Source organism: Ammospiza caudacuta, chromosome 1 (assembly GCF_027887145.1).
Source record: "Ammospiza caudacuta isolate bAmmCau1 chromosome 1, bAmmCau1.pri, whole genome shotgun sequence".
NCBI lineage: Eukaryota > Metazoa > Chordata > Aves > Passeriformes > Passerellidae > Ammospiza > Ammospiza caudacuta.
In genome coordinates this window covers 95,799,043-95,871,131 of record NC_080593.1, presented here as the reverse complement: position 1 = coordinate 95,871,131, position 72,089 = coordinate 95,799,043, and positions in this window count along the sequence as shown.

Below are 72,089 nucleotides of genomic sequence, written 5' to 3'. Positions count from 1 at the left end.
GTTCCTTATATGACAAAGTTGAGACATAATTTTATATTGTTTCATATTTCAGGAGAAATTAAGCTCCATAAAATATAAAATCCATCTTTTACCTGTCTATTACATAGTGTCATGAAAGGAAGGAAATAAATGTTTTATCACTGTCAACTTGAATATGCAGCTTAGACCTTTCTTGCTCTATTTTAAGAATACTTAGGAAGGAAAAACAATATCAAAAGTTGATTAACATGTTCCAGACTGAAAAGGTTAAAGGTGTATTTCGGTATCTTCTGCATGAACACACCTTGGAGTTTTACTAGCTAATTCTAAAGTATATTTTGTTTTTCATACTTAAACTTGTAAGCAAATCAAATTCTGCTTATTTCAAAATGCCAACACATTCCTCTTTTAAATATTTTCTCAATAGATGCAAAATGTGAAGACTTTTAGTTCTAATTAAAGTACTTCTCATTTTTGCTCAGTTTCACAATTCTACTGCATAAAAAGTAACCTGTGTTTCTCCAATTTTGGTAAGTCTAACATAGAGTCTGTAAATTATATATTTTTTTTTTAACTGGGACATTAAATCGCCTTAATGAGATACATTGCATCTACCCAAGGTCTAGCGTGTCACCCAAGATCACACCAAGACTCAAAACTATTTTTCTCCACCTTGCCCATAACTACATGCTGTTGTTATCAGTGACAACCAGAATTATTTTCTATCATGGGAACACAGACATAGCAGAGAGCACACCACAAGAATGTGGAACAAGGCTGTCCCACCCTGCAGTGATCTCTTAGGAGAGTCACGTGAGACTTCTACTATGTTTTTTTCAGCTGAACAATAGAAATAATGCATGTATATTACTACAGCATTACCTCACCAAATTCTGTGCACCCCCCTTAATATATTATGTTAATTCATGCAACTATTATTTCAAACTTATTAATACTTACACAAATAATTCACTTTTTAAAAATACAACTATTTTCCTGGACATGAATATGGAGACCAAGCAGTCAAAAGAAAATGAAGAGCATTGCCAGTACAACTGGCTGGAAAAACTTTTGATGGAATAATTTTTCCAAGGAAAATTCAAAATGTCTTAAGTAAGATGCTTTGAAAACTTACATGGGGTTTTGCCAAAATTTCGTTTCAGAGAAAAATGAAGACAAAGGTTCCATGAATGAAGAAAAATGTACTGTTTGGATCTCTTCCAATGAATCAGTTCAGGGTTTTTTTTTAAATGCATTACAAACATGTGGTTTTCAATGCAAAAGCAGCAAGAGGCAAAAGGATGGGATTTTTCCAGAGTGACATACCTTTACTGTTTTGATATGAGTAGAAGATGGGAACTGAACTTGTTCACTCCATAGATATTTAAACCTTGCCTCTCTTACATTTTCTTTCCTTCACCTGCTTTGCTTGAGGTAGGCAGCAGAACATTAAAATTCAGCCTAAGTATGTGCCACAGGAAGCCTTTTTCATAAGGTGTTTTTTCTTTGTCTGCAAGCTCCAGCACCAAAACCTTTTCTAAAACAAGCTGAAGCAGCCTCTATAATGTTCAATAAATGGCCAAACAGGCACAAGTGTAGTTTAGCCTACAAAATTCCAGAAGATGCTCTTTCCCAGGGATCCAATTGCAGACCATGACACTTTCTGGAGAAGGCCCTGCATAGGTAAAATATCTCCCCAAGGTACATAACACCTTTCACCCAGTAGCATGGCCAATGGCACAGAGATTTTCTCAAATGATTTTGGTATAGTTGCAAATTGGAAAAACATTTATATACTTCAGCAAAGGAGCATTCTGGGTACAAATTCAAAAGCTTTATTTCCTCTAGTGTATAAGAAGAAACTTGCAAGTCTACACACAAATCACTAGGAAAAAGAAATAACATTAGGAATAACTTCTGCCCAGATTTTTGGCTGGCATCAGTAATTTTGTTTAAGGATATTTTCTGTCTAATGCTGGCTGCTTGCTGCTTCATAACACTTGACAAATCCTTGGTTCCTAAAATCAACCATAAATGTTTTGAGAATTGCTTCATTTAGCACAGAGTTTTCAGAACTTCACTGTAGCATTCAGTGTAGTTCTGTCTTCCCTCTTTAGCTTATCTCTCTTTCTATACATTTTCAAGTCTGAAAACCTCCTTTGTCTCCCCCCCTCTCCTGGACCACAGGCAAGATTTACAATCTGTAAACCAAAAGTTCCCCAGGCATGAGAATTTCTTCTGGAGGGGGCTCTATTTTGGGGAGTCTAGGGCAAACAGAGGCAAGACTTCTAAATCTAGTGTTTAGGGGGAAAAAAAAGAAGATGGTAAAGCAACTAGGGATTTTTTGCAAGGGTACAACAGTTGTGAATTCCTAACAAAGTAGTATAAACGGATTACCAAAATAGCTATTATATCAACTCTCTCCAGAATCACAATAACATATGTTTTGAATAACAACCATTCGAGAGAAAAGAAAATTATATGCATTATTAAAAAAAAAAAAAAGGAGAAGGATATTGAAAAAAGTTATTTAGGTAGGTAACCGAGCAAAAATCACATACTGAGAATCCACTTGAAGCAGAAAGGTAAGTTGACAGACCTCTTCCAAAAACTAGCCTTCAGAAGGCAAGATATCAGCACCTTTTTTGGAATATTTTGTGGGATAAATTCTATTCAAAATGAGATACCATACTGTAAATATAAGATCATCTGTTCAATGGTTGTGTCAGCCCTCAGGGCTTCTGTTCATTCCCCAAAGTACAGTATACCAAGATATTATACCAAGGCTCTATAGTACAGGTTTCCATCACTCAGAAATGCTACATTTTAAACCAGAGCTTCTACATGAAATATTTTATTCTGCAAAACCGGCCTTAGGACTCATATGACATAACCTTGATTCACTGCTGTCTGCAGTACTGCTGCAAGCAGAAATCTTAACTTGTAATAATGAAAAAAATTATACCTGATTTTACTAAGAACCTGGACAGCCACTTTAATAATAAGTCCGTGTTTCTAAGATTAGTGAAACAACACCAAATTCAGAATGAAAAAAATAAAACCAGAGAGCTCAAGCTTTTAATATTTGCTTATGAGTTGCTCTGAACTTGCTTTGATTGTATGCTTGAAGTCCACTTTCTGAGAATTCTATAATAATTGCCTGTATATTTGTTTTGCTTGCAACTACAGATTAGGCAAACAAGGTATTTTCTCTATTACCTTTAGTTGGTAGCCATGGTAATACCCAAAACATATTATTTTTGTAGGCTTCCTGAATTTTTTGAGTTCAAAAACTGTATCAGAGGACAGCAATTCCTCAGCAGCACAAGCAGAGCAGCACAATTCAGCCACATAGGCAACATATTTGCCAGGAAATACCATGTGAATCCTTGGAGATGCTCCTAGGATCTCTTACTCATGCCTGGGACAGCCCTGGCTAGTGTTTCCTTCCTCTGAAAACACAGACAGAGATTAAGGAGAAAGAGAAACCTCTTAGACTTTCCCTTTTAATGTGATATAATCTATCCTCTCACAAAGCAAGAAACTAGCCTTGAAGGATAATTGCTTTATTTACATCAAGAGAATAAACAGTTTCTTGAAATTTGGGATTGTCAGGACATTGAAAGACAAAAACATTGACTAGGGAAAGGAACTGAATATAATGCAATTTGTGGAATTCAAGCTACTTTAAAGCAGCAGGATTTTGGAAGGTTGGTTGGAGGTGGTGTTGGTCCTTTTTTATTATTTTACTGCACTTCTCTTACCAACCATGCAGTCAATATATGCTTACCTGCTCCCAAGTCACTGCTGTGCATGAAAAGCCATGTTGGACTGGACAATATTAAAAAAAGAGCAAAAAGAAAATGTTTCCCAGGCAGCAAAATTCTCTGTTTTTTCATCTGTGTCTGTCATACTCACTTTTCCCAAATTTTGTGAATAGGTTTGGTAGATCCAAGCCGGCCTTTTTTGGCAAATAAACTGTTACCTCTCCAAATTTTATTTTCTTCCAATCATAACAAAAGAGTGCCAGCACTGAACAACCTCCAAAAGCTCTCTGAGTTTGAGTGCAATGCTTACAGAGAAAGAAAACCTCCCTGACAACTGCCGTTTTCTGTGCAGATGAAAGAAGAGTTCACACCATTTGAACTTTGATCACCCATGGACCTGTACCACTTTGACCCATATGTTTTATTGAAATAGACTAAAATATATTCCATCTTATAGCTAGCTATATAAGAAGAAGTTAATATCTTGTACATTCCTCTGTAAAAGTATTTTCTTCATTCACTGGTGCATTTTGGAAAAGCTGCTATTTTGCATTTAATTTTTTATTGATTCCAAAGTTTATTAGGAGTCTGTACAGGAAAGGAAAAAAAAAATCAATAGATAAAAGTTGCAAGTACTCCTGCAGATGACCTCCCCTGTAGACTGCTCAAGATTTGACTGCTCAAGGACAACTGCTTTACCAGTCAGTGAAAACATTCTGTTACCTACAAATAAGTTAAAATGGCAAAGGAGCTTTGAGAATCAAAAACACAGCATCACAAGCATTGTCTAATGCTGGAATGCGAAGCACAGCCCTTGGAAACAGATGGTTTAATACATCACAATAAATCTTTTACCAGCCTTTGAAATGTAGTACTTCAGATAAAAATACATTTAAGTTACAATCTGTGGACAAAATGTTGTCCTTAGAGGCAGAAAGGAAATGCTTTTGACTTTACTGAGAGTTGCAGCTCAGAAAAAATTTAATAAATGTTTCTGAAGAAAATGATCAAAAGTTCCTTCTCAACTTATTTTGTAATTATGAAATTCAACCTAAAAGAGTACATAGTAACTTAACACTCAAACACCCTTCAGATAAAAAATTGCCATTCAGCATATATCCTCCTTAGCCAGGACACCTGAAAGAGCAGCTCATGATAAACCTGCGTCACAGACAGGTGTAGCAGTGGCAGGACAATTATCAGAGCAAAATAAGGTTGTGGTTTTAGCTAAGCGTTCACCTTACCTACAGCTGACACATCAGAATACCTGACTGGATTTGCATAAATGAAAGAGCTATGGACCATGACTGTCACAAAGATGTCACAACAATTGGTCCATGCTTCCTTCCTCGTTAGGTTTTTATGGGGGTCGGTCCTGGGAAGGAGGAAGAACTAAGGAAAGAAAGAAGGGTGAGGTATCTTGGATGACTCAGTACAACTGCAGTCTGAGTTTTTGACAAGTTAAAAATTGCATTTTTAGAATTAAGAACTTAAAGGAGATTGGATGCAAGCTGGTAATTTCTTGATCTAAGGAATATTAACATTCATTTCTAATTCATACAAGTTGGCATGTATCTTCAACTGCATCTGCAATGTTTATTCCATCCCATCATTCGCTTCATTTCACATGAGTTTTTTCATTTAAACAATATTCTTGTACAGTAGGGGTGATGGGTCCTTCACTCTCTCCAGAGGCACCAGCAGCTTCTTATGTCTCCTTTGGTGAAGTTAACCACCAAAGTTAACTCAGTGGGCAGAGTTTGTACCACATTATTTACTCTACTCATGAATGCACTTTGTGAATAAACTGCAGTTTGTAAATAAACTGCAATTTTTGCAAGTTCATTTTCTATTTGAACCTGTCCAATAAAAGTTTTGGGCAAACCAATTTCAGTCTGCAAATTGCTCATAAACTTCTCACAGTGTGTAGTACTCACAGTACTTGCTACCTGTAATTCAGCAGTCAGCCTTTCAGACTGGTCAAGATGATCATAGGGCTTGCTTTCCTTCCCTGAGCATCGACCTAATCCTACTGAACCCCAAGCAGATCAGAAAATGGGAGGCTGGCTAGGTAATAAACCAGGATACATGCCCAAGAGGACTGGCAAAGAAATGAAGGTCAGTAAGGATAGACTACTAAATGTTAAAAACAGTGTCAGCTTGGATGTTAGAAGTACGAGAAAGTGGACAGCAGTTCCCAGTGAGGACAGGCAAGTAAGTTTGCTCTCTTCTTTATTTTGGAGGGTAACACACACCAAGAAGAAGTTCAGGTCTGATATGACCAAAACTTCCAAGTTTCCTGTGATGAATAAAACAATTTCATTTCATTTCATCAATATCATAAAAAGTTGCATGTTTCACTACTTGACATGTAGTCAAGTGCCCTTCCAAAAATTGTTTATTTCAACCATCAGTTCACAATAACCAGGTAGGAAAGTAAAAGAGTTTGTGAAAGAATATGAATGCTGAGTTTTCAAGAGTTCTCAAGAAAAATAAAAAGAGGTAATCTAAAAATATTCTTTGATGTGTGTGAGGATACTGTCCCCTACTTCAGGCTCCATGTTCTAGAAAATACAAAAATACCAAGCGTGCAATATCCCCTCCCACTCCTCAAATATTTGCCTTAGAATTGAGAGGAAAAATAAAAACATTATTACTCCATACTATACGTAAGTTTAATCACAGTGCATTTTTCATTCCATTTGTCTCAAGGCAAAACAGAAATTTTAGAGAGGATTGAACAGTTACCAGTAGATCATGGAGGAAGGTGGAAAGGTAAGGAAAGGACATAAAGGTATTATTGGCAAAGCAGAATAAGCACAAGTGGACTCAGTAGGAGAAATGTGGGTCAGAGACAAGGTCTTCATGTCCCTGAAGGCTTGCAAAGAGAGTCTGAAGCTACAGCAAAGGCACACAGAATAAGTCTTTTCCAAAGTGTGATTGTGCACTTGACTATTGGTGCTGAAGAAGCTTCAAACAAATTACTATAATAATAACAGTAATTTCTGTAGCAGGTATTGCAGGAGTTAAATTCTAAAGCACTCTGACATCTGGTTCCTCGCAGAAAATGGTACTAAACAAGGTCCAGAAGTGTTTTTCTTCCAGCCCTCTAATCAATATTGGAAGAAAAAATAAACTTGAGGCGAATGAAAGGAAGTCCAAAAGATCAGGCATTTGCTTCATTTCAGATGTGTGGGGCTTTATGAGAGTGTGTGTTCTCACATCTTGCCAAGGCCTCAGCTGCTGGCCTCGCTGTTTGCTGCTTCACACACGACAGTGGCCCAGAGCTTCCCAGGGTGGGAAGTGCCCTCGTGCACAATGCAGACCCCTAACCCCAACTCTGCCCCAAACTCAGACCTTTTCACATGTGGTATCCTGCCAATCAGGGTCACTTAGTTATCTGCAAACGTTAGGGAGAAGAAATAATGCGCTGAGGAGTACAAATAACCCATGGAAGTATTTTTAGCTGATGGGTTGAGATTTGGAGGTATTCATCATAGCTTTTCAATCACCAATGATGAAGAGAAAAATTCTTCTCCAGCAGAAAACTATCACTAAAAACTTGATGGTGTGAAAAGTCAAAGTTCAGAAGTGAAGCAAGTATGAAGTAGAGATAGCACCAATCACTGTTCCTCCATCAGTTAGTGACAATAGCACTGAGAAGTGAAATACTCATCACATCCCATTATACAAGTGAACTGTAATTTTACAGACTGGAAAAATAGCATTCTTCAATTATATTTTGTTTTTGAATAGGTAGCAAAATATTGCCATCATGGGTAGACATATACCATACTCTTGGTTCTTATTTTTCGTGTAAAATTTTGATCTCTAGCATCCAGATAAATTAAATCATATGTAAAATACTGTTACATCAAAACCAGCAACACCTAGATTACATCAACACAAGTAAAGAAAGCATCATACTAACAACAATAACAAAACCATTTGTCCAATCTTGCTGGCTACACACATTTCCAGCCACTGTGGATAGTGGTTATTGTTCAGAGACTTCTAGAATAATAATGCATTGTGCATGTAACTCTGTTAGGAGACATAAAATAGGGACGAGATAGATGATCTTTCCAACTTTCACTCACTGGATTCTTCTCAGCACTTGGTTTCCCTAGTCCATCCATTTCATCTGGTCACTTGGGATGTCAGCAAGCAGTGATGATACAAGCACACGGTCAGGTGCAGCTATTTACCAAGCACCGTGCTACACCTATTGCTTGAATAAATCTGAACAGCATCTTAAAGCAAAGGAGACACTGCTGCAGTAACATTGACAGAAGACCTAGCTATTAAGCTGTCTACAGAGTCTAGTATCAGTGAAATGTTTGACAGCCGCAGGGACAAATATGTATTAGCAACATTGCTTAATCCATGTTTCAAGGGCAGAATTGAAACCATGCCTTCACCCTATGCAGGAACAGATTGCTGGAAGGATACTGTCATAAATAACAGTGCTGGAGGCCATACCATTATGCACCTCCTCTTCTCCCTCATCCTTCCACTTAGCTCCCCTAGGCCAAGTATATCTCATAAAGCAGAAGATGCACAAGCTCCTGGAACACCACAGAGTGCAAAAGAAGTAATCACAGCATACCTATAGTTCCTGGGTCTTCCTTTATCAGCTCAGAGTGGGGCAGTACCTCCCAGGAAAAACTCAATTTGTCCGTATCATGGGAAGAATCTGTCCATTATGAAAGGTCTATAGGTGTCATGGGAGACCTTTTCATATGCTGGGAAGTGAGAAGTTGACTTTCGAAAAGATATGCTCTAGTTCAGACAGGAATTAATTCAGCGAAGCCTATGGCCTGTGTTAAACAGGAGGTCAGATTTGATGATTGTAGTGGTCCCTTCTGGCTTTATAATCTATAAAGACTAACTACTTTACAGGGTGGGGGAGGGAAAAGACAAAGAAAGAAACCAATACCGGTTCTTTTAAACCTCCAAATTCCCTACTATCCAATATGTGCTCAGATTTCTTTTTCAGGTATGTGTCTGGCTCTGAGACAGATTGAAAAAGTGGGTTTAATAAACTACAGCACAGAACACCTCTTTCTTTAGGGAGTAATTTGAAAAGCTTAGCAAGTTAAACTTGCAACATGCAGGCGACTCTTTAAATTAGTCTAATGGAGGAGACTGCAGAGCAATCTATCAATCAAAATTCTTACAGAAGGTGAGGAGGCATATTACCAAGTGAAGTGCTTACACTCCTATTCCCTTTTTCCTCACTTCCCATATATTATACAAAAGATTTTCTCTCCTATTTGCTTGAATAATTTGGCAGAAGATAAGAATTGTGCAAATCTCTGTTCTGTGAGAGCTTTTCTTGAAGCTTTGATTCACCTGGGTTCATAAATCTCTGGGTTTTGCTTGGAGGTTTAAGGACATGTGAGCTGCAAAACTGCAAACTGATCTCATGTTAATAGCGTGCAAAATTGCAAAATTACAAAGCCATAAATGGATTTACATTTGCAACTTAGGAACAATGGGCTGACTTTTCCGTTTGTAACAAAAATCTATAGCCAGGCACATTTTACCATGTATCCACAGCACGTGTGCCCACAGATACACATGCAGACAATTTACTTGCTGGAAATTTGTGAGTGAATCCAAAGAGTGAAAGCTTATAGCAAGTAAACAATTTGTAGAGCATTCTTTCTCAAAGTATCCCTTATTATAGGCTTCTGGGTTATTTCACTTTTATTTTTTCCTGTAGTACTGAATCCTAAATCAAATAAAACCCATACCATGTAAAACAAGAAATCAGTCAAACTACTGAGACTGTAAGGCTTGTGTTTGCACTGGAATATTTAAAGAGAAAATACAAATCCCAGATTTAAATGCACACCTTCGAGTAAATTCAGCAGGTATGGTAAAATGGAATAACCTCTATTTTCACTGGACTAATTTCATAATACAGGAAGCTCCTTTCCAGAATAAACCAGGAAAGGACAATTGTACCAATAACAAAGTAGTATATTTACATATTTTTACTGAAAGCAAACTAAGCAAACTGTAATACAAAAATGGTAAATTTCTCTTCATTTGAAAAGGAATATTTTTGTGAGGATAGTTACTGTGGCCAAAAGGTTGTATTTTGCTTTAGTAAAATCACTTTGTTGGGGGACAGAGAGAATAAGGTATTTACTTCCCATTTTCCATTCAAATTTCACCTGTGAAAAAAAAAGGGAGGGATCTATCTCACTTTTGACAAATTTTTGGCATTTGAGAAGTCACCCAACCCAATTTCCATCATTATTCCACCTTGCAGAGATGAAGTTTCTTCAGCTATTATCATTATTGTTACTGGTTTTATCTGCATGATCAAGAGGAAAGCTAGGCTTAAGGTTCATTTTCTTAAGCTTTCTCCTGATGCTGGGTACCTACAAGTGTTATCAATATGCCTCAAAAGTGTAACATTCAGGTGAGATGCAACTCTAAGAAGCAACTAAATGGCAAAGTTAGTGATGCAAAGTTGAGGAAAGATAAATAACTAGAGAAAAACTATTTTCAAAGAGATTCAGAAGCATAAGAATGCCGACAGTTTTGAAAATCCCACCATCAAGGACATCTATTCTCATGAGGAACATGCAAGTTAGGCACATATAGCAAGATACATGATAATGCTACAGATTGTTCAGGTTTCTGAGCCATGTAAAAAGTTCAGCTAAACTGTCCAGGGCTCTCTCACCTCCTAGCATCCCATAAAGAAAGCTCTGACTATACAGATAGGTAGATCCTCCTCTCCTGAGCAGGAATGCCAAAACAGCTAATTTTTTCCCTTTAGATACTGCAGTGTGGAGGTGTGTAGTCTGCTATATTAAATCCATTACTTCCCTGTGTCATACACTTCACAAGGATCACATTACATCTGTCATGTAGGATTGCAAGGGTTTATGCTTCCTGGTGCTATGTGTAGGAGAAAAAGACAGTGTGGGTGGAGATGGGGCTGCCTGACCAGAAAGCAACAAATCCCCTTGACCCAACTCTCTGAAGAGGGGACAAAGAAGAGTAAACACTTCTTGCCTGCGAGTACAGCCCCATTTCCCATCTCCCAGCTGTGTGCATGCTCTCAGCACTTTAATCTCAAAGATACATGCACACAAACTCACAACTACTAGGTCTCCTAGAGCAGGTCAGGGTTACATTTTCTCTGACACTCTCAAGAGAAGTTAATAAAGAAAGAAACTTCTCTGAGACCTGCTGCAGCCACACAGCTTTATGAAATGTACCAGGTAGCTTTATGAATGCCTATCAGGAAAAACTTAAGTACTTCAGGGCAAGGAGTGTGTGTGTCCAAAACACATGTGACTTGGAAACTTTTCTGCCTCCACCTTCTGGCAACAAAGCTGCTGCAGCTCTGGGGAGGTCAGTGAGGTTTTATCAGATAGCCATGGGCTCTGGAAGGTTTCTAAGGGCCAAGGTCTAGAGCCTTGGCTTCACTAGCAACACTGAGAATCCTAATGCAAAGGTAATGATCTTTCCTGTTGTCATTGTATAAACTACATTATTTATTCCCACTTGGAACAGACAAAGTAAACACAGTATTTAAAAAATACTTTGCCTTCCTATATGAGCCCTCTAAGTAGTTCTGGACCTGTGAAGCAATAGAGAGAAATATCTGCCAAAAAGTCCTCCCAAAGCAGGAAGCATTAGGAAAAAGTCTCAGGAAAGCCTAATCCCTCAGTATTTTTAATTCAGAAAAGTTTGGCTGGGTCTCCAAGCCCCTGGATGCTTATGTGGATTGGAATCACTGATCTTTTTAAAAATTCAATTTTCCCTCAGAAGGTTTGAAACTCTCTTCTAGCTGCTCATTTGAGCTTAGGTGAAGTCAAACAAGCTTTATTTCCCCACTGCCACTGAAGGCATGCCTACAGCACAAATAGGATCAGGCTGCCATGGCTGATGGCAGAACTCTTGGCAAGAACTTTGGATCAGGCTGTGGGATCCCACCAGGACTTTCAGGTATGTGCTCAGACCACCAGCCCCTGCTGAAGCCTGTACCAGTGTGCCTTCATACCTCTTACTAAAACTCAGCAAACTCCACAGTTTCCTGTCCAAGCAACTCAGAAAATGTGGATCACCAGCAGTAAGCCTTTTTTTTTTTTTTTATGAGAAGCAAGGGGAACCGGATCTTGGCAATCCATGCTCTATTATCACTTGCCAACTTTGCTTTCCAAGGGTGGCAAAGTTCTGGCAAAAATAAATATATAAATAACTATCTGCAGCAATCAGCACAAGGGAAACAAACAGAGCAGGAAGCTTTGCCCAGCAGCAGGCTGAGAGGGGCTGATAATGAATGACTGATGATGATTATGTGCAATTTTTTACTTCCTGCAAAATGATAGATACTGGCCAAGTCAGCCCCACAGCACCACTGTCATAGAGCCAGGCGTCAAAGCCAGCTCAACAGCAGACCTCTGCTTCCACAATATGTGGAGCATCCAGCTTCAGGAGGTGAGCTGCCCTGGGCACCACAGGGCACCTTGCACACAGCAGCTCCGGGGCCACCACCGTGGGCAGCACAGCCCCTTGGCAGGAGCAGTCAAGGGAAAAGAATGGCAGGGGGTTGCATTCAGAAGGGAAAGGAGAGGAGAAAAAACCCACATTACAAAAGTGCTTATGATTAATGAATTGGAGATGAGAGTGGAGTTTACATATGCTCTTGGAGGGGAGGAAAGGATGTTCGCAAGCCTCTTCCATGACAAATGCATGCAAGAAACGGGGAGGAAAGAGCTATTAATCAGTGGTACAAAGAGATTTCTTTTCCCCCAGGACAAGCCAGTCCAGGTAAACTGCTTGAAACTGCTGCTTCCAGCTTGCCCTTTACAGAGGTCTGCTCAGCAGGCCCCACCACTCTCTGCAATGAGCCAGCGCCCTTTAAATCCAGCACCTCCTTTATCTCCTCACACAAAGTGGAAAAGAGTCCTAAAGACAGCATATGAGTAAAATCCTTCATCTTCATGTTTGAGCCACTCTTGTTATTCGCAGCGCACCTTACAAGCATGGCCACCTGCCAGTCAAACAAATACCACTCTGCCAAGCCCCCTACACAGCCATCTGATCCTTTCCTAACTGTTGTTTAGAGTTGTTTAGGGGTGCCCACGGAGCAATGATTAACAGCCCCAGGCACTGTGCAAGCACTTGGAATATGCATTTCTTTCTAGTAGGGACATTTTTTCTTTCATATTTTTATTGGTTGTGTTTTATTAGTCACATTGCTCTTCAGCCTCCCTGCAGCATTGGCAGCAGCGCCATTAGCTGGAGATGGAGGTGCGTGTCCTCCCTTCATGGCTGAGGTGAGGTACCACAATAAAGGCAATATCAATAAACAGTACATTGCAGGAAATTAATAAGCAGCGTAGAGTTGTCAGCCAATAGTGACTGCAGAATTGGTAACACGTTTAATATCAACTCGTTTCTTGTTTTGGTTGCTAAGAAAGTGTTTAGGAGTCTCGATAGAATGTAGTAAAACTGACTGGAGAAGGCACACAAATATGAAGGGGAGGCCATGAACATTAATTACTTAATAAGAGCTTGTAATTATCTGACAACTGGAGCACCTTGCTTGATCTGACATATGTAGTGGTACTCCCTTGCACCAGCCGCAAGAAACACTGTGGAAATATTGTGTGATAAAATATCCTGGTCTCTTACCCCAGTATCTCAGAGATTCCCACAGCAGGGTAAAGCCTCTCAGCATCCCAGCAGTTAGATAAGCCTTTCCATACCATTTTACAAATGGGCAAGGACACGTAGGGACTCTTGGAAGGTCTTAAACAATACACTGAAGTAAAAAAGAAAAGCAGCATCATTCACCAAGACTCTCATAGAGAAATAAGTTTTTTAATTCTTGGCTTTGTCTGCAGCACGATTTTCCCCTACATAAATTAAGGATGGCACTACATCTCATCACGTGCACAGAGGTCCCCCATGATGACAATTGACACATCATCCACCTAAAAGGCACTTCCATGTCACAGCTATCACAGTTTAATACTAAGCCATGAGCATCACTGCCTACAGGATAGAAGTCTCAGGTGCAAATTCCTCAGCAGTGAGGACACGCTTTCCCTGCACAAAGGTGCAGAACAGAGCACAGGAGGAGGCTGATTCTGCCTGATATTTTTAGGTGCTGCTGCAATCCAGCCAACAAAGAGCCTGAGCACACACAGAGAATTCTCCAGGTACAATGGCTGAGGCACATGGATGGAGAAGACTTTATAAACCGTCTGCAGATTTGTAAGGACAAATACGAGAGTCTCCTATAGCTAACTCCTTTTTCTTTAGTTGTTTTTTTTTTTTCAATTTCCGGAACTTTCTGGAATGCTTTATGGCTTGCTCCTTGTTTAAAGGCATGAAGGAAGAAATTACATGAAGGAAAGAACAGAAGATTAACATATTTCCAAACATGCTATAAAAAAAAAAATTAAATCACCTGATCCTTACTAGAACTTCACTGACTAAATTGTTAAAGGGGAGGGGGGGAACCCTGTACAACACCCCATCCAGATGGTAGTTCCAGTGCTCCGTGGTCAGCCTGTTTATTAATGAACATCTGTTTTCCTTATAAAACGGGATGGACTTTCTACTATAAATTCTTCTTTCATATATTTCTTGGAAAATGACATTAGGAGTTATTCACTGTCACAGAGATAAGCCAAATTTATTTTTAATTTTGGAAACTGCATATTAATTATAACATTTCTGTCACTCACTAGATTATTGATGAATGTATCACTAAAACATACAGCTAGTTGAATATTGAAAAAACAAAAATATTACTTTCCCTTTGAAGATATTTGGCTCCAGTCCCTTTAGTTGTCCTTTCCTTTTAGCTTTCTGCATAACTGGATGAATGCTGCTGGTAAAAATGGTAATGGACATCAGGCTTCAAAATACTATGCACATAGTGTTAGAAGTCCTTAAAACAGTCACTGTATTGCAGCCCATCACTGTTTGGCCATGGACAGTTTTTGAATAGAAAAATGGCTTTATTGTAATTCAAGGTAAGTTTCTCCTTAGCTGTAAACATATCTTATAATTTACTGAATGTTATACATTAAATTACATAAACTATTGAGATTTGGTAACCTAAAAGGCAATTAAAATTTGAAGACAGACTAATTATAACTACAGAACCATATGTAGAGCAACATTTTTATTACAAATGAGAATGTGATGGAAAATTTCAGTCCTGTCTCACCATTTTGAAACACAACATCAAAAGGAGTTGAAAGGGAATGTTTAGATGCAACCACTTAAAAACTAAGGTTTTGATTTAAATCCAAAAATATTTAATTGTCTGTTAATGATATTCACTTTGTAAGGATCTGGAAACTCATCTAGATTTTTTTTTTCTTCAAGATGATGTCTCTTTTAAATGTGTGGTGCTGAACAACAGCAATCTTCTGATGTCTTTCTTTTGTGCTCTGATATTACCTTAGGAAAGAAGTAAGATGGAAGCTGGTGTATCTGCTTATGAAAAAAGTTTCAAAGACAAAGACAAATGATCGTTGGTTGGTTGGTTGGTTGGTTGGTTGGTTGGCTGGTTTTCTTAAACAGGAAAATTTCATGTCTTTGATGTTATAAGGAATACATGTATGTGCATGGTGGGGTGTGTGTACAAGCATGTCTTGGTTTCTATGTTCAGCCTGGTATTCAAAGCAGATCACTTATCTGCAGTTCAATGGCTATTACTATGACACAGATCAAAACACTGTGAATAAATAGCATGTTACTTGTTTCCTGAAAGCCACAATACTGAGGGCACTGGAACTGTGCTGCTTAGAAACCATGGCTCCTTGCTACTTTCAAATTATTTAGCACAGCTACCATCAAACTTGGCTTTTCAGCTCTATGGTGGTGATATGTGTTTCAGCTAAAAAATGTTTTTTAAATGGGCAAAAATACCCCAAGAAATCAAATGCATCAGACAAAACCCAGACAAGACAGGTGATTAACTTGTTACATTGTCTTTGTTTTCCATCCTGCAATCTGCTCTTTCAAAAAAAGTATGGACATTACCACAGGGCACAGAGCAAAGGAGAACAGTACTGACCTCCAGAGAGGAGCTCTTGGGAAGGTGTTTGAATTGAGGAGCTCCCTTTTTTCTGCCTGCTTTCTGTCCCAGGTAATCAGGATTGCCACACCAGGACCCAACCTCATGCAGACAGAGAGGGACTGGCTCAGGTGTGTCTGTAGCTAGAGGGCCCAGGCAGCTCAGATGCTGAGCAAACCCCAGACATCCTACAGCAGCAACCAGGTAGCTTCCAGCTTCCCCCTGTGTTTGTCCATCCCGTCCTGCCCATTCCTCTCTCTTGGGAGGATTACACCATCCAACAGCAAGATGCTCAGCAGTGGGTAAAAGCTCTGCCTCTGGTGCAAAGTTGTTGCTAGAACAGTTTTGGCATTCAATCTGAAGTTTAAATGAGCACCTAGATGCCTAAATGCCCCAATCTACACCCACATGGACCTCAGAGGGCAGAGTTAAGCCTGGGATTTTTTCCTGTCTACAGACAACGAGCGGAAAAGAAGTTTTAAATACCTGGCCTTATATGCTATTGAAACTGCAAGTGTAAAACCACACAGAAATATCTTCCTTGAAGAAAGCTTGCAGCTGAATCAAGGAGCAGAAACTGCTCTCGGGTCTCTTCCAAGTCCATTACAGATGACACAAGTTGTATCATTTTTCTGTGCCTCACTGCCACCTTTGGACTACTCTATCCAGGCAGTAAACAGTTTCCAGAAGGAATCATCTCTGGCTGTGTCTGTGTTGCTCTGAGTTCAGTGGAGCTCAGCTGAAGCAGTATTGTAGCTATCTTTTTCTCTGCTGCAGCAGCAAATCTCTAATTATAAGCTTAATTGAATGGCCTCAAAAACAGGGCAGAGCATCATCTCCTATGCACATACATTTAATAAAAATGGGACTGTGAGACAGAGCTGTTACAGCTTGCATCTTTCAGAGATAAAATTAAACGCAATGGGATATTTCAGTATTTTCAGGGCCAGCTCATGACACCCCTGCACTGCTGTGTGTGGGAGACATGCATTTTAAGCCCCAAGGTTCTTTCAAAAATCCTGGCCTCAGTAGTTAACACTGTTTTATCACCAATCAAGAGATCCTTTCTAACCCTAGGGGAAGTCAGTGTGATCTGCTGGATAACAGAATGGCCTGGAACTGTAGGGATTTGCTTTCTAATGCCAGCTATGCTATTAGTTAACTGAGATGACCTTGAGTACATCATCTCACTCTGCAAAGCTTTAATTCCCCATATGAAAATGGAGACCCTGACAGTTGCTTCATTTTTAAAGAACTTGAAGATCTACTGGTAAAGATGTCTTAGGTAACAGGCTAATATTATCATTAATAACTCACAGTCCTTATGCAATATTCTCTGTGCCAAAGATTGAAGTCATTCAATTTGCAGAACTGCCATTAATTGCTCTCTTGCTTTTAAAAAAGCAGAATAAGGCTTGAAAAACTCTTGCAATAGAGGTAGTGTGGGCAAAATCAAGACCAGATTTCATGTGAGACTGGTGGAAGTTTTTTTGGTGCAACTGATTACAACAGAAAGAAGATAGGTCCACTGACCTGAGGAACTTCCTCCCCATACTCTTTCAGGAGTGTCCTAAATGATCTTTAAAAATGCTCTTTACAGGTTCTCAATCACCAAGTCTCTAATTAAGCTAAAAAATATTTCGACCCTTTGCTCAGTTTCAGTATTTTACTCCAAACAGTGTAATGCATTTTAATTAAATGTAGACTTTAAGGTGTGAAGGTTTTTTCTTTCCTTACTGGCAGCTTCAAGGTACCAGGAAGATGCAAAAGAAAGTAGCCTGTTTGCAGGGGTTTTTAAATAAAAAAGGTTTTAAAAACGGACACTCTCATGTGTGCAAAGCAAATGTTTGGTAGGTAAGTTGCAAGCTCTTCTTTTTATTCCATAATTAGAAGTGAAATGTTCTTTAATGTTCAGTAATAACATTCAAGCTATGCTATTTTGCAACTAATAATCATATACAACAGCATGGGGCATGACAGCTAGCAAAGTTATTCCAGCAAAATGTATTGGCCACATCTATCTGCCTTATTTTCCAGTTCCTTGGCTTTTCAATCCAGCTCTTTTGCTAGAAATTTGAGATGGAGTGGAGAAGGAGTTACCTACCTTTTTAAGGACAGAGTTTTAAAGAAAGGCTGCTGAGCAGCTCAAATCATTCCCATACAGAGCAGTGTATAAAAGATTTCTCTTTCTTGTTTGTTTGTGTCAAACAGAAAAGCTGGAGATGTGACTGCATGATTTCTTTAGTCCTGAAAAACCCTACATTCTTTCCAAACTCACCCAGTGTCAGGCAAACGGGGGAAACTGACACAGAAAAAAGAAAAAAAAAAAAAAACAACAAAGACCACAGGTCATCAAGACCTAGCAATGTGCATGAATTTTGCTTGCAAATGAAGGAACAAATTTATCATTGCAAAGGCAGCATTAGTTACCATAGGCTTGCACCATTTCCAAGATTTCTCCGGGGGTGAGAATACAGCTTTCCAGAGCCAGCTTCTCCATTAGGCATTAACCACAATGCTTCCTTGTTTTCCCAATGAGGAGTTAGATATAGAAGCACAGGGAGGAGAAATAAACACACAGGAAAAACACCAACCCTCTCTAGTTAAATTAAACTAAAACCTAGGTGAAGCCTCAGTGGGAAGCCTGCTGCACAAATTGGATCTCCAAATGCAGAAAAAATTAATTATGTGATGCACAGCAATGAAGTAAGCAACACCTTGAAGTTAACCTGGACAGAGTTATTGATTCAGCAAAAAAATAGGCACTTTGTTTCACCCTCTCTGTTGTTCTAATGTTAGCTTGGACTGTTGCCTGACCATTTCCAGCTAGCATTCAGTTCATTTGCAGCTGTTCTAAATGTGCACTCCTCCCCAACAGGTCTCACAAAAAAAACCTGATCCCATCTGAGCTGATGTGTTGGTTTGGGAAAAAATACCACGTGTGCAAGAAAGAGTTTGTTGTAAACACCACAGAGCAGACCTTGCCACCAGCCTGGAGCTCAGAATTGCTCCAGGATCTTAAAACCCCTAGGAAAGCAGATAGAACTGCTCAAGCAGTTTTGCCTACTACCGCTCCAACAACACCAGTAAATCACTAGAAAATTATAAGCCCTCTCCTACATTGAGAAGTCACATTTTGCCCTGTCCTACACAGATTTCTGCCGCTTTTACATGCTGTGTAAATGGGAATCTTGTTTAAGAGAGATTATTTGGGCTGCATGTGTGTGATCCAGGGAGCACACAGCCGACCCAACACACTTTATGCGTCTTTTGTTAGTCTGTTCTGCATTCTGAGAGCCCTCCTGACCAGCAGTGCCTGTCTCACTGCCCAGAAACCCTTGGGGACCACAGCTTTGCTGACCAAAGCACTGTGTTCCCAATCCCCCGTGCTGATCACAGCCAGCATTAACTCCTGGGCCAGCTCCACACCGAGGTGCTGCCGTGGCTCGCTATGACCCTGTCCCTGTGGCCATTCTGCCTCCCTGCTCAGCCACACTCGTGCCCCCTGCCTGCCTTTCAGTGCCACCTCCCACCTAGCAGCACTGGTCTGAGTACTGGCTTTGAATCCCTAAATAATTTGGATCCATCTCCTCCTAGAGATCCATCCATTGGATTGTCCTGACTGACAGAGCCCCGAATTGCCTGAGAGTTAAGCTCGGTTATAAGACAGTTCATGTGAGGGGTTCTTGGTTCCAGGCTTTTTATTTCCCTCCTTGGTTTAGCAGAGCCAAGATTTATTGACCTTCAAGCCATGCCACAAAACCTTGCTGTTTTTCTTGGCTTTTCTCAAGGAGGCTATGGAGGCAGACCAAGGCACTCTGGAATTTTGTGTTGGAGTGCTTTTTCAGACACTGGGCTATTAAAGTCTCTGTACTTTATAATGATGTGCTGTTGTGTCTGAAGTTTCAGATCCACCCCCACCACTTCTATTGCTAGAGTTTTTATACAAACCAAAAATAATCAATCAATATATTGTTCTTTATGGACAATGGTAAAATTCCATTATTTGTTGGTGGCTCATCTTTTTTCCTTCAGCTTCCACTGTTTTGCAGGAACATGAAAGAAATTAGGACGCATTTAAAAGAAAAAAATTACCATTTGCTTCTTACTTGGCAGACTAGTCAGGACCAAAACATTGCACATAGGAGGTTCTAATCAAGTTTCTCTTTTCCTGTCCTCTACTTTGCAACAATGAAGACAAAGTAAAATTTTCCACTGTCGTAATTAGGAAGAAAACAACTTTGCTGCAGAATGAAAATAAGGCCCTCCCCACCAGGCCTGCAGAGTCCTTTCAGCTGACTCACAAACAGGCCTGAAAGAGCATGATCTCACTTTGTATAAAATCCTAACGGCTGACATCTTGTGGATTGAAGTGTGTCAACACTAAAGCATTATTCTTTGCCATAGGAAAAACATTACAGTTATGAGGCTGGAATGAGGATACAGGAGTCTAAGTATGGTGATGCATTTTTTTCACTTTAAGAAGAAGTCAAAATGTAGATTGATTCCCTGAAAACTTTTCCTGGGAGTAAAGTCTGTTAGGCTGTGAAATTTTTTAGAATTGAGAGAGTCCATAGTAGAAGGTGGGGGGAAGTAATAAAAAAATCTATGAAGCCTATTGAAGACTTCTGTTGTATTCATTAATTCTAGGCAAAACCTCAAATGAACTAGATTCACAAAATTATTTAGATTTGGCACGTAAATTTCGTCTTGGCTATTTTTGCCATTAACCTTGGCACCTAATGGAAATACCAGCTATGGCAGGTGGAATTCAAAGAAAATGGCATGGCCCCCCAAAAAAGCCTAAGACAGCTCAGGCGAATTGTGCTTACAAACAAAAGAACTGGCATAAGATCTGCTCCTCAGACAAACTTAGAGACTTGTCTGTATAACTGGAGCTTAGCATTTCTCTGTCCTGGAGTTTCAGAGCCATGAAGCATTCCCTGGATTTCAAAGAAGCAAGTAAGAAACCAAGCCTCAAGTAACTTCTTCACCAGAGTTTGAGTCTCCCACACTCTAGTTTGCCACTCTAAATAGCTTATATTAATTAAGCTAAAATAATAATAAGCTTCACATTATAATTTCTGAGCAGAATAATCTAGTAAAAGAATCCCTAGCATATTAAATCCTATTTACAGAATACAGCATGTGAGTCCTAGTAGGTCTTAGGCTAAGGCCAAGCTCAAAGTGCTTTCACATTATCAAAAGAGCTGATTTTGGATACAATACAAAAATAGCCAAGAATCAATACAATTAATGAGGATCTCTGTAGCATCAAAGAAGAGTTTTGAGGTTTAACAATTCATATATAGGTATCTACAAGGACAGTTAGTCACACAGATTCTTCCCTGCCCCAAGTTATGATGGTAGAAAAATGAAAGTATAAAACCCTGAAACAGAATTACTTTCTGGCTTGTACTTTCAACTTCCAACATTTGACCTTGGATTATCACTACTAGGAAATTTTCCTTTTCTAAAAAGCTCTCTACACCCACGAGTCACCCATGACTCTGTCGTTCTGAACACCAGACTATATGACTATGTCAAATATCATGACCCCTGAGCATGGTTTGAACTTCAATTTCTCCAGTGCAGCACTTTCATTTCCAAAGGGGAAGGAAACAACCATTTTTAATAAATAGAAAAGAAACCAGTTTTCCTATCGCTTAGTCACTGACCAACACAGGAAACAATGGATTCTCAGAATTTTGAGACCTGAAGTAGCAGAACACCACAGGGCATTAGATATGAAGTGGGCTAAGAGAGCAAGAAGCACATGACCAATGAAAACCTTGACAGTCTAAATATATGATACTGCATCATTATGATTTCAGGTAGCCAGTTCAGTTAAATACAGTAAAGTGCTTAAGTGACAAAAAAGCAGAAAACTTAGTCAAAGTTGTCATTGACTTTGATGTCTATTTTTAACACACTCAGTCCCCTGGTGCCTCTAAGTTGTTGCAGGTTAATTAATGACTGCATAAATGTAAAGAGCTTTTCATTCCTTTTCACTTAGGGAACACAGACTATGTTTCAGGGAAAACAGAAATCTCACCAACCTCAGTTATCCAAAATGATTCAAGGCAAAATATAGACACAAAGTCCATCAGTAATACAGTCGGGCAAGGACATTGAGTGTGACTTTGTTCAGAAAAAGGGGCGTACCATTCCCAGTGAATAAAGTTAATCAATTCTCTAGGCCTCTTTTTTTTTTTCTCCATGAGTTACCTGTTAAGTCCCAGTTACTTCAAGTTTGCTTAATGTAGCCCTTGGATTCTTCATAAACATATGGCACAAATATTAATGAGTCACTGTTGCCCCAGTGTAATTGGTCACCTAACCAAATGGCTCTGTTTGCATTCCTTGATTGGATTACCTCATTTTCTTTACAGAAGTGTCTAAAAATTGATTGTAGCTTGGTTTTTTCAGGAGGTTTTTCATTACCAACCCCATCTTCACCCAAACTACCTATCCTAACTTGCCATCCTTAAAATTATTTCTTAACCCTTATGTTCCTATGCAACAAGACCATTCTTTTTCTCCTGTTTTAATTATCTACCTATGATAATGAGCATCACTGTGGTAGCTTTAGCTAAAATTACTCCCATGGATGCTATTTGCACACTTGTGATTAACACTTTTTCACTTTTTCCTTCCTTGACTTCAGTTGCTCAGCTAAACATTCACAAATAAGGGCCCACAAGAGGGTGTGTATTCCTGGAAAACAACTGTACGTATTTTATATGTATTTTCTTTTTTTTTTTTTTTTTTTTTTTTTTTTGTATATTCATCTTGCTGGAGGCAAAAGAAACCTCTAACATCTATAAAGATCTGAACCACACATGACAACAACCATTCCTCCTAGAGTTAAATGCTAATACTTTTAGATAAACAGAACTTATTTATAATAACACCATCTGCGGGACCCTGATAATGTTGGGGGAGGAGATTAATTTATCTTGCATTTTTAGTAGAGATGGCCCCTGGCATAAAAATCCAGATCTAGCTTTTAGGCACCCAGTTATCAGGGAATTTCACATTCAGGGTACTGCATCCCTCACCAGAATGTCCCCATAGTACCACTGGACAAGTGCTAGGAGGTGACATCATTGTAGCCCAGATCAGTTCATCCTTCTCCCCAAAGCATGCAGCCTGTCCAGATAGAGCACAATGCAGAACTCCCCCAGCAATGAAAAGACTAAGAGTTAGTATTGAAACTTACTTCTAGGTTTTTAATTAGTATATTATATGACATAGGGGTCCCACAATTTTTTGCAAACTTTTGAGATTGCTATTGTACTTAATTGTCTCTGGAAACCAGTATATGGAGCTTTGCTTCTGGACAGAGGTTTTCAGACCCAGCAAATCTTGACTAAAAGACTTCATGATAATATTCTACTCCAAACCTGCTGCCATCCCTTTGATTCCTCATTTCATTCAGGGTCACTTGTGCAGCACAAATGAAGGAAGTGCACCTAGGGCAGGAAACCACATCAGCCACTGTACTGTGTCAACCCTTGCTCAGTATTTCACTTGGCAAGTTGCTAACTTTTTTTTATCCAAAGTACTGGCTCTTATAAACTCAATAGCTACCAGAGCCATAGCTACTGAAACAGAAGTGAATGGTATGGGTGACTAGTAAAGGGAGTCCTCTCTCTTCCAACAAGGCAAGGTGACCTGGGAATTAAGTGTCCCATTCAACACTGTGCAGACACTGGCTCTGTGACACCCCACAGTCTTCACAGCCACAGTCTATGGGGAAAGGAAAAGGATGCTGTGACTTTAGATCCTACATCCTGCTTTCTTTGGAGTACATACTCCTTTACCCACCTGAATAGTGACAGTAGATGGAGTATTTAATTAAAGAAATCTGAAATGCTACAAAAAATACACAAAGCAGATAAAATCAGCATTAAATTCTATCTACAAAAAATTTTAACTCAAAATTGCAGAATATTCTGAATTGGAAGGGACCCACAAAGATCATCAAGTCTCTTAGAACACTTAGTTCGGCTCAGGACCATCCCCAAGAATCATACCATGTTCCTGAGAGGATTGTCCAAGTCCTTCTTGAGCTCTGTCAGGCTTGGTGCTGTTACCAGTTGTCCGAGGAGCCTGCTCCAGTGCCCAACCACCCTCTGGGGGAAGAATCTTTTTCTACTATCCAGCCTAACCCTCCCCTGACACAACTTCAGGCATTCCCTTGGCTCCTGTTACAGTCACAAGAGAGAAGAGAACACTACCTGCCCTTCCACTCCCCCTGATGAGGAAGGTTTTTTGTATCTGCCAGATTATTCTTCCCCATAACTTTACCGAGAGGAGAGGAGAGGAGAGGAGAGGAGAGGAGAGGAGAGGAGAGGATAAAACCAGATGATACTCAAAAATCAAAATTAGTCTCATTAAAATAAGTCGAAACAAAAGTCAGTTATCATATACCAGCATTTCCTGCCTATGACCTTTTAACTTACTGACTGCACCCCACCCACAGCCCTTTTGATTAGAGAACTTGGATTCAGTCTGTAAAGGCAAGGAAAAAAAGGCACATTTCAGTAATGAGTGGCTGTATATGCACAAAGGCATCATATGAACAAAGAGGTATCGACAACCAAGATCCTTGAATTCTGCTAACATTTGAGTATTTAAATAAAGTTAAAACCCAATATTCTTTTTATGTTTTCTTACTTAGTGCCTAGGGTTTGCAAGTGTGGGGAAAAAAATGGATCTATAAATAAACTGCCTAAAATTCTTTACATTCATCCCTGAGCTGGACAAGAGGGGTGCAGAGGAAAAATGGCTGCTGTTTGTGCCAGACAGGATGCTGTACACTTGTATACACAATGGAAACATAGCCAAGCTAATTTATGTACTGGGAGCAGCATAAGAGCATGAGTGCCACCAGCACCATCAAGGTGAATTTTCTCCCAGGTGTCTGCACCTCCCTCAAGTACCTCCCCACAGCCCTCCAGAGGGATGCACTGCACAGACACACGCACACACCTTCTGCGACACGCTGCAAGGTGTCTGAGAAGCAGAGTTGGTAACTAGATGCAATGCTGCAAGAGGAGAGATTGAAAGGCAGTCGAGAAAGGCTCTGATGTTTTGAGGCAAGATCACGTACGTGTGAGCACTATGTGTGAACCTGATACATGCCAGGCAGCATCATGTAAGTAGCAGACGGTAAGTGTGCCTAAGGATTTTTCAGTAAATAGCCAAATATATCCACGTCTCCTGGTCACCCCATGCCAGGCTCCCACTCCAGATCTCAGGAGCAACAGCAGTTCAGGAGGGCAGGACCTCCAATGCTGCTGCACAGCAAAAAGGAATGGATCTGAGAGAGCAGCAACAACCACGAGGGAAATGAGCATTGGAAGTGAGAGAAGGCACTTGTGTTTGTGCCTGGTTTCCTAAGAGCTGTGTGTGTTTATGGCTTTATGTCCCTTGAAAGCATGCAGTGGGAAGGAGTGGCAGCAGTTGGCTGATTCCTACAGGAGAGGGGGTGCTGCTCACTGGAGCTGTGCACTCCCTTAGCCCAGGCAGAAATCCATGGGAGGCTACAGGGAAGTGAGAAATCACTCTGACAACAGATTTCACCTGGCAGTCCGACATTGTTTATCAGCATAATAAAAAGTGCCAATACTTACCACCTGTCTAAAATACGCAGTAATAATAAACAGAGTTACAGGGCATATTATGGTCAATGATGAGATATTAATTTATGGCCCTGGAAGGAGAGAAGGAAGGCAGAGGCTACGATGCCTTATGGGGGCAAAGCATGCTGGGGATGAGGCCAAGGCCTTTTCTTCTCTCATGAGAATGAATGGAAGATCGCATTAAGATTTTTTTTTCTGAGATCTTTTTTCTAGTCTTAAAATAATATCCCTGCCAATATGATCAAGTTACAGAAAGAAATGGCCAGGATATTACCTTTCCATTCCTCTGTCAGCTGGTAATATCTGCACTAGAGCATATGTTGATTTTGTACAGAATTAAGGACAAATTAATCCAGGCACGTGTATAGGGGAGGTCAGGGCTCCCTGTGGCCAGGACAGTGGGAGATTCTCATGGGGGTCTTTAAGGGTGGGTTCTGGTAGCCAGGACCCATTCTACCCCCCCATATAGGAACTGGGAAGCCAGTGACACCAAGGCAGTCCCATTCCTGGGCACCAGGATACTGGGAAAATGCAGGTCTAGACCAGGCTAAAGGTCCATGGCCAGGCTGTGGGGACCTGAAGACTGGCCCTGGTGCAGCACCACTGGGACAGGGGATGACAGCTCTGAGGGTTGGGATGGGGTCCTGGGCCATGGCAGGTGAGGGGCTGTGGATGTCCTTGGGACCCTGGCAACCAAAACATGCAGTGCTCTCTCACCAGCCTCTGCCCCATTGGCATAGCTTTTTTCTGCTACCTGCTATTCCAGCCCTGAACTAGAGCTTTTTTGGGGTGTTTTTCCTTCTCACTTTGGGCTGTTTCCCCCATGGAAAGTGAGAAGCCATCCATGAGCTGCCATTGCCACCAGCACCACACCCCCAGCAAAGGAAGGTCGGTCTCAGGATGCACAGGGCTCTCCCAGTGCTGCCTAAAAACTGAGCAAATCCTCACTACTTCTGGTGCAAATTTGGATGTGTGGACTCTCTGCCAAGCAAAAATATATAAATTCTCTGTGCAAGGAAGCATTTTTACCTAAAACGTCAAGAGTCACCTTCAAGCCGTGAATAAGAGCTTTGTGAGTATCCCAGCATGACAGAAATTGCAGGTGGCTGCTATAAGCGATGTATTTAAAGAGATTTATTCTATTTCTTAATTTGGAAAAGCAACAACTATCTTCCAGGGCAGGGTTTCACTTTTTTATGCCTGGAGTTTATACAGAAACTTGCTGTGGTCAATCAGGCCACCCATGTAGGACATAACCTCACAAACATCACTGATTATCTGCCTAATACAAAGAACTTACATTCTGTTTTGCCTTTAGGTTAACATCACCTGTAAAAACATTATCATTTCTGGAAAAGACCAGACTATGTATAGAATGGTAAGAGCTGACACTAGCTCAGTCAACAGCTGCATGTTTTTCTATGTTTTGGTAGTGGTTAAGAGCATAGATAGCTGGGAAATTTTGGGGGAAAAAAAGGCTATTTTTTGCCACGAAATTTCAATTAGCTCAAGTTTAATTTAAGGTCATGGCTATCAAAGGGGTTCATTATTTTCCAGAAAATTTTATTACTCAAACTCATCATAGGAAGTAACTGTAAGTTTAAATCAAAAGAGGACAACGTCTTACTACCATATCAGCAGCTTCCTACAGGTAGCTCTCAACCCATAACTTCAGACCTGCAGTGAAATGGGGAAGCAGCCTGATATATAAAAACGTGGTTACAGACAGCAGCAACTGAGTGCTCCCTGTTTATTGTGTGGGACCATCTAGGATCAGACCAGGGTTTCATTTCACTGGGGTTTCCCTTGGTTGTCCTGCAGCACAGCTGGAAGAGGAAGGTAGATGAAGGAGCACACCTTCCTCTGACTTGTGCCCCCCTGTTGGAAAATGCTCATGTACAGGAAGGAAAAAGAAAAAGCACACATCCTTAGGCCATGTGCAGGGTGAGCAGAGAGGACAGTTATAGCATTTAAAGAAGCGTGGGGTGCCTCAAAGCCTGGTTCAAGCTCTTTGCCACATGCTCCCAGGGTTAAGCAGGTTATTGGTCAGGTTTCTAGCCATGTTTTGACTAACTCCAACTCATTCATGCTTAGATTTCAGTAGAAAAAACAACTCCTAGAAGTCATGTTAGTTACAACTTATACTCAAATACCTGTGGCCTGATAAAAATCCTCCTGCAGTGAACAATAATTAGGACATTATAATACAATTGCAAGTCCCAGAAGAGACAAACATTGGGATTGTGCTATTTAAATGTAAATACAAATTTTGTTAATGCTTTTGCAGGAAGATTGGGAGCTTCATTCAGTTTTTGGGTCAGAAGTTACTACAGAGAACACTAGAGAGCAAAGATGCATGAAAACAATTTTCCTGTCTGATTATTTGGGGCAGGGATTAGACCCATTCATTGCTTCCCTATACATTTGTTCCATCTTTCTGTAGCATAATATGTGGTGTCACTCCTGGAAATGAAATAAAGTCTCACATATTTGAGAGCAAATGAGTTCTGGAAATCCCACTCGTAAATTTTTTTGGCATGCCATGTGAAGTCAAATGCAAGATTTCCACATCTCTCCCCCCTGCCCTTTAGTTCTCTCACAATTATTTAGAACCAGCCTCGCAGCCTAGCAAACATCTTTGCGCTCTCTCTCTCACACACACACCCCCATGCCATGCTGCCACACTGGTGTGTGCATACATCTCTCCAGCTGTGTCCTGGAGGTTCTGGGAGCCTGAAGGGAATGCTCATGAAACATGACTTTCACAGATTCTCCGTCCATCTGGAACACCGGGGCAGCATATGGCGGGCAGCACAGTAACTGTTTGTGGACATGTCAGACTTTTTGCCTTGTGTATTACCTGATTAAGGTAGGACAAGACGCGCTGATATAAACCTCGTTCTCCCACATTAACCCTTTCCAGTTTTATTTTTCAATTTAAAAGGGAAATATTTTTTTAGCCCTGCAGGGGTAGTATCCCCTGAAAGCTACAAGAATGTCCACATAAACACATTGCTGATACAATTATACCAGCTTTGCATAGACAGAGATAAAAAAAGAAAGGTGTGCAAGGGAAGAATGTTTTTTAATATAAATTGTAGGATTCTCCCTGAGGCTGGAGAAAAAAGTACAGTTAAAAAAAAAAAAAATATTAGGAAATAATAACTAAAGCTGCATGCTTTATTACTTCAGGTAAAAATATCTTATGAATAATATAATCATTGTCGCTGGTTATTGGGTATGAAAAAGATAAGTGTAATCAGTGTACTGTGATACAGGAACATTAACACTTTCACATTGACTGGATACAGACTTAGAAATGAGTTAAGAATCACTGGGTCATCTAAGTGGAGGATTATTCTACGCACAGGCCCCTAGGTCAATTTAAATTATTTAATTCATCTTGGTGACTGCAGGGGCCTAACCATCCCTGTGCCTGCATTTTTATCTTGCAGTCCTCTTAGCATAAGTTTAATTCTGGGGGACCAGAAAGGCTACACTAACAAGACAGTGCACCAATATGCAGACACTGACTCTTGTAGGGTTAATGATAGAACCACAAAGAGAAATGACTCAAATTATACCAAGGACATTTTATTACCTAGCAGCCTTAATCAGTATATATATATTTTTTACACATTATTATACCAAGGGTCCTTTCAGTGCTCATTGGCTTGTTACAAGCATTAAAAGAGGGGACGATGCTTTGCAATTAAATCCATATCTTACTCTGTGCCTCGCTATTTTCTTTGAGAAGAGCTGGGAGGAAACAGACAGATGCAGCTAAAAGCTGTCCAAATAATACTGGAAAAGAAGGTGAATAAGTCCACTGACATGCCACACTTTCACTCATTTCTTTCACAGGGAATTAAGATCAGCAGTCATTCACCCTCAGACCATATTTAGTGCCAGGGCAGGCAGAGTTTTTGTAACCCAGCCCAGCCCCACCACTCGTGTGCACCAGGCTCCTTTCACCAGGCTGGGTCAGCATGTGTAATACTCACACTGGTGTGTTTTGGAGCTTGAAAATTTAGCACTTTGGCTCTTATTCATTGGGTGAAGGTTATTTTAAAATAACTAGTAGTTAGTGGAATTTCTCTAGAAGTTTCAGCTCTGGTGGCTTTGCAGCAAAGAGAAAGAAAGAGTACAGCAGGGCCACAGGAAAGATACCAAAGCACTGGTGATACAAATTGGGGAAGAGCTAGTGGCTACAGTCTGTATTGAATTATTGACAAGTATAGTCATACTTCGATTTGAAATTTTCTGCTACACAATCAACTGTAAGATCATCTTGATTCCAGAGAAAAAAAGATGAAAAGCCTGCTCTCAAGTCAGATGCAACTCTGTTGAAGAAAACAAATCAATGAACCTATGGACTGGTACAATATGCATCCAGGCTGTGAAATTTCCAAAGGCCTTGTGCTTATTTTCTGGGAAGCTAGGAAATTCCTGTTAGCCATTTAGTTATACTTTATAATGGATCAATAGGTTTAAGGTTTACATTGGTTTAATTTGTGATGTGAAAGCTGATATTTTCATGGATATTAAGGTATTTACCTTTGTCTGGTGCTCTTTGAGCAAGCAGATGGTAGGAAGCTGCCAGGTCTCGCTTTGAAAAGCATCAGCTGAAGAAATCAGTTTAGTGACCAAAACCCAACTTTCAAAAAAGGAGAAATTACCTGGGCTGAATATCTTCCTAGTATGCTATTTAAGGATGAAAAAGTAATGGAGAATTGAGATACCTGACCTCCTTATGTGAAGCCTTATACTCCAAGTTTGCAGCTAAGCAAGCACCATCCAGGGCAGTGTCACACATGCTGCTGAATGCTGCCTGTCAGGTAGGATTCAAGCCTTGATACACATTGCTTTGCAGCTCCTAAAAGGAAACTAAGCCCAGGAAAGGAAACTGTGTGAAGAAACTTGGCTCTCTTAATATTGCACTTTTCCTTTATCCAACTCGTGTTATTCAGTTCACTTTAAATTCTAAGCATAATAACATCCCAAACCAATGGATAATTTACCAGAAACAATCAACTTTTTTCTTTTTGTTGCCTGCAGATCTGTACTAGCTCAAGATTGTGTATTGAGTGACTCAGACTTTGCTAGAAGCAAATTCAAAGAAGGAACTTTGGTTTGACTTAATGCCAAAACCTGATTCATAGAAAGAGTTAAATCTGGTAGTTTGTTTGGTTTGGGGATTTTTTCCCAAAAATTAGAACAGAAGTCTCAGGCACTTCTGCAGTGTCAAAAAAATTCAGATGTGAATAAAGCTTCTGCAATTTTAAATCACAGTAATATTTCAGAATTGGTTAGAAATATCCGATTAAAAAAAAAAAAAGGCAACAAAACCACTTAGTTCTGGAGTAAGAAAATAAAGGGTTTTTTTGTTTTGCTGGGGTTTTGGTTTTTTTCAAATAACTAACTGCTGAGAAATCAGCCTTGACACTTCCCAGAGCTAGTGTTCCTCCCTCTCACAGATTAGCCTGGGTTAGTCCGGGTGCTTTCACACAGCTTGTTCTTTTTAGCAATCCAACATTTTCCACCAATGTCAGAAAAAGGACCATTCTAGTCTCCCTGTAAAAACCTGTTCATATGCAGATTTATGCAGTCTACAGGTAATGTCTCAGGGGAAACTCAAAGTAGAAATTGTTGACTCAATATATGCACTATTCAATGTGCACCTGAAATGATGGTTGATCAGTGTTATTCAATGCAACTTGATAAGAGCTATGTTTTTAGTACTTATTCTTTCTTTTTAGTTGGAGATTCACAACAGTAATGATATTTTAAAACAAAAACAGTTTCATTTCAAAAAATTACTTTTCCAGAATTTATTCAAATTTACAGGCTATAAAAGGGTCCTACAAGATACTACACTTTAGTCAATCTGCTAGAAGAAAACAAACATTTCCTGAAATTAAATCAGAGCTCCTAGACACCATGAAAAACAAAGAAACAAACCCAGAGGAATCTGAATATGACAGTAGTTTAAGTGGAAAATTGTGGAAGTCCTGAAACAAAGTGCTGTAGGCCAGTTGCAGAGCATGTTAGCTGGAAAACTTTAGAGCACCTATTGGAAAGTATTTTGAAAGCATCCATGGGTCAAATATTCATCTACTGCCTATCCAAGATGCTCAAGAGAATAAATTTTTTTATTTGTTAGCTTCTTTGAATTGGCCAATGGGCCTAGATGCCCACAAGTGTAAAACTGCCTCTTCCAAAACATTACAGAGGAAGTTATTACCCAAGTGCAGCAAAGTTCCTTGTTGCAATCGGTATTTTCCTTTTATTGAAAAAATTCCTTGTTTTCCATTGCTGAATAAGTTACTTCTCCAACTTTAGTCCTCTTATCCCTCAAATTAATGGAGGAAAGTGAAGTTTATTAATACTCTGGAGCTTGTAACATTAGAGACACTTGCCTGTGCTTGCAGCTCCCCAAATGCACAGCCTCATTTGCTGCCCAATCAAACTCAGTAGTTGTAGCAGTTACCTATGCAGGTCTTACTCTAGAGTTTAAAATTCCCCAACTACAATATATATAGTTAGTCTTAATAAATAAATGACTTGGAGTATGCATTATATATCATTCAAATCCATGAGGACACAAATTATGTATAATACATTGGCTGTGTAATTTATTTATTAAGCAAAACGTGAATTTTCCATGGCTGTGTTTTGAGGCACAGTTTGTCACATACAGCTAAATGATGTATTCTTATTAGTCCCACTCAATTACCAAGTCATCCCTCTGTGCACTGTATATTTGTTAATGATAGTGCCACAACGCTGCATCTACAATACCTGTGATTTTAGTGATTCATAACCACTCACTAAAACTGTGAAAATGATAAATTGACTGCTGTTGATTAAATGCCGCCAACAGTGTGTTTCGTATGTGTTTGTTGCAGTTAGGAGTTAAAGAAACAGCATTGCTCCAATCATTTAAATATCTAATTAAGCAAAACCCTGTCTAGATAGAAAGAGTTTGTTGGAATGAAATATCATTAAAAGAAAAAAGAAAAAATAGTATAGCAGTGATTTTTTTCATGTATGTACATAAAGACTTTTCATCTCAATCCCACTGGTCATAAATATGCCATGAACAAAACAATACCAAAAGATAAAAATTTAAAAGGCTGAAGAACTTGGAGTGGAGTCCTCTAGACTCACTGCACAGCTGCAGATGGCTGATTTGATGGCTTTAGCTGATCCCTGAGATTAGCTTGAAACAATAGTGGACTCCAGTAACATTAAGGCAGCCCTTAATGACAGCCCTTAAGACTTAAGGGGCAAACAGAGAGTGGAGAGGAGAGGATGGGGAGAAGCTGTATTCCAGTAAAGCAAATAGCACCTCTCAGCCTCCCACTGTAGGGAAGAATGTTTGCACATTTGTAGCAATGGAATGGCAGAAGGAGGGGAAAATATCTCTATCAAACTTAGGTTAATTATTTTTATTGCTTTGCTTAGTGCTTTTTTTCTGCCTTTAGATTAATCCTATATAGAGTCCTCAAGCTGGAAGAAGAGTGGAACAAGACCAAGAAAAGTGGATGTTTCTGTGCCAACAATTTGACTTCTAGCTGAGGATGCTGGAGTAGACAGGGTAATAAAAGTAAAGACTTGCCAACTTATGTCATCTTATTAAGATGAATTGGAAGAGGCTTTCCTCCCCTCCCTCATTTTGAATTTGGAGGTAACTAGACAGAGACCACAGTAGGTCAGAAATTTCTCTTTTTTCCTAGCCACTCTCCACACAAGCAATGCTTCCACATTTCTGTACCTAAATAGTGACTTTCAGTTCAAATCACTTTGCACATTCTGTGGTCAGAAAACTACCTGGTTAAAAGGAAATCAGGGGTGGGGATAATATCTGGTGCAAAGCCTTTATCTTATATGATCCATTGTACATTTTCTCTTAAGCAGAAGAACCATGCCATGTCCAAAAATGCTTCACATTTGAAATCTGCAAAGAACACATATGTGAATTTTATTACAATTCAGGATGAAGGTCTAAGCTGATTCTGTCTAAACTTTAACTTGTGTCCTCAAGGATAGTAAATATTTTAGACATGATGCTTATGCCACAAAATCATGACCTGTAGCAGTGTTTTACTGTTATGGCAAGTTGTTCGTTTTTTTCTTTTTTCATTTTTTGTTCATTAGGTATTCTCTTTCTACAGAAAATGTGCCCATCCACATGATTTCATGCTCCTATACCACTGGACTCCCAGTCAGAGTTGTGTCGAAGTCAGTACATTAGGAGCAAAGCAAAGATATTTGTCTTTCCTAGCAAATGGTTGTCACAAGGTGAACAAATATCGTGATAAAGAAAGCAGCTCCAGGCAATGCAGCCCTGACAGGGAGAAAATAGTTATTGAGGTGGTTAACACTATGGTTAAAGTGACATGCCTAAATTAACTAAGAAAATAGGAGTAAAAATTGTAATGTGCATTGAGTACCTCTGAAATTCAGACTAACACCCTATATTCAGAGCAACAAACCATCCAATCTTCTTGTTAGTCAAAGGGACTGTTAAAAATACTTTGTCCTTAAAACATTTTTTTTTATCCGTAGATTCGAAAGTGTATATTCCTCTTTACCCTGTACACTTATATGCCACAAAGACTAGAATATTAAATATTGTTCTCTTACAGAAATCTCAAGCTTTTCCCTCCAGTCCACTAAACAGTGATATTGGATAAATCACTTACCTGAACTGTAGAAGTCAGAAATGAGACTTATCTATGCAGGCTTCACTCTTACACCTCCACGGGTAGCAGTGGTTTTATCCCAACATAGCAGAGTAGAATTTGTTCCTCCATGCTAAGTTTCACATTGCAGCAAAGCAGTTAAACAGTATAAACTAGATGCAAAGTGCAGCAAAGCAGCAAGGCCCTCATTCCTTAGGATCCATTAAACTCACTTTCCTAAAACAAGCAGTCCTATAGCTGACTGTGGTTTAGAAGGACCAAAGGACCAGTCTGATTTTTAAGTTTAATGTTTGACTACATGCAGCAATGCAGGCAGAGAAGCACTGACCTTAGCACAGATTAATTCTCTCTCTCAAGGAAAAAGAAGCCTCTGACAGAAGCCCTTGGGTTTTTTAACAAGAGACTCTGTTTGTGAGTAAACATAAAAAATTAAAAATAAAACAAAAACCTAGAATAAAAAATAGCTAAAAGACTTGAATATTGTTGAAGAAAATAGGGAAAACCCATTTTAGTCCATGCTAAGTGTGGTCAGAGGCTTTTCTCAGCCCAACATTTCCACTACAAGCTGCACCTGAAGATCTGATCAGTTTGCAAAATCTTTATGAATAATTTCTTGGGCAGCACTGAATTCCTCCAATACTCCAGAGGATAAGCCATCCCCAAGGACAGGTATGCGAAGCACCAATGAGAGCTGGCTACTCACTACTCCAAGGCTTTCAGAAGCCCTTGGAAAAGGCCACATCATATAAAAAAAACAACCAACAAACCAAGAACTCGAGGACATAACTCACAACTGCCAAAGAACCCCACTGCTGACTTATTCAGTAACCTGCCACAAGCAGTGAGGAGCTTGATAGAAAGCACAGAAGTAGAGGGAAAAAAAAAGAAAGAAAGAGGCAAATAAGCATCCAACAAAACCTCAGACATTTCTGGGCTAGGACAAGCTAGGGAGAATGTGCATGTGGGGATGGGTGGGTGACAGTTCATGTGAACTGCCATGTACATGCACATCAGCCAATTCCCCATGGAGAAAGCAGGGAGAAGAGAAAGCTCTAGGTGCTGGAAAACCTCCTGCTAGGAATAATTTGTTCTTCCAAGAGGTTTTGCACAAGGAAGTATCAAAAGCACATCCCCCAGCTTTACTACAAGCAGATATAGGAAGAAAAGGCAAAATTTTTGCCCAGGCCAGAGACTGGAGAGATTGGGAATTAATGTCTTTTCACTGGTTTTTTTTTTCCCCATTTTTACCCTAACCAGACCCTAAATGCAAACCCCGAGTCTTGCCACAATAAAAATAATAAATCTATTATGCACCAATGGAAAGGAGAGCTGGAAGTATTGTTGTATGTCTAAACTGGCAAGAAAGCAGTGCATAATATAAGTCTCCTGATTTTTCATGACAGATTCACCATCCCAGCAATTAAATACTTTAAAAAGGCCAAATCTCATGTTATTTTGCATCTGAAAGCCTGTAGGAAAAGAATAAATAAAAAGCATTGCATAGAAGTGCCACACATTAATACTTCAAACACAAAATTCTACACTATAACAGGATCCTATTGAAACTTACCTTTTAGACAAAGTGCCTAAACAGATCTTAACTATAAATAATTGGGGGAGAAGGGAGTAAAACAACAATTTTGACAAAATAAAACCCCAAAGTATTAGGTGTCATAGAAAATGCACATGTCATTCTTCCATAAATAAAGTTGCTAAGCAGATTTACTGTGAAACAATTTACGCTGTGTTATGTAAATGGCAAAATTCTTAAGCCCGGTTGGTTGTAAAGAACAAACCTGTGAAAAGAACCCATTTTTACCATCAGTCACACCATACATTTAGCAGGTGTCTATTTTACCCACAAGCCTTGCAAATATGCAAATAAATACATAAATTGCCAAATGTTTCAGTTATTGTAATATAGTTTTTCTGCTCATTATTTTCTAAAAGAAATGAACAATTGCTGTATTAGACCTGGATGGATGTCCCTCTCCAATTTCTTTGTAATCAAACAGAAAGTTGGCAGTGAGCCAAAGCATTTACTCTTTAGAGAGCACAATGTTTTAGCTACTACTTAGCTACTCCTTCTGTAAAACACTCTTGTCAAGGACTCTATCATATCATGAAGTGTACTCATTATAGAGAATAAACTTCTCAGCTGGCCTTTTGCTTACCCACTGCACAAGCGACACTGAAAGGCAGGTCAGAGAAGCACAGATATTAATGGTTAAAACCCTGCTTTTGTTTGTGGGTATGAAAGCAGATAAGAAGTGTTAAATGAGCAGAGTGCTGCAAGTTACTCCTTGCACGGCATGTCTGTGAGTCACATTATAGCTTTCAATATCTATGATTAGCCATTACTGCTGAATATGTGCTTCTCTACGTTTTCCAATATTAGCTCTTCTTCCTTCATCAAAAGGAAAAATCTGAAAATTTTCCATCCCCCCCAAGTTTCAAATGGTTATAGCAGGAAGATCAATCTACCTTTCAGTTCATTTCTGCTTCGGGCCCTGTATTTATTTTCTGTGCACATCCACAGAACAGAAACATCAAATGTTCAAATGCCTCTGAAAAGGGTGACTGCAGTCATAACTCGACTGGTTTGAAGCCAAGGCAAGCATAAGAAATTATTCTTCCATACTTGGTTGGTCTATATGGTGGTGTCCAAAAAAAAAAAAAGACAGGTTGGAGGTAGGCAAAAGATGCACTACTGACACAATGAGAAATAAAATGCCAACAGTTAAATTGGTTGTGCTGTCATCACACAACTTTGATATCAACATTTGAATTCAAACCCAGCACATATTCTTCTACCTACCCAGACCATGCAAATGAAGACACCAGGCAGCACAGAGGCATGAGGTGATTCCCCATCAGCCTCTGACTGGGACACACCCACAGAGGCACTGGGTTTGCACCTGAAAATCAATGCACCTGCTCAGCACAGACAAATAGCATCCAAATAGTAAGAGAAATTTACTCTGGATTTGCTTTGAAGTTTTAAGACCGAAAAAGCTGGAGAAGATTTCTTTCCACTGGGTGTGTTTGTCTTCCATTCTCATGGCTGTCCTCTATCATTCTCTATTGTTGTTCAGCCTCTGTGATCAACCTTTGAATGAAGTTTCCCCTTGCAAAACTGCAGCAAATGATTATGCAAGGTACTGCTATGAATTCAGTCTTTCAATCAAGAAAGTTGCTAATGCTAGATCATTTATTTAAGACCGTTACTTTTTTTAAATTAAGCAGTTCTGAAAACTTTTATGGATGTTACTTTTCTAATATTTTTCATTTTTTTTCACTGATCACTAAGGATGATTGGCTGGTAGACTGTCTCAATCAGCCTGAGCAAGGATTTGCACTGTTCTGTATTTCCAAAAAAAGTGCAGTGAATATTCAGGCTCTATCCTCACTGGATACCCTAATTATTCTGTCTGATTGGATCTTGTCTTCCATTTTTAAGCTGCTCAAGAGCAGCAAAGGTGTCATTCAGTTCTAGACTGGTGTCAAGTAAAAGAAAAACTTCAACATGTATGAGAAAGAACAGTACCAACAGAAAGTGGGACATACAAATTAATAATGTCAATTCTTAATAAATAAATTTAATTATTTCTGACTTACGTTTGCACACATTTACTGTCTACATGAAAGTAAAGTTACTGTCTCATTTTTCCAACAATAATTCATTTGTGGTTTTGGAGGTGTTGTGGCAACTCAGCCCCACTCAGCTGATCATTCACTTCACCCTGGTAGGATGGGAGAGAAAATTGAAAGTGTAAAAGTGAGAAAACTTGGTAAAGCAAATGCCATGCATGCAAGCAAACTAACTCAAGAAATTCATTCCCCCATTCCCATGGGCAGGCAGGTGTCTAGCATGCCCAGGAAAGCAGGACTCCATCACCCATAACTGTGACCTGGGAAGACAAACATGAGCACTCTCAACATCAACATCGCTCCCTTCCTGCTTCTTGCCCCAGATCTATGTGCTGAGCACCAGCCCATTGGTATGGAATGTCCCTTGTGTCACCTGGGGTCAGCTGTGCCAGCTGTGTCCCCTCTCAACTCCTTGTACACTCTCAATCTCCTCTCTGGTGGGGTGGGGTGAAAAGCAGAAAAGGCCATGACTCTTTCTATGTTCTGCTCCATAATAATGAAAACATCCCTTGGTCATCAACACCATTGTCAGCTCAAATCCAAACCACAGCCCTATACCAGCTACTGTGACAAAAATTTACTCTACTTCAGCCCAAACCAGCACAGAAGCCAAAAGTCTCCATTATCAAATTCTAAACCACAACACAAACTAAAACTTACTGTGGTTATTGCAGAAGAGGCATGCACAAATGTTATAAAGGAAGAGCTCTGTGAAGCAGAAACCATTTCAGAAGAATCAATACAGATTAGAAACTGATTTACTCTCAAAATTTTGTCAAGCTGCTTGGGGTGCTGAATGGGTGGTATTACTTACATCTTTACATTTAAAATTTATCTAAGGATATTTTCAGTTAATATGGCATGCTTACTTAAACAGCGTGTTCACTTATTGTATTGCAAAGCATTTGTTGTGATTTCTCTATATTTAAATAAAATGCTGTTTTCATTCAGTGCTTGAGCCTACATAAATTTATAATGGAAACAAGGAGGAACTTTTTATTGATGTTAACACCATTAAGTAATTGCTAATAACAGAGACACTAACTTTCCTGTCTACCTTCAGGTTTCATCAGAATACTTTTTAGAAAAATAGGTTGAAATTATGCTATAGGTATTTAGCCTTCTAATTTCCTCAGTCATAAGTACAGGTGATACCTCATCAAAAACAAAAACATAAACCTAAACAAACAAAATCACATACATTTCTAGTGTGACTGCTTCCAATACATGCAAAGTTGTAAAAGGAGTCTGTCATTTATAAAAGGGAGTAGGCTTCACTTCTAATGCAAGAAGTAAACTTCGATTTCAGGGGAAATTTACCCTGAGACAACTGTATTAGTCAATACATAAAATAATGACAGTTCCTAGGGAGTAAGGGAATTAGAGATTAGTGATGTATCACAGGCTGCCAGAATTAGAAACACAGGGGCTAGGAGAAATTTTATTCTAAGCAATAAGTTCAACTAACCTGGAAATTCTCTTTCTCTCCCTCTGAAAAAAAAAAATGTTGACTGCAGCCATATGGAGCAGACTTAGCCGAATAAGGACACAAAAGAACTAGAGAAACCTCAGGAGTATTCATTGCAGGTCTCCATTAAAAAAAAAAAAAAAAAAAAAAGAGCAAAAATTAACTAATACTTTGTTTTCTTTTCACAGTAGTTTTAGAGAGATTATGTTTTTTTCCTGGTTTCCAAGCCTTTGGAATTCACTTTTCGATCATTCTTTTTCATGCAAGAGCTGAAATGTTTTTCTTCAAAATGTGAAAGCTGAGAGGGTCATCCATAATCTGATTCCAGAATCTGTAGATTTAAGGGTCACAGGAAGGATTCTACCTTTCCCCTCAGAAAACTACAAAACCCCAAATATTGAGGGGTCCCTAAGTCCCATGACATGGTTGCTCCAAACCCAGAGAGATGCAGGTGTCAAACAGTATAGCAGCTGTTGTACATTGAAATAACTTTCTGATATCCCAAGTGAATGAAAGGTACTGGGACACAAAAACTCCAACCATCAACCTCCAACATAAGCTGAACCTCAGTAATAAGGCTCTCTGACAATCTCAAATCACAGTTACATTTCAGTGCTTTTGTTCTTATTTTTTCCACAGTTCTAAAGATGTAAGCTCTTACCATTCTGCCAGAATAGACCTATGACTTAACATACTGTAAAGTTGTGCTTTGAATATATTTTTGGCACTCTTCCAATGCACTTCTTGCTCTGTTTCTTTAAATAAGAAGCACATTAATTACCAGGATGCACTTCAAGCAAACACACTATTTTGAGTACTGCTGCATTCTTGATAGAAGATTTCAGTCCACATTTCAGTTGCAATCTACAGAAATCCACCATAAATCTGAAATTCCAAAAAATCCAAAGTCTACCAAATCCAATTTCAAGTACATGGGATATGAAAACAAAGTATTTCCACTGTGAAAGCTATTATAAATTTCTGTCCTTTGTAGGTGAAATCAGCATCTGGACCACTGAATTTATTTTCCCCATTTGTCTCCTGTGAAAACCAGTTCTGTGTAGGTGTCCATAGCAGAGACTAATCTGTTCAGATTCAGTTGTTTGAGCCACTTTGCATCAGTTTAGGTAAATAGCAGTGTGCCTTCCATTTTTATTTTCTCAGACATTTTCTTTCTTCTTAGAGAAAGCTTAAGGAAAAAAAAAAGTGCTTTCTTCGTGAATCTTCGGCCTTACGTAGTGGCCTGTCCTCCCAGTGTCCTTCCCCAGGCCCCAAGTCATGCATCACTCATCTTGTCACATTGAACTCCAGATGCTCCTACCCTAGAGAATGCTCTGACTCTGGCAATTTTTCTTCATTCTCACTAACAATTTGGTAATGAAATATTGATTTTTAGTTAGATTCATATTGATGCTATTAGGTTTGCATTGATAAATCATGCTGGCCTCCTGTCTGAGAGGCTAGAAAGTGCTACACTGAACCCTGGAGATTACAATCAACTCATTGATGTGTTAATTTGATGGATTTTTTCGTTCTCTTAGAAGAAGTAGGAGGGGTAGAGGAAGATTTTTCAGTACTGCTGTTGTAAAGTTTTCACAGCGAAATCAGGGACAGTAATTGTGGGTTTTTCTACGTGCATTTGCTTTAAAAGTATCTTTCTCCCTGTTTGTCCAGAACATAAAAAGAAAGGAGGGGGAGAAGGACTCTGGGGTTGAGAGGATATGACACACCTTGTAAACAGAGCTCCAGACTCCCACACGGAGTGAAAAAATAGGAACAGTTAAATCCCAATTAAACCCTTCAGAGGTCATAGTCAAAAAACATTTCCTTCTGCTAAACAGGTCTTCATGTAGAGCTAAATCCCAGGTGAAGTGAAAACACCGTGGACATGGGAAGCCCCTCTGCTGGCCCTGTTCTACCACGGGCTGCAGCAGTGGGATGGCTCCCCCTCCCCTCTCCAGAGAAGTGCCACTTAGCAAACGTCCACATGCATCTGCAGCCTATTTAAAACAGCCCCTAGCTTTGATTTATGGTACTGTGCAAATGTAATGCCTGTCATTAAGGGACAATACGTGCCAAACCAAAGGATTACATTGTGATTTCCTTCAAAGGCACAGGGTTTCAAGGGGGTGCAGCAGCCACTACAGCACAGGAGGAAAGGCTTTTAGGGAACACTTAAGTCAAATTTAGCTGTATCATTATTTTGTAAAACAAAACCATTTCACATTTAGTGATTCTTTACTTATTTTCCCCAAAATATTATTATCTCCCTTTCACCTGTGTCTCCCACCATGACCCACAGTAACAAGGGACAGCAGAAAAGCCTGTTCAACAAGGATTCCTGTAAGCTTCATTAATGAAACCATCTCCCACAAAGAAATAACTTCTCAAGTCCTTAAGCCAGATGCATTTTACTTTATTATATTTTGTTTTTTAGCATTTCTGCCCCATGTTTTCCTAAGACCAGCCATCAGCATGTCAGGTCAATGACATCTTAACCAAGTTTGAACCTTGTACAACCTATGGTTGACCAAGAGAGTTACCAAAAGAGCCTCAATGAAAGACACTGCAGCTACCTTTGATTAATAATTATTGTATGGGGCTGGAGGGAGCAGAGGGTGTGTGAAAGAAACTCCATTATCAACTCTTCCTGCCCTTCCAAGAGGCTTCTCTCCTCCATTCAAGGTTGAACTACTAAAAATAATAATGTCACTTCACATAGGACAGTTTATTATTACCTTAGCAGCTCTGTTTTGGTGCCAGTTGAAAGAAAGAAGGGTAATTTTAACTAAAAGAAGAAATAAAGCTTCTTATGCCATATGGAAATGGGAATCTTTTTGCTGGAACTTGCTTAAACAAACCACTTATGTACAAGGATATTTTCTAATTAGCTTCATTTCAAGGCTCTCTCCCCACCTCCCGCTCCTTCTTTGCCCTCCCAGATGAAAGCATACAAAGAGTCCTGTCCTAAAGAAATATGTCCTAGTACATAAGGAGGCAATCATCTGTACCTTCAAAAGATGATGTCAGTGATGAAACTGTTCGTTAAATTCTGTTGTACTATTGACATCTTAATGCCACAAACCCAGCTGGTACGAGATCAGTAACGTAAACAGTCGAGTTCAAATTAATCTCTTTGAACCTCACTGCTGAGCTGAAACCTCTGTTTGACAGTCTAAACTGCCAACTTCATCTTCTTCTCCCAGTTATACAGTAGGCTAAACATGAAAAAAAGAGCCCTGTTAATGGGAAAAGGTTTTGCATGTAGCAAGGAATTTTAAGCTCTGGCAACCATTTTGAACACAGCTCTTACTCTTTGCACACATGTAGTATTTTGCATTACCACATATACTGTTAAACAATTTACTCATTTATTTAGATTTTTACAGCACTTACCCCATGCTCCAAGTGCTTTTAGAATTATTTAAACATTCAGTGCAACACTTAACATTTAAATTTACAATTCAGTTAAGAATACTTAGGTTATGGTAGAACAACCAAATTTAAAACTAATTTACTCTACCAAAGAACCCTCACAGAAAACCCACGGGGAGTTAAAGCTATCATCCCAGCTCCATCCCACATGTTTGCCTGAAAAAAAACTGAGGAAGAAAGGCAAGGCTCTGTGCTGCTATAGCTCAAACCTATACAGACTCTGAAAGGGGAAAAGAACTATATTCCAGAATCAGAAACCCATTAAGAAAGTGCCCTACCAGCTACTCTATTCCTTTTAAAGTCAATTCCAGCCATTCTGTCAATGGCTTGCCACACATCCCAAGCTTCTTCATCACGAGCCATAAATCTTTGTCTGCTGAAGTTCACGTCAGCTCTCTCCTACGAGCACAAGGCCGTTTAGGGTTTGTACCCACAGTCCAGCTACCGTGGCTAAGCAAGTTACCAGAGATCAGTTGAACCCAGATAACTCTCTCTGAGTGCCCTTATAGCCCATCCTAAATATGAGGTAATTCAATTTAGCCTGCAATGAAAATAGATTAAGCTAAGTCAAATCATGTTACATTTGTCAGGGGCGAGGAGGACACACGCGAGTGTTTCTGCAGCTCAGCTGATGCACGGTAACCCCTTAAACAGCAGTAACTCAGTTGCAGGCCTGAGCCCTCACCTGCAGCCATTCACAGGGGCTGAGCCGCCTGATGTCACTTTCCAGCTGGTTTTTTTCCACCAACCTTAACAATTTCAAGTGCCCATAGCATGAGCACAAGTCCTGCCCCATGGTTTCAGTGAAGTCTGACTGAATTTCCAGGTGTGGAAATGCCTGCGGCAGATTGCACATTCCAATTAAACTTGAAGTTTTATGTCTTGTCCCCTTGTGATTGAAATGCTCCCATTGCCAATTTAAGAAACTTTCATAGGCTACAGGACTCCAAGAAATAAATGCAAAGTTTTTGAGACAGCGCAGAACGTATTTAAAGTTGAACTGCATTTGCACTATTATAAGAACAAGAACTACAGGAATGGTGGGAAGTAAAGGGGAAAAAAGATTAAGGGCTAAGATCTAGAAATTGAATCTTTTCTCACTGATTATGTAGTATTTGTTGATATTTTCATGGACTGACTGACTAGGAAGAGCATAGGTGTTTTGAGATCTGTATGTTCTACATATATATATATATATATATATACATATATATATACCTACATCCTTAAAAGCAATGAATTATTTTCTGATTATTTCTTTTCCTAATTACTTCCATATCCAGTTTCCTCAAAATTTCTTAAATACTCTTAATCCAGTTCACAGAGTTTTTAGTTTTTTATATCAGCCCTAATGCTCTCATATAGGATTTCTTCAACACAATTTGGAGATAAAATCCATCATAAAAAAGCCCCTAGAAATCTTGTAACACATCTTACTTGATCTTCACAATTTCCACACTTTGGAGCTTCTGCACATCTCTTTTTCTTTGGTCATCTGCTATTTTCACCTTGCAAACCTTGCTTTCCATTTTGCTTTTAGCTTAAGCCATTACATCAGACACACAAGACCCCAACCCCCAGAAGAGATCCAGACATGGACATCATGGAGATCCATGACATCCAGACGGATGTCAGCCATGTCCATGGTGGCTTTCCAGTGCATGCAGAAGTTCACTTTGCTTAGAAATCTCACAAACTCTGTCAAATCTTAACAGTACTTTAGGACACAATGCAGGAAGGGCTTTAAACTGAAAAAAGCTTAGATTTAGATTAGATACTTTACTGTGAGAGTGATGAGGCACTGGAACAGGTTGCCCAGAGAAGTTGTGGATGCCCCATCCCTTCCAGTGTTCAAGGCTAAGTTGGATGGGGCTCTGAGGAACCTGGTCCAGTGGCAGGTACCCCTGTCTATGGCAGGGGTGTTGGAACCATCCTTAAAGGATTGTCTTTAAGGTTCTTGCCGCCCAAACCATTCTATTCTTCTGTGTATGTTTAGTTAACAAACCTGAGGGACCCTTTGGGGAGATGAAGGAAATGAAACCATCTGTACCAGTAAGCTTTTAGGGAGTTCAGCCTGAACAGAGGACGAGATCCAAGGCCCCTCTCCAGAGATGTTTTTCCACCACTCAGCTCCCACCTCCTTCCACACGGTCATCCTGTGTCCGAGGGGAGAGCAGGGACCAAGGGTGCCCAATGGAGCCTCTAGGATCATCTCTTTCCAGGAGATGTCTTGCTGCAGAGGCTCATGTGGCTGGCCTTCCCTTGACCCTTCCCCTCCCTGACCATGCTCCACAATTAGATTTCATTAAAAGACAAAACCTCTCTTCCTCCTTCTCACCATAGGGGTTCTGAGGGGGGGGGGAATGGATAGAAACATCATATACATGGAAAATAATCTCCTGCTTGCCAGCATATCTGAAATTGATGCAGCCAACAGCATTCCTTGCGAATGTTAAATTAATTTGGAAAGTCTTCATGTATTGTTCCTTACCATGAAAAGCACTCATCACTTCTCGCTGGCTCTCTGCCCTGCCTAGGAACAGGGAGGGAAGTTTAACAGGCCGCAGCAAAAAATGTTCACGAGGCTGCAGCATGTGGCTGAGCATGAGAGCTGGGAAATTCCTATCCCCCAAAATACAGGGCAGCAATGACAGCTTGTCTCAAATGCAGAGAATTCAAAATTTATTAATGCTGCTTCACCAACTGTGAAAGGGAGATTGAATTGTCCTTAAAGGAAAATAAAGGTAAATAATTATGTTCTTTTGGTTTCATACTTACTTAAAGCCTGCTTAGAGATTTTGTACCTAAAAGCCCTCTGGACTAAAAACTGTATGGGTATGGAAAACAATATTATCAGAATGTCGAAAGAATCTAGAAATATTTTAAATACCTAATAAAACTTCTCCTGATGAGTTTGAACTGTGCTTGGGAAATTGTACTGGGTCTGCTTAAATGCTATAAGGAAGCAAGAAGGATTCAAATTAAATTCTGGAGAGCAGGTTTGTTTCTTTGTTCCTTAAAAAACCACTATATTGTCAAAATTTGATTCTATATTATATTTAATTTTCCATTGCTGTTTTACCTCACTCTAGATGCCTCCAAGTGTAGCCAGTTTCTCTTCCAGTGCCTCTCAACTATTAGGTCTATTTATATTTTTTGTTATTGAACTTGCTCACGCTTTCCACCTGCCTTATATTTCAGAGGATGAGGTTACATATTAAACCATTCTGTCTTTTACCTGTCTAGTAATTTTGACTTTTTTTCTTTCCTTCTCAGAATGGATTTTCTTGTTATTAAATCCACGTTCCGCATCAGCCTGCTAAGTTGAAGATTGACCTTTAATTTCATTTTGCTTTTAGGCTTTCATTTCCTTCCCTAAAAACTATTTATGGTATTTCATTTCTAATTAGAAGTAAGTCTGAGTAGCAAAAAATCTCTAACCTTTCTAACCTCCTGAGCATTTGGATCCAGAGGTTTGGGCAGCCACAGCCAGGCTGACCAGCTGTGGAAGCTGGATCTGGACATAGATTTCGGTTGCCTGAAGGTCACAACTTTAGGAACCAGTGTTTCCATGAAATTCATTATTTAGAGAGGGTTCAGCTATTTTATTTTAAAGAGTTTCTAGTACACTAACAAGAGGAGAACAAGTCTGGTTTTCCCAGCAATTACTCAATTCCCATGCAAGAGAGAAAGGTCTCCTAGTTCACCCACTTAGGAACTAGAGTATTGCCTCATAAAACAGACCAGAACTCCCCTGCTATTGCTCAACTCATTTGCTGAAGTTTAATTATATCATGAAAAGAAGCATTTTAAAGGCCCATTTTTTAAAACTGCCCTCAATAGCACTCATAAGAGATCAGATTAGAGACAAAACAAAATGGCTGAAACAGCATTATCTCCTTTATTCCACAGAATGTGGAAGTCTCCTTGTAGCTGAGGGGCTGTGTTAGAAAGCCAGAGGATTGGCTGAGCTGCACTATCCTTCACCTTATCCCTCCAGACAATGTGTGCTGCCTAATCAATTCTAAAACACTAGTTAGAGCAGGAGGTGGCTTTTCCTTCCTGACCTCAAAATTTTCTCCACATCTGTTGAAATGCTACAGCACATATTAAAAGGTACATGTTTAATACGTTCAACATCCTAAATAATCTTTCTTCCTCACTCTTTCCTCCCCCACTATGTGCCCCCATATGCATCTGCCTGCTCCAGAGGCACTAGTGCACTTGATGACTTTTCCAACCTGTGTTTCAGATCATAACGTGGGTAGCTGTTTTTCCAAACGGGGGGTTTCAATTCCTGCTTTGCAAATGGAGCTTGTGCCCATCGCAGACCAAGGAACAAAGCTGGAATGATCGCTTTTCATTCTTTCCATTTAAGACTGTCTAAGACTAATTTTCTCTCACAGCTCTACCTGAAAATCAACTCTTCTTTTGCCAGAGACAGTGAAAAGTAAGTCATACTTCAAATGGCTCCCTGGCAGGCAGTGTAGACTAAAGCCAAGAGTAAAGTAGTATCTCCATTAGATAGTGAGAAGAAAAAGACACAGAACGATTAAATGGCTTGCCTAGGGGACAAGCAAGAAATAAACTACTTCCTCAAAGGTCCAGCTTTTAAGGTGAAGCTTTATTATCCATATTTGCCAACAAAAGCACAATAGAACTGGCATTTAGGTGGAGAGGTAGGAGGAGGGGAAGGCCTAATCTGAATAATCCAGTCCTAAAGACAAATTAGTAATGTTAGATAAAAAGGAAGCATAGTCCCCTGCTTTCCTTTTCTAGCTCCAGTAAGGATTTCTAAATTGGCTGTACTCATTCCAGGTGACCAGGAAAGCTGGAAAACATGGATTTTAATAGCACACACTACCAGGTATATAGATCAATCACAGGGACATAGAGAGACATATTGATGGCTCTGTAGATTAATAAACTGAAGGTTACTTGCCATTAGAGATGAGGGAAAGGCTACTTAGGCAGCCTTTCTAAGCAAAGGCACTTTAGCAGCCATATTGATTTCCTGCAAACACCTCAGCAGCAGCAACAATTTTGCTTCACCAGGGAGGGCCTGACCTTCAGCCCGAGGTTTGCCTTCCCAGAGCATCCTGCATAACCCCAAATGATGATACATGAGAATAGAAAGAAACAAGAAAGATCTTAACAGGCCCCAAGTGCCCAGAGGGCTTCAGAAAAGGGCTTCTCACACATACATTGCCAGCCTCTCTTAAAACTAAAAATTCAATATACTGCATTGGCCTCAGCATGCAAACACCCAGGTGAATCTCAGAGAAGCTAACTATTCTCAGGGCTCTGGAATGTCACTCAGATCTCTGGAAAAATAAGGATTATTATTATTATTAAAAATAAGGACGCAATAAATATCTCTATCCTTCCTTTCGTAGTTAAATTGCAAGAAAAATATGGCAAGGATTTCTACAAAATCATTAGTTAAAGGGGAAGATATTTTCCATTTTCTGTATCAATAGAGAACTAATCCTGGTGGTGGTGGTGGTTGTTGTTGTTGTTATTATTAATGCACCATCTTCTTTCAGTTTGCCCTTTTTAGTTAGGCTATCCCAGAAACTTTATTCCTTACCAACTTCTGGAATAAACTTTAGCTAATGAGCTTTTTTTGGGTGCATCATATGTCAGATGAAAGACTAGAGAGATGAATGCATCAGGTATGTCTGAGCAAGTTAAAGAGTACAACAAAGGGCAATGGAGAAGACATATACCTGTGGTATCACAATCCACATCCAATCACTCCTTCCCATTGGTCATGGAGAAAACCATGCTCAGAGATAAACAGAGAGGATATTTGACATCATGGCTAACAGCTGAATGAAAATAAATGCAAACAAACCAGAAATCCTGATGATTCTTTCTAGTGGGCCTATTCCATAAAGATGAGGTGGATATTTTTTAAAGATTGTATTTTAAGCATTTTGAAAGGAAAAAATTGACCACTGCCATGTATATTTTCCATTCATGTTGGCCTTGTATTGGTTCATCTGTCCTAGGCAGATTTTTTAAGCAGTTTGATGAAGAGGTAAGGTAGAGATTAGGAGATTAATATTTCTTTGTACCCAAGTCACAGCACTTTAAACAAGATTTCAGCATGGCCCCCTGGACATGTAATGCCTGTGTGATTCCTTTGCATGTGAATCAGGTAGAAGCCTATAAGCCATATCAATTGGATTGCAATTTTCTAGTAATTACCAGTAGGCAGCCCATCCCTTTGTGCATACTTGCTGGGAAAAATAGTATTTATCTGTATAACCTCTATCCCATATTTTAAAATCTTGCTACTTATTCAGATTAAATCTTACTGTCATTGTTTCTAGAAATATCAGGCTTTGTTTGGATAGTAGTTATCTTGCTTTTTCAGTCTATTCTCTGTAAGAGCTAGGATTTTTTGGAGCTGCAAATGAGAATTTAAAAAAAAAATTAATCAGTTCATCAAGATATTACAAAACCAGCTAATAGGTGACACAAATAAGATGCATTGCTTCAGCAAATGAATAGAAAACAAACAAAGGAAATGCTTATCTTCCTGTTTTAATATGTTAGTTCACTTTTTTCTAATATTTAAAATCTGACCACCTGCAAAAGATTATGAAGAGCCTCTGTGGATTTACAGGAATGCTTGCAGTACTTGGAACAAATGAGATACTCTCACTAGCACACACTACTCCCTGTCATTCAGCATGCTAACAGCGAGAGACTGGGCCATCAGCAATGCAATTGTTACTATTTGGTAAGGGCTGGTGGTGACTTATGAGTTTCAGAATGCAGCTTCCTCATTTGTTTAATGTCGGGAGATTACAGTCTCCATTTGCTATGGCTTTATAACATGCAGGTGGGAAAAATCTCTTCTCTGAAAGCCTACCCAGAGCTGGTGCCAATGCTGAAATATTCCTGCTTGATTCTTGCAAATGAACGTGTGCTGGGTTTGGGTAGAGCAGAAGGTCCAGATCCCGTAACCAGTGGCTGCTGCCAGCTGCTGCCATGGGCTCAGACACAGTGGCCATGGACAGGGAGCACTGGGACACAGAGTGGGACAGGAGCCAGGCTGAGGTCAGCCTGTGGGAGCTGCTGGGGTGCAGCCAGAGCCAGGTGGAGATGCTGGGTGAGCAGGAGGATTGCTGCTCCCTCACAGCCCTCCAGCAGGACTCCTGGCCCTGGTGTCTTCCTGTCTTGGCTTCCCCACCACTGAGAGGGATAAATAAAGTATTTCCTGGTATTAGAGGGGTCTTGCACTGAGGAACTCCCATGTCCTGGAGAAGAGATCCATCTGAATACTTTTAAAAGGCTGGGGAGGATTTTATGGACCTAGAAAGAGTGGGTCTGAATTGCAAGCTATTTGAGGCACGGGCCCTTACTGCATCTTTCCTCTGGATAACCCCAGCCTGATGACAGCATGCATGGCTTCACATGAGTGCCTGTCTTCCACTCATTCATGCGGTGCCAGCCTCATCCTCCAGGCTGCCAAAACCAAGGCTTTGCTCTGGGGGTTCAGGCTGGGCTGTGTCTTTATGCTCCAGCTCAAACCCAGTCTGTTGAGCAGGTTGGCAATGCCCAATCAGTTTGTCAGAGGGCAAGGGGGGCAGGCAGAGCTCTGCCATGGAGAATGTCATCTCATGCTCCTTGCCTACCTCCACTGCATTTACTGGCTCAAGAAGTAAAGTTGGCAGCACAATAGTGTCTGTGCTGTGCTGGAAGTGGGAAACACGATGGGGTTCTAACATGATTCTATTAGTGAACATTAAACATGGAAAGTTAGTAAGGCAGGACAAATTTCAGGCGCAAAAATAGCCTACAGTTCTTCACTAAGTGTCTTTCCTTCTTCCTGGGAAGACAGAAATAGAACACTCCCACCAGCAGTAAAAGCTCAGCATGGGCATGGTTCATTCCCATGCCAAATGGGTCCCCACAAACATTTGCTGAGTGGGGTAGACACAGGTTAAAACACTTAACAGAGGTGCTGGGAAGTTGTGTGACAAGGATGATTAGGGGACTTGCAGTCTAAACCTGCCCTGCAGACTGATGTGTGAAAATGGATTTAGTGCTGAACAGGCCCCACCCAAGGGATCACTGGTTGCATCTGAATTGTTACCATGAACCAACAATAGGATATAGAAAGGGTGGGTTTGGGGTTAAATTCAAAAGTTTTCAAAATAATGTTTCTAGTTCCATTCAGGCTCAAGAAAAGGAAAACTAAGTTTCCTAAGTGAGTTGATAGAAGGGTTGCATTCTTAGTGCCCCTATCTTTTTCCTCATTCATATTTGCTGTTAATAATAATGGTATAAATGTAAAATATATGGTCTTAGCTCTGCTTTGAGACAGTGACTGCTGTGAGTTCCCTATTTACCATGAATGTAAGTATGTAGGCATAAGCACGTCTTGTTTAGGGAACTTTCTTCTTTTGAGATGTGCTTGTGTTGTCCAGCTTTGCATCACCACAGCATCTGCCACAGCATGAAATCAGAGTGACAGAGGGTCCAGCCTGAAAGACTCTGGGTCAGCTTAGTGAAAAACCTTCCATGCTGGAGTAGGGGGCCCAAGCCAAAGCACTCTGATTCCCCTAAGCCCTGAACTCCAGTGAAACTGTGATCCAGGTGTTGCAGCTGTAGCTGATCCCAATTTAAAACCTCAGTTGAGGTTAATCTCAGTCACATTAGCATTCTAAATATAGGCTTTCATTTGTCCCTCCTCATCAGAGTCTAAAGGTGTATGTATTTAGGGTAGTTTTCCTCAGCTCTACAGACAAGGGAAACATTATTTCATTCATTTTTTCCAGCAGGGAGTTCGTGCATGCTTCCATAGAGAATTTATCCAGTGTAACACAGGTAGTTTGTAATAGGAAAAGGAGCTCTCCTGGGTTTTATGTTTATTTACTAGACCATTTCTCCCCTGCAGTTATGAGAAGGGTCAAAAACTATATTCAGATTTCACGCCCTTGGTTCAGTCACAAACAAGCCTGCAGAACACAATAGTTTCACCCATTGGTAACTTCCATGTTTGCCTTTACTTTTAACACTGAATCTTCTTTCCCACTGCTGTTTGTAAAGGCAGCAGTGCTGATCTAACTGCCAGGTAGAAGACAAAAACAAACTTAAGAGATTGGTGAGGGATTTACTGCTCTACCTCCCTGACCTTGTTAGAAGGTGTCAATCTGGACTTTTGAACACAGGTGATGAACTTCATTTAGTCATGAATTACATGCTTGGGCAAACTGGAGTCTATCATAGTTGGCCCTGAAACAGGAAGGATAACAAAACAGTTTTATTTGCATGCCGGATCAGGAGACTTCCCTACTAATTTTAAGATCTGCTAAGGCAGGGATAGCTGTCCCTTAGAAAAGTGGGGTTTGTTTGAAAAAAACACAAAGGAAGAAAGAAAGCATGGCTTAATATTCTTCCTTTATAAGTTAGATTGATACAGACAGGTTATCTATCCCTTCCCCCACATACAGAATTCTGCAGTGTGTGTCTAATTATGTCTTACATTTATTTTAAACTTTGTGTCCAAAGATATCCTAAGTTAAAGCAGAAAAATTACTTCACCCATCACTGAAATTCAGTCACCTCTGGGATGAAGAATGGCAGTCAAGGGGACAGCTAGTACACAGTGACCTTGGCCAAAAACTCTCGTGCAGAAATCTGCTACCACCAAAAGTGCCATGGGACCTAACTTTGAAAGATTTTCCCATAGTAAATTTAATGAAAGTGTATTTATCTGCTTCAGCAAAATGAAATGTTGAGTTGACTCAGCCAAGCCTCAATCTCTCATTTTAGAGGCGCTGGGCATTTAAAGCATAATGCAGAAAAGACCATGCTATTGCACTTCCAGCTTATAGCAATAATATTAAAAATTTGTAACAATATAGTGACCAAGCAGGACTTTGAATTTCTCAAGAACTTGAACTCTCTAAAACTACAAGGTGATGGCAAATTCAGAGCTTAGAGTGTCCCTATTGCTTTTGCTCATCCACACCCTATCAACAGCTTAAAAAAACAAAATTATCACTTTCATCAACACTGGGACAGAGACTCACATTTATTTGGGATGAGATATCTGTACACACAGCAAACATGCAAATTCAGTGCTATTCCAATGCAGTATTATTCTCCACACCAAATGATCCATTTGTGAAGTTACTTCAGCATTTATATGCATATAAGATTCTTCTCAGCTAAAGGTTCTCTTGTTTCAATAGTTTGTGATGAAGAAGAAACAGTACACTTCTTTTGAGCATATTTAGCAGAAGTACAGATAATGGGCACTGTGACATTACTGGGTTTTGTTACAAACACCAGATTTTTTTTCCCCTTCCATCTTTTAGGCCATGGAAAGACAAAGTTTCATTGGAAAAGCAGATTTAATAAGTGATTAGAGGGTAATTACTATTCTCTCATAATATGCAAAGGGCAATTTTGGGTTGTGAGGTAGTCTGTGGGTCATGTGAATTTAATTGTCATACCCAGAGACTTATGTCACATTAAGTGTATCCCTAGTGAAACAGCAGAGTTGTAAATCTGCAAGATATATATATACAGATATATATATTTATATACACATACATATACACACACTATTTTTTAACAGAGCTATGGGAATAGTCCATTACCTATAAAATAAAGAAACAACGTTAAATATGCCAAATCAATTTCCTCATGAAAGCAGAAACAAATACTTAGCTAGTTACTACTAGCTAAGAGACTCCAGTGTTAAGGTCAGGTTCCACACACTTTACATCCCTTTACACCATTTCAGCTTGTGCTTGCAATGCCTATATAGAAAGTGTCAGGTTAAACAAACCATCTTGGGAGACCTGAGAATAAAATCATCTGTTAAGTTTTCCTCCCACATTTCTTTGGATAAAAATATTTTCAGTAAGAGAAGCTGAAACAAGCTGAGAGGGACTGCAAGTCTGCTTGTACATAAAATCCACATTGACCATCTTGTTTGAGAACTTCTCAAACTGAAGCTGAAATTTTCACCCACATGAAGTCAAAAGGGATTCTGCCCTGGCTGTAAACAGGACACAAATTTAGACTGAATCCTCCACAGCCAACATCTTGCCACTTCTGCTTTTCACCCAGTGCTGACTTTCCTCTCCCACTATTGAAATCAAGCAAGTCTCCTATTTACAAGCCACCCACAACTCAGCTATCTCCCTGAAAACTGCTTTTTTTTCTCTGATTCTTTCTGGAACTTCTAAATGATCTCTTTCCTCTCTGAATTATGGTTTAAGTAGAAGGAGCAAAACTAAATAACATGAAAATAGTATTTTACAGATATAATGGCACACCAGTTTGTCACTTCAGATATCACGGTACACCAGTTTGTCAACACATCCCAAGATAGGAATCTTAAAGGTCTTCCAGTGGGCATTGCTGAAAAGATATTTGCCATTTCACAGTGATTACTTTGATATCACCACTTCCACCTACCTAGAAAGGTATTGGTTACTGCAGGTATTTGGAACAGTGTTTGAGAAAAGTTTGCTGTAATGAAAAGGAGTAAAAAATGTGACTGAAGAGAAGGGTGCAGTAAAGAAAAAAGGTCATAGTGGAATCTGAAATCTAGTGTGCCACTGCAGCCTTAATGCAAATTTTTTTGCATAATTGTTATTATTTTGGTAAAAGGCCATGGGCCAAAAGCAGAGCTACAGCCAGGATTTTCAGCCTTAACACTGAGTTTCCTGGCTTTTATGGGTCTAAAGTCAACTTTTAATGTTACTTTAACAGAGCCCTGATGTAGCTGAATAGATTTAACAGGGTGCTAAACTGAAATGGAGAATCTCCATAGCAGTTACTCCAAGAGGCTCAGAAGCTCACCTCCCCTCACAGAACCCCAAGGCACCCCTTCAAATGTGCCTTCTAATAATGTGCTTATTCCTGGACTTCATGGAAGCCCTATGCTAAGTATTCTTCTTAAAATAGCAAAATAACTGCCCTGGTTGTTGTTTTACACAAACTGAGTTGTTTGGGACCCACTGTTTTACACAGCAATGCCTGCCTCAAATTTCGCATCCATTTGGTTGTTAATGAGCAGATCCAACAGATCCAATGTTTCCAACTTGAAGCTACTTCAAAAGTAATGCCAGATTACCAAAACTGCATGTCAGACATGGGGTGGTCTCACAGCACTGAGGGAAGAACCAGGTTGTATACATTGCGCAGGATGTGGTGAATACTTTACACACATGCAGCTTTAGGTAAAGGGAAATGATTTAGTATTTCTATCTGGAATCTTCCATGCCCAAAACCCATTAATTTTTGTAGAGGTATGACCTACATTAAGGTTTTCCTTCTTGTTTTAAGGAACATTCTGCAGGCAGAGATAACTGTTCAAAAATGGCTCCACAGTACAGAAGTGGCTTGAACTATGATGCTACATACATCAAGTACTAAAAATGAACAGCTGGGTACATTTTGTTTTTGACAAACCTCTTGTTTCCTTTTCTATTGGGTTTTGTTTTGTTCTAGCCTCTAGTTATGTATTTTGTGAGCATAAAGCAATCTTGCATGCTGTAAGGCCAAATGTGTTTCAAGCACAAATCATGATTCAGTGTGGAGATTTGAAGTTGTTTTTGAAGCTGATAATTATTGGCTTTGGCTCCTCACCGCTTATACCTGAACACATAAGCCTCACTTAAAAGGGGAAGGTTGTCCTCTGTAGAAACAAACAAAAACTAATTCAGAAGTGGCCTAATGTTTTAACTGAGATGAAGGTACTCTACATGGCATGTGCAAATGAGCAGTGCACACATGATCAAATGGGAGCACTTCTAGGTCTGTTCACCTGGTCAGCCACCTTCCATAGGAGCCTTCTGCTCTGCTGTGGAGTCCCAGGATAGAAAGGCTTGGTTGGTTTTGTAAGTAATGAGAAAGGAGGAAGGAGGGGACTCTCCAGGAAGAATGGAAGGAATAACAGGTATTCTTGAAAAATGATACAAATGTTGCATTTAAATAGAAAAGTCTCAAATTGCGGAGCTGGTCCATGTAATAGAAGGGTTGGTAATTTTAAAAGAGTGCCAGAAATGAGCCAATTTCACAAGCTATTTGAAGGATATTTTCATGTAACTTTTAGCCAAAGCAATGTTCCAAAAAGTCTGAAAATTGAATCCTAATTAGTTGCAAGTATCCCTCTGGCGCAAGTTGACTATTATATTGTGCTCCATGCTCCCGAAGCAGATGAGAGCCATCACACCTTGCCAACATATGACAAGGAGAAAGGTAAACTCGCCATGCCATTGCTTTCAGAAGAGTTTAAATCAAGAAAAGAGAGAAAATTACACAAATCTTGAAGGAGAATTGCCATTCTTTCCACATAATAACAGTCATCTGGGATAATATGCCTGTATTTCACTTGTCAAAGCATGCTGTTTACTATTTGGTCTTTTAATAGTGAATTTAGTGAGTATTAAGAGACGTTAAGGCAAAGCAGGAATTTTGATGTTATATCAGCTCACTCCCCTGCCCCTCAGTACACAGGTCTTTACATTTTTTTGCATGTTCTGAAGAGACCTTATACATCTTTTCATTTAGGTTTAGCTGAAACTGCAGAAAAGAACCTGACTAATTTAAATCTTTATTAAAAATATAAATGTATCAAATACTAAAACTGCCTATTCATAAATGATGAATAAGTTTGGGGGTTGCTCTGGGGATAGGAACATTCTTAGAGTTTTTTGGTTAGTGCTCCCCCTGCACCCACTGCCTCCTTGTGAATTTTTTCTTGTTGTTCTACAAGAAATGAAATGCTAATCTCAGCTCCACCTCTATTGGGTCACCTCCAGGTCAACATATTAGAGAAATCAGCAAAAGAATGAAGACTGTCTACTCCAACTGCAGGGCAGGATGACCCAGTTATTAATCAATCTGATGGCAGCATTTGAACAATGACAGTCATCTGTCAGAAAGCAGGAGGTGGCTCCTCATTAACACACCACTCACCTGCTCTGAGCTACAACTCTTTTATAATAATATCTATCATTCACCTCCAAGGTGTTGCTTCTTTCTCTGGCTACATGAAATAACAGGCATGATTTTCTGTCCCCTTGCCAGTACTTCATTTTCTTGGAGATATTCAACCAACATTGCCTTTCAAAAAAGACAAAAAAAAAAAAAAAAAAAAAAAAAAAGACAAAAAAAAAAAAAAGAAAAGAAAAGGAACAAAAAAATCCTAAAGTAGCACAAACCAGGGACCAGATGACTTCTAACTAATTTTCTAAGACCTTCAAGTGTTCAGATTAAAATAAAAGTAAATTGAGTTATTTAACACAGTACATACCACAGTTATAAATTGGCCTCTTTCTTCCAAGTAACAGGTCAACCCTAATTTTTGCCAATCTGATTTCACCACGACTGTCCCAGCAGGTTATCTCACACCATCTTTATATTGTCACATACCTTTTAAAATTACTGTTTTCCTCTGACAGTTTCCAATCCACATGCAGATGTTAAGCCAGAATAACATATGAAGCAAATAACTCTTTCATAAAATGCTGCTTATCAACACACATTTTTGTCATTAGATGCACACATGCACAGAGGCCAGATACAAGGCTGATGACTGAAAACAAGCAGACCTGGTTATGCCATTATCTATGCCTAGGAAGGGGCTCACCACAACTGCCATCATGCTCCCCAAAACTCTGAGCACAAGATGTATCATTAAAGGAAAGGTAATATACAGTTGCACAGTTGCAACAGTGTGTTCACTATAATACACAGGACCAAAAAGCTGCAAGGCACCTAAAGATGTATTTCTTGCTCCCCTGCCTTTGATTCCAGTGTGGGGGAAAAAAACAGGGACCTGTGTGGCCTTTCATTAAAGAAAATCCCCATGGCATTTGATACAAACACAGTGGGTGCTATTATTTTGCCCAAAGGTCCTGCCCAGCTTTCAGCTCCACAAAATCTGCTGCTGCAGATTTTCCAGCAGCTCCCCCTGGCCCTCAGCCCATGATCTTCTCCCTTTATTACCATACCCACCCTGGTGTTGATTTTGTGCAGTTTGTATGAGGAGAAGTTTACACAGGGCAGGAGTCCTAAGAGGCATCATATTATCTGTGGTGGATGCTGTAGCACCTCTTTCAAATCTAGAACTTGTGTGATGCAGTTCCTGAAATGACACTGAGCACCACAATGAACAAGGGGACGTTCAAGTTTCTCAAGATTATTAAGCTATTACTGATCATATAAAGTACAGCAACGCCTTAGCACCAGCCAAAATGAGAAGCCTTGGCGTTGAGAATAAGCTGGCTGGGGTTGACTCTGTAACCTGAAAATCTTGCAATGAAAATGGACACGAGAAACAAAATTATGGAGGGAACTTCCAAGCACAGCAAGCAACACATTTGCTGCCAACATTACATGAGAGCCACAATGTCCTTTTGCAGGATGTGTTCATCAAAAGGGGATCTATCCCCAGCTATGTGGGGTCTCCTGTACCAAAGCCAGGTGTGGACAAGCCACCTTCATCACATAAGCCAGCCAGTGGTGAACAGAGCAAGAAGTAAAAGGCAGCAGCTGCTCAGCAGTCATTAGTGACAGGTAGAGCCTCCTCCAAGGGTTTCTGGAGGAGCTCTGCAATAGGGCAGCTGGAGAGGAGGGGGTAATCACTGACTTTGAGTGCCCCAAAAACACTGAGCCAAACCCCATCACAACTATGTCTGTCTGCTCAAATGGACTGGAAATTTAACAGAGATACACAAGTGCTGGTATTTCTGGTCCCCTTTCCACTCCTGCAGGAAGGGCAACAACTTGCAGGCTGTCTAAGCCACTTCCAGTTGGGCATTACAAGCACATACTAAAATGGGGGGAAAGATAGCACCATAAATGCTTTCAATATTCAAAATAAGAGATTAATTTCAAATTTGGGAGTTCAGATCTTTTTTATCCCTCACCTTCTTGTTAGCAGCCCATGAACTGTAATTTTAGTAAAAGGTGCAGTTTCATATTTTAATTTTGTCAATAAATCAAGGCAGCATTTTCTGCATTTTGCTATTTATTAGCATTAGATATAACAAAAGAAAGAGCATAAAAACCCAACCCAAAACTTACAAAAAAAATGCAACAAAACAGACAAAAAACAGACAACCAATGAACCAACCAAAAAACCCCCAAACACAACCACAGACTAGAAACACTAGAATTACAGTTTTTCTGCCTAAACTCTGTTTGTTTAGGCAATTACAGTGCCTGCTACTTACCCATAATGTTCTCCTTTTAGTTAGAGTGCTCTGTGGATGATTTGATGCTGGCACTATCTAGTTTTCTGGGGGGAGAGATGAGAAAGGAAATGTTACTCCCGAACTCTGACCTCCATGGATGGCTTTCTGGGGAATGCACTCCGCTAATTGTCTTCTTTTTGAGCTGCAGTGGATGTAATTGCATATATAAGGCCTGTGTTTTGATTGCGTTACTCTTTTATGGTACAGGACCATGTCCACAATGGTGCATTAAAGTAATAATAATGAAAATAGTGTCCATCAAGTAATTTCAATGCTGTTACCACCCTGGGATGGAGCTATCTTGCAAATTCTGTGTGGTTACACCCGGGCTCCATCCGCCCCCATGCCATTAGCCCTCTGTTCTGGGTGGCAGGGCAAGCAGCACCCACTTTACAATTACCAGGCTTGCCACTTTCTCTCCATCTAAAAGAGTATTTGGCAGTGTAGTTAGTCCTCCCTCTTTGGGTACAGGTGCATTTTGGTGTATGCACATCCTCAGCACAGCTGGAGCAGGAGCTGTCAGGGAGAAGCTCATGAGCCCTCAGCTTCACCCTCCTATGAGGGAGAAAATATTATCATGTTACAGGTGAACAATCAGACACATTTAGCAACACATCAAGCACTAGTGTGTGAATTAGTTTAAAACTAATGAAGGTAGCCACGCTGTTATTGAATCTTCCTCTCACTCTGCAGATGTGCCTGCAAGCCCTCCGTGGCTGGCTGTTTGTGCAGAAGGGCCCCAAGGCACACACTGGGACTGACTTCTCCCCTTAGAGCTTTTTCCTCCAAATAACATCTTTTCTCCGGGGAAAAAAAGCAAAACCAAAAATAAAAAATAATAAAAACCCCCACCCAATATACCATCAACAACGACAAAAAACCCAGCTTCATTTTGTTCTTCCTTTTAGTCTCATTTCCTGATTCTCTTGAACAGAGTCACTGTTAACTCTAGTTCCAAGCTAAAGTGACGTGTCTCATATTTCGTTGGGCTTTTTTTCCCTCAGTGGAAAACCTCAGAAATAAAATATTCATAAGAGACCATCCACCTATTTTTCCAATATTGTATTCTTCACTAAAGTTCTGTCTGCATTTGAACAGGAAATTTGTATTAAAACTCCTGTTTTCTTTTATTAATTTTGTCCAAGTGGATGTGCTAATTTCAGTCCAAGCATGCACATATTTGTACTGAGCATCCCTTTTATATTGCATATATAGGTGTCTAGTCTCCCTCCATATACAAATAATACAGCAGTACATCACCCTCTCATGTTTTTTGTGTTTATAGACTTACATATACATATGTATGTGTTTATATACATATCTTTATGTGTGTGTGTGTTCCCCCACGTGTATATATGTGTGTGTATATATATATATGGATAATACATACATAATTGCCCGGGCTTTACAAACAGATGCCAGCAAGCGAATACCTGTCTATTGCTCTGTCAAATGTGACTCGCTGGGAAAGCTATTGGGTTTATAGAAGAGACAAACATTTCAGGCACGCCATTCTGGGGTAATGAAGCATGGCAACAAAATATACCTGTGCAACATTTGATAAAGATGAGCTGACACACCAGTCCAAATAGGTTCTTTTGTGTGTCTGCACGTGTCTACCATCATTGCTTTCATCTTAAAACAGGAAGGTAGCAATAGCAGCAGCAGCTGGCAGGAACCACAAGGGGAAGAGCAGCCCACACAATTAAACGTCGTTTACCTCTGGCCTTTATTTCACTCCTCTCTCCCCCTAATTTATTATGTGTTTTCTCCATCTCTATGCAAAAAACATGGGCTCAATTTTTCTTTCTTTCTCCAGCTATCTAGCTCTTTTTACAGAGGGACTAAACAAGACAATAGGCAAAATCCCATGGCATTTAGCTTTGGATCTTAACTTGAAATGCTTCTTAGTGGGGTTTTTATGGCCTTTATTGTTCTTTGATTAATGTAAAGTAAAATTAAACCCTACAGTTACACATTAGAACATCAACCAGAGAGGAGGCAAAACTGCACTGTGTACCTCGCTTTACAGAAAACATCCTTTGTTGTGCTTAATCTTCAGAGCAAAGGAAGGGAAAAGCCTCCTCACCTGCTGCAGGGACTCTTGAGGGGTAGGGAAAGGAAAGGAGGCACAGACTTCAGCTGTGCTGCCAAGCACTGCAAGTGACCCAAGTTACAGCAGTCTCCTCATTAGGGGCCGGGCAATGGCCCTGATTTAGGCACAGCTTCCATTAAAATCCACAGGAATTGTCCTGGTGCATGGAGCCAAACAGAGAGGTGTCTCACGCTCTGCCTGACTGCCAAGGATCTTGCTTTCAGGAGGGTTGGTATCTACACATAACCAAACTTCATGGTGGTTTTTACATCGTTCTGCACCAGTTTTACCTATGAGTAATGGCTGCAGAAATCTTCCTTCCAGGGTAAATTTAAAACAATAGTTTTTCATTGCCTAAAGATGTTATACATATGTGTATTCTTACAAATATTTGTATTCAACTCAAATGAAAACTTAATTACTTCTAGTATTCTGGTTAACATCTTCTACTGAGTAGGCTGAGGGCTTTCTTCTATATATTGTATATTGCAGATACTTGGTTTCATTTTTATCCTTTTCTTTTTGTTTTAATAAATATGCCCTGCTCTCATCTCTTCTCCTTACACAAAATCTCCTTGGTATGTGTGATTTTTCACTTTGCCAGCTGCTAAATTCATTTCTGTTCCATCTTTCCAGTGGTTCTTTTCTTCTTCTTTTTCCACAGATATTTCTAGGCAGAATGCATAACAGTCCAGCTGAAGTAAAACGTTCAGCATTATGGTTTTTGAATGGGGTTGGAATAGGGGAGTGAGACAGAACGAGTTTGGCCCCTCATAATATCTGTACTGATGCAACACAGAACTGAAATAGATCTTTTTATCCCCCCAGCCAGTAAAACTCCTGCTAAATCTTAAATAGGGTTAACAGGTTTGGCATTGCATATTCCTTAGAGCAGCAGTATCTTCATTATTTACTACTAGTCACTGTTGCTGATTATAAATGCCTCTTAACATGCTTATTCTTTTCAATTTTCATCGGTAGTCAGAGCATGGGAACTTCAATTTCAACCTCTGGCTGTCCCCCACCTTGCACCCATTTCATGAAATCTATTGTATCCGTAGCCAAGTTCACAAGTTAAATGACACATATGTGGCCTTTCTGCTCATTTTATCTGACACTAAGACAATTCAATTGACGCTCAGCATAAAAAAAAGAATCCCCAAAATTACAGAGTGTCTCTGCCAAGGGTAAGAAGAGGTCAAGAGCCAAAGGAATTTAAGCAAACTGTCTTTTATACACAGGAAGCAGTTAACATATGGAATAAAAGAACAGGGATAGCAATTGATGAAACATTTGGGAGAAACTTAGATAAACAATCATAAAAAAGATTTAGACAAGTGCTTGGAGTAGCCAAAAAAATAAATAAGACTGGTATAGAGTGTGCAAGTAACTTCATCGTCCTTTCATTCTGAAATAGCTGAAATAAAATAGCAATGAGCAGATAAACTGCAAAATATCATTATGATTTAGTAGCCATTTCTTTCCATCAGAGCTACTGTTTTAATTTTCATTCTTCCAAATTACAAAGTAACAATAAAATATCATTTTCGATTTATGGCAATGGGACCCTTTTAATTGAATTTCAGAAATGAGCTGATTTGACTGATGGGTAGGTAATGGGAATATACTATTTACAGTTGGAAATGCATTTCCAGTGGAAGGATGTAAAAAAGCACAACAAAATAGATATTTATAAGCAGGATTTTGGATGGCTTACATACACACACACAAAAATATATATGTTGACCTTGAGGCACAACAAGCAATATTTCTGTTTCATCCTAAAAGTCTCTACCTATGAAAAAAAGTTCATGAACACTTAGACTATTTATTTTGGTAACAGCCAAATGTACAGGCACTATGACCTCATTATAACTCTTACTTTTTTGCTATGTACAGAGACATAGAATTGACAGTGTTTTTTTCTTGAATGTTATGCCAAATCTGGAAATACTGGCAACTAATAAGCCATCTCACTCTGCCCAAGAGTTAATGTGGAGTAGCCTGCATCAGCCATCACTTTTTGCATTGCAATGGCAAAGTTCCAGCTGACATTAATGGAGCCAGAATTTCACCCCAGGTGCATTATTACAATTGACTAAGGTCTGATAGATTGATTCCTGAGATGCTCTGGATTCCAGATGTGGATCTCATAAAATTGTAGCGTGCAGTGTGTGTGTGCAAAGCTTTTTTTTTTTTTTTTCTTTTTCCCCATTAATAAATAATAATAAAACACAGTCCTTGTAAGCAGTGCAATTGAGAGTATATGCTTTTTTTCTTCTCGGTCTTCCAAGAAATACCTCCATCTTCCTTCTCTACTACTTATGATCTCACATTTATATAGCAAGGAGAAAAAACCAAAACAACAACCATGAAACCCAGCCAGTGAGCTGCATCTGGTTTAATGTATATGTAGAGCTGAGTCTGTGTGCCTGCTGAAATTTTATCAGCAACACCTACAATAGAAAGTCTAATCAGAAGCCAACTGTGTTAACAGAGGCTGAAAATAACCTAAAAAGCCAGGCATTGTAAGAGGAATAGAGCAAAAGAATCCTTCCTTCACAGGAGGACTTGGTGAGATAAATAAAGGGAGATGAGAGGAAAAGAGGAGAGTTCTCCCACTCTAAAAAAATCCCTCAGGGACCTGGAAGCCACATGATACCATCATCAGGGCAGGGGTTTCCTGTTCTTGCTGGGCCTGCCTTGCCTCTGGGAGGGGAGGATGGCTGCCCTTCTGTAACTACGTATTTGTGCTGGATCTTCCAATTCCCCTTTCTGTTCTCTTTTGCCCTTATAAATATTTGAGGTAAGTCCACCTACATCCTACCAGTTCACCTACATCCTGCATTTCTACCAGGAATCTAGGGATTTCCAGGGAGAGGAAAAAAAATCTTTATTTCCAAGACCTGAGTAACAGTGGGGCAGTTTCCACTCAGTAAAGTCATAACAACAAAATCTGAGCCTTTTTTTCCTACTTCACTCAGTAGAAACAGAGAGAAATAGTCCTCATGCCACACAAGACAGAGATGAGGAGACAGGGACCACAGAAAATCATGGAAGAGGAAGAATTGCAGTCAATAGGGTTATCCTTCTTCTACTTTCAGTTTCCCATCCCCTGGGAAGAACACAAGTGACAGAGGCCAGGTAAGAAAATTATATTCGATGCTGCAGTAAGGGCTTGTTTTGCTTTTTCTCACAACTTGGTGGAGCACATATGTGGTTCACATAAGTTTAAAAAAAAAGAGATGGGAGGAACATTGTCCATGTGTGCGAGAATTGGGAAACATGCTATGTAGAACAACTTTGAAATATCTCCTAGCAAGGATGTGTTGCCAGAATCAGAGGACTGCTAAGAAAAACAAGCAAGGCCACCAAAAAGAAGAAGGATAGAAAAGAGGAGTGTCTGATCTTGGGGCAATGCTACTCAGATCTGTAGAGTCTGCCCCTACTCAAGTCACTGAGTGCAAAGCAGGAAAAGCAGACTGCAAACACCAAGTGAAATCCCAGAAATTGTTAGATCGTGTGTTAGGTGTGACTGAAAGACAGAATGACAAAGAAGGAAGAGGTTTCCTGAGGTTACATGGAGCAGAGATTAAAATCACTGTACTATATAAAAGACCCCCCAACATACCCAGTATATATGCTACCAAGGAATACCAACAATAACTATCCCTGTTTGTGAGCAATAGAATGGTGTTTTAAAACCCTCTGCAGCCTCTGTATTAAAAGACATGTCTGGTCTTGTATTTCTCAACAAATGTCCCTGTTTACAATTCCTACTGTGGACACAAAAATTTTTTGTGTGAATCTGCGTTTGTGTGGAATTATCAGATGCACCAGCCCATGGAAGGACAAACATGGACAAGGTCAAAGGAAAACATTCTTTAGAATAGCCTTTAAGCAGGCAGAGGAATTAGGCCTGATTTATGAATGTATTTCCACAATTCACTTGAAAATTTGTAATGTCTGTGCAGCCTGGCAAGAAAAAAAGGTGAGGGTAATGTGAAGGAATGCTTCTATTCCAGTTTATTGTAAAATTATCCCATGTTACCTGCTCTAATCCCCTGAAAACAAATTAAATCCTCACTAAGCTGACTTTAAATCAATAGTTTCATTTAAGAATAGTGTGACTTAATAAAAATAAAAAACTAACTGGTCCAGCCAATTTAAGAGGGAAATAAATCATTGCCCAAGGAAAAAAGCAGATTTGACTTGTATATGGGCCACAGTTTTGTTGAGGGGCTAACCTGCTGTCTAAATTCACTTGGGGTATATTACAAATCTCATCAGCCTCATTCAGAAATCTGCTCCACTGTACTAGGGAAGAAGATTGCCAAAAAACCAAACAAAAACAAAAAGCCACCCCCCCCAAAAAAAACCCTAACTGGAAATGTTATGAAATGAAACAATATTTCTGAGAACACTTAGTAAATCATATAAGAAAACATGCCTTTGAATTGCCCTGAAACATCACCTCACACTCCAGCATCTCCCTTGTCTAACTTGTTCGGAGAGGATGTTTGTGAAGTAAAAAGGATGCTGTATTTGAAGCTAGGGCAAGAGCAAAACATTAGAAATGGAAGAGAAAGGAGCAGAGCAATGAAGAGACAGGCAAGCTGCCAGCTGTTTAATTCATTCATACAGCAAAACTAGTTAAAATAAAAACTGAATAAATTATTTGAAAATCTATAGATTGAATTATCCCTGCAATCTTTGCAGCCTGGTGAAGATATTACTTCAACGTTATTAAGTGTGGACATATTTATCACTAATTTACCTTTTAAATGTTATGAAACTTGCATAATAAAAGTCTTAAAGTTTCAGAAGACCAGAATATAAACAGAGCAGCTTACTCAAATAAGTGCAAGTTATGCATTGCAAGCCACTGACAGCAGGAGAATTTAATAATCCTGATTCCAGTTGAGTTGAGTTATTCTACGCATTCCTGGATGAATACCTTTCTCTGTCACCATTTTCCAGGCAAGCCTTTGAAAAGTATCTTTTAAATAACCTGTGTAAGGGCACCCCACAAGTTGGCAACAAAGGACAGGACTGGCTTGTCCAGCAGTTCAGGAAATGCTTTAACTATGCACCTGTCTTGTAGCCCACTGTGATAATCTGTAGGAGCTGACAAGGTTTCTGGATTTGCCTTAAATACTTTGATAGCTGAGGAAGGGATTGTGGTGAATCTGTGAGCTTACAGACCTGGCTTAGAATGCAGGACTTTTTATGCAGCATTCCCTTACATTTAGCTGATTCACCCAACACAATCCAAAAAGATGTTAATATCTTTATCTTGTTTTTTCTTACAACATTCGTGGACCAGTAGGAATAAACACAAATGGTTCTGGTGACAAGAACACTAAGAAGTCATGGGATGAATGAGGAAGAAGAGTTAGAAGCACATGAAGGAACAGTGACAGGGTATAGACTTTATTCTCCATGCTGTACCAACAGCACAGTCTTGCCAGCATTGGCAGGACCAACATAAAACTACCTCACAGAGCTGTTTCAGTGCAGAAGGAAAACAAATAGTAAGATGTCCAAGTTTATAAAAGTGGGGAAAGTATTCTTCTTTACCTAATTTTATTCCTAACAAAAACACAACCATAAAGAGCAATTATATTTAAAAAAAAAAAATGAAGATGGTCAAGAGTGCCTAAGTTTTCAAGGAACTGGAAGAGATGGACTTTAGGGCTCCAGAGGAAATTGGAGAGGATATTGCAGAGCAAAATGCTCCAAACTGCCCTGAACCTGCCTGACAGAATACTATATGACTGTGTTTAACAGGTAGTTTGGAGTTGCAGTTATCCATATTTGTATTCCCCAGTAAGTGCTCCTAGGCTCTGCTATCCCACTGTGCTTTTGAGATATGAGATCTTAAGGGGAGTTGGATCAAGTGGTGTCTCACAAGACCATCTGCACTGGGCCTTTTTTTCTCTTGGTTATAATTTTTCTTATCCTTTCTCGATTCTGAGCCTTCCTATTTATTTGTTATAGGGATAACCATCTGTGTTAGAGCTAGAATGAAGGATCATTGTACGTGTTACATTTGTATTTGATGGACTCATTCTTGCTAGATAAAAATACAGTATACAGTTGTACACAGTGTCAGACTGAAAATACAAAAGTTAGTTTTCTTTCTGGTTTGGAATTATGTAAGGAGCTTTAAGATGAGCTTCATATTCCTGAATATTTATGGCTGCAGTCTCCTGAGTGGGAAGGCCTTCACTATCCTCTAAACTTCTAATTTCTTTCATTTCCAAATTCATAGAAATGAATAGTTTCCTTCATGCTAGCCAGAATTCTCCAGGAATCTGTAAAGAGAACAACCAAAGCTGCCCAACTCATTGGGTCATTCAGTTCTCACAAATTAGTATTTTCAAAGCATACTCTCCTTTTGGACTTCTCAACATTTTTTTTTTAATTCAGCATCTTCCAACCACAATTAGCACTCTCAGAAACTGACAATATCAGAAATTAGTGGTATCTTTTTGAAAACTTTTCCCCAAGCCATAGGTCATGACATTTCTGTTTGCAAAGCCTTTCTGTCTTATTGGTTCTCCTCTGGTTTCAGAGCTGAACATTCAGCAAAAGGTGTCTATTTTGCATTTGCAAGGTATCTTCAAACCAACTGCTGCCTGTAGTAACTTGCAACTTAAATGTGCAAATTCCAGCCTGTTAAAGAGAGAAATGTGAAGAATGCAAATCAGGTCAGAATTGTACTGACAAAATGATAACACTCAGAAAGCACTTGTAAGGTTGTGCAAAAGGTCCACACCTTGAAGCTGAATTTTGAATATTTGCCCTTTAAATTCTATTATAAGTTTAAGGCAAACCTCCAGGTTTCTTAACATTCAGTTTTGACAAGTGAATAAATTACTAAGAGAATAGAATTCATTGGTTTAACAGAAAGGGAGAAAAAGTTAGCATGTAAAGGCACTAGTAAATGATACATTACAGACACCATCATTGTGGTGCTCACATGATACTGTGCTGAGGCAGAAGAATATTTATATTTTTTTCCTAGAAAACAGATAAGGACACAACTTCATTGGTTAAAAAGAAATAAATAAGTAAAAATAATGAACTATTGTAGTGAACATACCACAAGCACATGTGGCATATACACTACATAGGGAAAAGAAAGAAATAATTACATTTTGAAACCAAAGCGTTGCTAGAATTTTTACTTTGTTACTTTGTGCTTAAAGGTTTTTTTTGTTTCAAAATTCTAGGTTCCCATTATTAGCAAAAAGGCTTTGCAACCCGAAATAAAATTGTGTGCTTTGCTATTTAACAAGGTTTACATATCTGGGGTCACTCCATCTTCCTGGATTCAATCTACTGGTCAGACTTTCAGATTACACTTGGCTGTAACAACCAGTACATAACAACCAGTTGATAGCACTACTATTAATTTCAGAGTGCTTCATAAATTAGATTTTTTAATCTGTTTGCTTTTACATTTTAATGTCCTTGGCACCTAATGCACCATCACATTAGTTTTTAATCTGGATAACATAAACCACAAACGCTCAGACGTTCCAGATCACCTGGATGATGAGAAAATAGAAATACTCATTCAAACTTCTGGAGATGAAATTGCAAGAGTTGCAAATTTCTGAGAAGCTCTGGCAGATTCTGAGGATGTGTTTAGCTAGTGCAGGCCACCGTGCATCCCCACAGAGGGATGTTCCCCCTGTGCAGCTGCTCAGCTCAGGAAGGGTTGTGTCGTGACTGCAGAAACCCAGACACCCATTCCCACAATGAGAGTTCCTTGTGTTACTTGCACATGCTTAATGCAATAGGAGCTAAACTTACAGCATGAAAATAGCCACATTTGGGGAGCTATGCAAAGATTTTCCTTTATAAGGGTGTTTGTTGTTATTTGAAATGAACAAATGCTCTAAATCTTCAATTAGTTCCTTCCTTTCATTTTTGTTTGTGGAATCACAATAAATATTTGGGGTTCCAGATTGTTTTTGTCCATCATTCTCCCCTATCATTGCCCATCATAAGCTTACTATATGTGAAAACTTACCAAGAGACCAAACAAAGAACCATAAATCTTTCTAGCTCATGGTAATCTCATGCATTCCTGGCTCCCAGCTGATCTATCAAGAGGTCATTTGGTTGAAAGCCAACTTGCCAGACCTCCTTCTCTTGTCACTGTTTTAATTTCCTCTTTTGCTTGCTTTATTCTCAGTACTGGTACATTTTAAAAGAAATAGCATTTGCCTCTTTAAATAAGACATTCTTGGGCAAGAACAAAAAAGACCCTCTGTCTCTGAGGATGTGTCTTGACAACTTGGTTTTAGTGTTTGGGAACACATACCACTTTGTTCAGTTCTGTACAAGCAGATAGTTTCAGACTACTATTTAATACTGCCCCAAGGAAAAGATAAAAAAGAAAGAAAAAAAAAAAAAAAAAGAAAAAAGCAAAGGGAGCACAAATCATTGGCTACTTATCCCAAACCTGGATACTTACTGTAGACAGCAGTCTTCTCCCTGTCTGATGGCAGAAGTATTTTAAACACACAAGCAATATCTTCTCTTGCAGATTTGTGTATAGTCTGACACACAGAGAATCAGACGCAGGATGGGGGGCAGCAGTCTTCCAACATTGCAAAGGACAAACTTCTTGCCTGGCTGGTTTTCTTTTAGCCTTTATAAGTGAGAAGCACATCTTGGCCATGATTGATCTAACAGTCTGGTTTTGGCTTTCTAGTCCTTGGTCTCTTTCCCAAGCTGGCTGTTGACAGACTATGGAGTATTACACATGGGTTTTAATCTTCAGGAAACATAAAGCATATGTAGCTGGCTCCAAATCACCAGCTCTCTCATACCACAGAAAAGGAAAGATGGGGTTTCAGGGAAGGGCTAGAGTACAGAGGGCTGGGAATAGTGGAAGCTTAAGTGGAATACAGAGTATTCTATATAACCCCAGCCACTCTCATGATCCAAGTGAGACTGAGACAATTAAAATTACTTGACCAATGTTTCAGCTATTTGAAGCCTGACCAGGAGCTGCATGGCCTCTACAAATATTAGAAAGATTTAAAAAATGCAGCATAGTGTCGTCTCTCCCTCTCTTCAACTGCAGGTATTTCCATTTACACTCAGCTGGTGCATTCAATCTAATATCATGTTTCATCCTTACCTGAGATGCAGTTGGAAATCAAAACAGTTCTTCAGGCAGAAAAAAAGGGAAAACTTTTCCACAGATGATGTCACTTCTTTCTCTCCTCTCCCAACATTTGTTCCTGTTGTTTTTCTTTGTGGTGAAGGAAAAAAGCCCAAAGAACTCATTTGATTTGCTGCCAGTCAGAGGATGGCAATGCTCTAATTTGATCACATTCAACCCCAAATTCGGGTGATGTGAGTTGAATCCTGTCCCAGATTGTGCAGCTCAGGCCTTTTCTAGATTACAACTCTCTCCAGCCGACAGCGCCACAGCCCAGGGTCAGTAGCACCTCCAGACCAGCAAAGACCACTGTCGCCTCCTTTGACAGGCTCACAAAACAGGGACTCTTTAGCAAGTTACTCAGGAATTTCCCTGTATCTAGGCCAGCCTTTGACAGAAGAATTGCCTGTGGATATTTGCATCGGTCACAACACATTCCACAATATAATCCAGCCACTGGCCCAGACCTTCTGTAATTAGACCACAGTAATCCTGGCTCCTGCAAAATCCTTTCTCTGCCAATGTCCTTTCTCTGTCAGCAACTCAACAGGTGAGGAACAACCTCACTGATTGAGTTATGACTCTGTCCTACTGTTATTTGATAGCTCTGGGGGGCAGGGGGGAGAAGGGGAATGCCAATAGTTTAAAAGAGCATTCCTGGAAGAAGAAGCCAGGAAAGAAGAGATTGGTGGGAGTGTCAGAGCATTGTCAGATCAACTACATGAAGGATAGGATTTCATACCTCCAGCCAGAAAACACATCCTAAGACTTTTCCACCCTCATATCTTCATATTATAGTATTATTGCTCTTTATAGTTTAATAAGTTTCCCCATTGTTGTGACATATGACAGCAGCACCTGTGTTGGTGGATGAAGCAAAGTGGGAACAATGCCTTGTTTTCTGTAACAAATACCTGTCAATTCCAGATTGACAATTTCTACTTAAGATAATTTACAAAAGGAAAGGTAAAACACCCTCTCCTGGGGTATTATGAAAAGAAATAACAAAACATTTGATATATGCTTTTACAAATGGAACAAAACCTAAAGCTTTATATTAACAGTATAAAAGAAAATAATAGAATGAAAAAAATTTACATATTACCTGATTGACAGTTGCTACAAAAAAAAAATTATATCTATGCATATATTCTTACCTGCCACCCTGTTCTTCTAAGTTCTTCTAAGCCTTCTGATATTTACATTCTTGTAATGAACTTTCTTATGTGCTTTTCTGTAAATACTTATTGCTTTGCATTCTTTTCTGGAGGAGGAGAAATTTGATGGACTGTTGGTTTGTCCGATGTCACTGGAGAGGTGGCACTCTCATCCTCCATTCCACTGTCATTTTTGAAAATCTGTAAATGTTGGAGTCAGACATTAAACTGCCCTTCTTTTTACCTTGGAGATTCCAGTGCCTGGGTCATTTTATTTCATGTCCTATAGCAACACTGACCTATGAAATATATTCATTTGGAATCTGGGTGAAAATCTTCCTCTTTCTCTTCTGGACTGACCTAATGGAGCCACAAACCACTCCAAAAGCCATGATCTGTAGGTGATGAAAGTGGCTTTGGCCTCCAGGACCAAGATTCACTCACTCATTGAATGCAAGGCCATACATGTGGTTTTTATCAGTGCAGCCAGGATGTTTCTAGCATTTGCCAGAGCAGAGCAAAAACTCTCATAGAAAGGGCTGGATGCTCTTTGGCAAGGGACTGATTTAGCCGTGCCCTCCTTCTTGTTGCTGCTTTTGGGGGGTTAGTGTTTGGCTTTTTCAGGGTGCTGACCACCCTCGACTGGACCCAAACAAGGCAAAAACATGACATGTCTTC